Below are 72,089 nucleotides of genomic sequence, written 5' to 3' on the forward strand. Positions count from 1 at the left end.
ATTTTAAGGCACTAAAATGCTTGGAAAAATATTGATTTCAATTTTGTAATTACCTAGGAATTATTTGCCATGCCAAGCATGATTTTTAATTTAAAGATTGCAAAACTTTTGAATCCACTTTTGAAATGAATTTGAATCACAGAAAGATTTTTGGATCAGAGTTTGATTCCAACTGTGATCATAACACACTAGCAAAAGCATTAGCTTAATCACTCTAGCTTAATTACAATGATCACTATAGCTTAATTACAATGATTAGTGTAGCATAATCCGGGGATGTCACAAGACTTCACCTAACAAATAAGGTGCCTTCGCAAAAGCAATTTTATTTTGCTTGTTTTCTATTTTATTTCCTAGTTTCCATGTGCCTTCTATTTGCTTGCATCTTCACTTGCTAAAGAAATCATTGACATGGATCCTTCTACACTAGAGGACTTTTCAAAAATTCTAATTATGATAAACCAACTGCTAGTGATGAAAATATTATTGCTATAAGATCTTTGAAAGAAAAGGTGAAGTTTAGTGGACTTCATTATCGTTATGAAGTTTTCTGGAAAATCATGGATCTGGAAATTGTTATGAAGTGTTAAGGAAAAAATATAAAGTGATTCATGATATCCTTGAACGAAAAGCATGATTGAAGTGATGTTAGTATGAATTGTATGTATTCCAATTGTGATAATGATATGCTAAGTTATAAGCTTGGGGATGATGAGTTTGATGAGGATGCTATTTTAGTCGACCTACTAATGAAGAAGTTATAAAAGAAAACAGGACAATTCTTATGACTCAAGTGATGAAGATGATACACTTGGTGAAAATATTGTTTTTATTGTGAAACTATGTGGTAGGCACTACTCATGATAATTTTGTTATGCTAACTTCTTATTGTAATGATCATGATTGGTTGATAATTCGGATGATTCTTGTGATCTTGAGAGCTTATTTAAGCCTAATAATGAAGATGTTATTGATAATAATATTTGCAATACTATTAAAGTGGGTTTGGATGAGCATAAAATTTAGTTAATAATGATCCCACTACTTTTGAGAATGATCAATATTATGAAAATTCTCACAAAGTGGGTTCAGAGAGGTCATGACTTTAGTCGATGTAATCCCACTATCTTGGAAGATTATATATTTTTGTGCATGTGGATCATAAAGAGAATATTTTATATGATAGCTATATTGTTGAGTTTCATTGTAATCGTAAATGTAATTATTTTGAGGGAGGAAAGTATGCTTATAGAAATTTTCATATTACTAAATTACTTCTCTTGATGTTCAAATTGTTAATATTTCATCCTTCTTACTTGCATATGATAAATATTGCTTACTTTGATAATTTGTTTAATTATGAAATGCCTTTGGGTAGGAAGTGGGTTAGACTTAAATTTGCTAGTTTCATGATATATGATGCTCTCTTTGTGCTTCAATTCTTATCATTTATGTGAGCATCATTAAAGTCTCAAGCATATCTTAATGGCTATAAAGAAGGAGCTTGTTGGGAGGTAACCAAATAATTATCTTTCTTTTTTCATTTTATTTTTGTGTGTATACATTATTATTGATATTGTAGTAATTGTATATGTATCTTTTATTGAAAATTTTGCGAGGTAAAGCCTTTAGGGCCATATGGATGCTTGTTTATTTGGTTCTGTGCAAACACATAAACTTTTGTGTTGAGTATATGAATTATCATTGTGTACTGGAACGTGATCAATTTCTAGATATTTTATACACTACTACCATGCAAATTTTCTATGTTTATTAACTTTTAGGAATTTTTGGAGTTACATATGTATGATAAAAATTAGATCTTTAAGTGTTGTTCTGTTTCTCATATATTCTGCTTTTATTGCATAGTTTGCTTATTTAAAAGTTTCTATGGCTTATATTGGGGATATAAATTGTATAAATGATATAATACTGTAGTCATGATGCGGGGAAATTATTAATATTGTATTTATAGTACCAAAGTGAATAATTTATTTTATTATACTAACATATCTCACAAGTTCCGTTAAGCTTTGTGTGAATGAAGATTTCAAGTTTTGTGTTAGAAGAGATATGAGATGAACAAGGAGAGGAAAGAACCTAAGCTTGGGGATGCCCAAGGCACTGCAAGGTAACATTAAAGGAAGACTTAAGTATCTAAGCTTAGGGCTACCTCGGCTGGTATTCCCTCTTTAGTCTTTAATACTATCGGTAAACCTCACTTGGAGTTATATTTGTATTGTTCACATGATATGTTTTATGCTTGGAGCGTCTTTGCTTTTATTTTAGTTTTGTTGTTTGGTATTCACAATCATACTTTCTTTGACACATTTATGAGGAGACATAGAGATGCATCTTAAATTTATAGAATGGTCATCCGTACTTCACTTATATCTATTTGAGTTGAGGCAATTGCTCTACTACTTGACTCATATTTGTCTGAGCATGGTAATATGTTTTATAGAAATTATATGCACTCTATGGATTCACTTATGTCATTTACATAGTTAAATAGGAACAAGTAATCTGCTTGAGTTATATGTTTGACTAAAAAAATGTAGGTATACAACAGTTGTATAATAAAAAGTAGCATCAACTTGTGGATCATTGAATGTGATGTGTAGGGGTTGCACCCGCATGGTATGGGTACGGGTGGAGCCAACCTATAACCTTGGACATCCATCCTAAACTTACCTATCACCCATACCCATACCCGTCATGGGTATAATTTTTTCCCATACCCGTCACCCGACAAGGTATATGGGTACCCACGTTTACAACACATCAAAATAAGCATAAAATAGTTGTAATAGCAACATATAAAGACAAATTATTAATAGCAACACATTTTAAACCACAATGTACAACAACATATTGTAGGAACAACACACTGTCATAAATAAAAATACTTGCCTATAAAGTAACACATAAAATGTTAAATAACAACTAATACTTGTGATCTGCGTTGGGTTTTCCGTGAAAATTAACGAGTTATCACAACACAATTTGGGTAAGTATTTCCCTCAGTTATGAAACCAAGGTTTATTGAACCAATAGGAATATCAACCACAACCATCTTGAGCGGCTGCACACAAAAGAACAAACAACTTGCACCCAGCGCGGGCAAGAGGGTTGTCAATCCTCTTGTCTTGTTATTTGCAAGCAAATGAGGTGTGTAGATAATTGTAGATATCAAGATAAAATAAAAACAAGTAAATAGAATTAAGGTATTGAAGGTTTAATCAATATGTTGTGAATTGCCCTAGGGGCCATAGTTTTCCCTAATGGCATCTCACATGAAAAATAGCATACGGTGGGTAAACAAATTATTGTTGGGCAATTGACGGAAAAGCGGGTAGTTACGTGATATTTACGGCAATGATCATGTGTATATAGGCATCACGTCCATAAACAAATAGTCCGACTCCTGTCTGCACCTATTACTATTACTCCGCACATAGATCTCTATCTAGCATGCATCTAGAATATTAAGTAAAACATAGTAATGCATGGAGAATAATGACATGATGTAGACAAAGTAAACTCAAGCAATATGAATAAACCCCATTGTTTTACCCTTAGTAAAAGCAACACAAAGACACATCTTTTCCCCTTCTGTCGGTGGGATATAGAAATTTGCTAGGTTGAACCTACCACAACGCACCTCTCTAACCGAAGGAATATCGATCTAGTTAGCCAAACTATTTCAGTAGATCAAAGGTAATTTCGAAGGTATCGTAATCATGCACATAAGAATCATATAAGTATTCATAGGAGACTCGAATATTTATCATGAATAATCTGAACATGAACCCACATCTGATTGAATCCCAACAAACGCATCGCACAAAAGGAATTACATCATATGGATCAAAGCAAAGATGGGATGATCATTGTATTGAAGATCAAAGAGAGAGAGAGAGAGATTGACATCTAGGTACTGACTATGGACCCGTAGGTCTATGATGAACTACTCACACATCATCGTGAGTGTATCAAGGTTGATGAAGAGGCCATTCATGATCGATTCCCCCTCCAGCAAGGTGCTGGAACGAAGCTCGAGATGGTCTCCCGTCAGAACTCAGACTTGCAGCCGCGTAAAAAGTGTTTCAGGACTCCCGATGGTGTTTTTAGGGTGGATGAGAATTTATAAGCCAAAGAACACAGACGGGAGGGACACGAGGGAGGCACAAGCCATCAGGGTACCCCCCCCCCCCAAGGTCGCACCCTGTTGGCTTGTGGGACCCTCATGAGGCCTCCGGCTTTCTTCCCGTGCTTGTTGGTCTTCTTTTGGTCCAGAAAAATCACCAAAAAGTTTCATGGCAATTGGACTTCGTTTGGTATGGAAAATCTAAAAAGTGAAAACACGTAGAAAACCACAACTAGCACTCGTCACAGGGTCAACAGGTTAGTGGTAAAAAACAATATAAATTGGTAAATAAATACCCCAAAAGTGTTCTAGAATGATAATATATGAGCATGGAACAATAAAAAAATATAGATATGTTGGAGATGTATCTATCATCCCCGAGCTTAATTCCTGCTCGTCCTCGAGTAGGTAAATGATAAAAAGGGATTTTTTAACATGACATGCTATCCATGATGTAACCTTATGAATGTATGCTCATTGAGAAACAATGAATTAACACATATTAACTAAACAATACTTATAGGTATAAGCAACAAATCATTAATTTTTCAAAGTATACGATCCTCAAAGATTGTTTTACCCCCCATCCATATTTATTATATTATCAAGGCATGGCTCCATCTTCACCACATTAATATCAATGTCAAGCACCATGGTGTCTAAGTGAGGCAATTGGATCGTATGTTTTCAATATGCATTAACTTTGTATTCTTCACGCAATACATGAGCGTGAACCATTGGACATAGCATAAAGGTGGAATACATGGTAGTAGGTTTCAAAGGTGTAATGGTGGAGAAGATAGTCTCACATCAACTAGGCATACCAACGAGCTATGGAGGTGCACATCGATATATATCGATGTGAGGAGTAGGGATTGCCATACAAATGATGCACAAGAGCTATAAGTGTATGAAAGCTACAGCAAAGCTAAGTGGGGTGTGCATCCTACTTTCTTGCTCATGAAGACCTCGAGCATTTGAGGAAGCCCGTCATCAGAATATACAAGCCAAGTTTATGAAAAAGTGATTCTCACTAGCATAAGAATGATATAACATGAGACTCTCTATATGAAGAACAATGTGCCACTTTGAGGCACAAGCGTAGTAAAGGATATTAGCAAAGTCCCTTCTCTCTTTTTCTCTCATTCATTTTTATTATGGTGGGCCCATTTGGCCTCCCCAGTTTTCCATTTACTCACTGGGACAATGCTCTAATAATGATGATCATCGCACTTTTATTTACTTACAACTCATATGAAAACTAATAGGACAATATGACTATGTATGAATGCCTCTAGCAGTGTACCGGGATGTGCAAAGATCTAGCATGACATGAATAAAAAATATGATGAATGATGGCTTTGCCACAAATACTATGTCATCTCTATACGATCATGAAAAGCATTATGATGATGAACAAACTAGTCATGTGAAGTGATGATGACATTTGCATGGCAATATATCTCGGAATGGCTATGGAAATGCCATGATAGGTAGGTATGGTGGCTGTTTTGAGGAGGATATAAAAAAGATTTATGTGAAATGGAGCGTGTCATGTCACGGGGTTTGGATGCACCGGTGAAAGTTGCACCGATCCTCAAGGTGAGAACGGGCGTTGCATGGTACGAAAGAGGCTAGCAAATGTGATGAGGTGAGAGTGCGTATGCCGATGGTGTCACATTAGTCATGAAGAACCCATATACTTATTGCAAATTTTTATTGGTTTTATCACAAATCAAAATACTACTCTCATGTCCCGAGGGAGAGGGTTGGTAGGAATTAACCATCGTGCGACTCCAACTCAAAACAACACTAGGATTTCAACAAGGAAGAAATGCTCACACATCATCACCATGCCTTTATAATTTTTTAGACAAACAAGAAGTTTAACATCTCTTTATATTAACACCTATCTTAATTAATTATGCAATCACACCTTTTTCATATCATCACATCAATATCATTAACCCACAATTTCTCTATATGTTCTACATGATGATTTTAATTATCACTCATTGAATACTCATTATTTTTTATCTAGTCCTATGAGCCATGCAAATTAGCGTCACTATTTTTCCAAATTTCAAACAATATAAGTTAAGAATGAGAGCGTAATATTTCTATAAAATCTACACGCCACCATGCTCAAAAAGATATAAGTGAAGCACATAAAGTATTCTAACAAATTATGATGATGTGGTATCTCTCTCGAATAGGTGTGTCCAGCAAACAATGATTGTGGTAAACTAAAAGTAAAAGGAAACAAAAGCAAACGACACTCCAAGCAAAACTCATATCATGTTATGAATAAAAATATAACTCCAAGTAACATACCGATGGATTGAGATGAAAATAGGGGATCCCTTCCGGGGCATCCCCAAGCTTAGACACTTGAGCCTTCCTAGAATATTACCTTGGGGTGCCTCTGGCTTCCCCAAGCTTAGGCTTTTGCTACTCCTCAACCCTTTGTGCATCGGGACAATACCCAAAATTGAAAACTTCAACCACATAAAACTCAACAAAACTACGTGAGATCCGTTAGTATAAGCAAAATATCAAATACTTGGAGGTGCTGTTACAAGCTGATTTTTATTTTTATTTAGCATAGGGTGTTGTATATTAACTCCTTCATGGCTTATACCCCCCGATACAATCCATAGCATCATCTAAACAAGCAAACTACGCATGCAAAAACAGAATCTCACGGAAACTTAATAGTCTGTAGTAATTTGTAATGAACCTATACTTTTGTAACTCAATTTTTTTTGATAACTTAGGAAGAGCTATGAATTTTTTATAGCAATATTGTGTAAAAAAGTCAGCTTTAAATTCGTTCGAGTAAAATTATAGAAATTATGCACTGGACGTCAAAGTTTCTGTTTTTGCACCGTATGAATTCTACTCATCATGCAAATTGTCCCAAAGGCTTTACTTGGCACAAACAGTAATTAAAACATAATAACACAATCATTACAAAGGAAATAATCATGTTATCACAAACTAACAGAAGGCAAAGAGCAAAAATATAGATAACTATTGGGTTGCCTCCGAACAAGCGCTATTGTTTTACGCCCCTAGCTAGGCATATTACATAGTTTCAAGTGTTGTCATCTTTACTCATAAGGGGTGTAGTCAACTTCGTCACCTTGTTTTCCCTAGCACAAATAACATCAAGCTTTTGTTCTATGGTATCAATCCTTCTATTGCATAGCACGATGTTCACATGGATCTTAGAGATAGAATTGAACACCCCCCCCCCAAAAAATTAGACTCCATACTAGTCCTAGACTCTTTGATTTGCTCAGTTTGGCAGGGGCACACTAGTATAGCTGATTCAATGGTTTCTATTTTAGGTTGCCCAAATACATTTTCATCTTATCGTAGGTGTCAAAAGCATTGTTTCCAAGGAAACCTTTTTCGAACATATAATCCAAGACACCTCTATGGGAAAGAGAAAAACCAACATAAAAACTTATGAGAAGCAAATTAATATGACTCTTAGGATTAGCTCTAGCTTGTATTGTTAGTATTCTATCCCAAGCTTCCTTGGGCGACTCATCACCTACTTGCTTAAACTCCAAGATTGGGGAACCCTCTCCAAAGTAATGAGGAATAGGCATGTCCATACTGGAAGTAGCCATGGCGTCAAACAATGAAACTAGAGAGCAAAGAATCTAGTGACAAGCAAAACAAGCAAAGATAAAAAAATTTGTATTTTATGTTTATGATACAAACTAAATATACAAGCAAATAAAAACTAGAACAAGTGAATGAAATTTTGTGTGGAGTTACTTGGTAGTTGGTGATGATATTCCCCGGCAACGACGTGAGAAATCCTTCCTGATACTTGTGATCCGCGTTGGGTTTTCCGTGAAGAGGAATGGTTTATCGCAGCACAATGTGGGTAAGTATTTGTCTCAGTTATGAAACCAAGGTTTATCTAACCAATAGGAATAACAACCACGATCGTATTTAGCGGTTGCACACAAAAGAACAAACAACTTGCACCCAACGCGGGCAAGAGGGTTTTCAATCCTCTTGTCTTCTTATTTGCAAGGAAGTGAGGTGTGTAGATAATTGTAGATAGAGAGATAAAATAAAAACAAGTAAATGATAGCAAGTAATGAAGGTTTTATCAATATGTTATGAATAGTCCCAGGGGCCATAGCTTTCGCTAATGGCATCTCTCATGAAAAATAGCATACGGTGAGTGAACAAATTACTGTTGGGCAATTGACAGAAAAGTGGATAGATATGCAATATTCACGGCAATGATCATGTGTATACAGGCATCACGTCCATAAACAAATAGGTCGACTCCTGCCAGCACCTATTACTATTGCTCCACTCATCGACCGCTATCCAGCATGCATCTAGAGTATTAAGTAAAATAGAGTAATGCATGGAGAACAATGAAATGATGTAGACAAAGTAAACTCGGGCAATGTGAATAAACCCCATCGTCTAATCCTTAGTAGCAGCAACACAAATATGCATCTTGTCTCCTTCCGTCACTGGGATATAGAACTTCATCAAGTTGAACCTACCACAACACACATCTCTCACCAAAGAAATATCGATCTAGTTGGCCAAACTATTTCAATAGATCGGAGAGAATTACGAAGCTATAATAATCATGCACATAGGAATCATATAAGTATTTAAAGGAGACTCGAATATTTATCATGAATATTCTGAACTTAAACCCACAATTCATCAGATCCAACAAATGCACCGCACAAAAGGAATTACGTCATAAGGATCAAAGCGAAGATGTGATGATCATTGTATTGAAGACCAAAGAGAGAGAGAGAGATTGTCATGTAGGTACTAACTATGGACCCATGGTCTATGGTGAACTATTCACACATCATCGTGAGGGCACCAAGGTAGATGAAGAGGCCCTCCGTGATCGACCCCCCTCCGGCAAGGTGCCAGAACGGAGCTCCGGATGGCCTCCCGTCGGAACAAAGACTTGTGGTGGCGTAAAAAGTGTTTAGGGACTCCTGATGGTGTTTTAGGGTAGGCAAGAATTTATAAGCCAAAGAACGGAGTGAGGAGGGCCACAAGGGAGGCACAAGCCATCACGGTGCCCCTAGGTCGTGCCCTGTTGGCTTGTGGGCCCCTCGTGAGGCCTGGAACCTTCTTATAATGCTTGTTGGTCTTATTTTGGTCTATAAAAAATCACCAAAATGTTTCAGGGCAATTCGACTTCGTTTGGTATGGAAAACCTGAAAAGTGAAAAACACGCAGAAAACAACAATTGGCCCTGGGTACTGGATCAATAGGTTAGTGCTCACAAATAATATAAATTGGTAAATAAATACCCCAAAAGTATTTTAGAATGATAATGTATCAGCATGTAACAATCAAAAATTATAGATACGTTGGAGACGTATCAACAACACATAATCATAAATGACAGCACATAGTCATACACTTTAAGTTCACAAAATCATGATAAATTATAGAGACAACGTTTTGCACATTAGAATTTTTACCTAGCCCGATTAAGGGCAGGGGATTTAATACATAAGGGTAATTGAAACCCACTTGTCAATATTTTAGATGGGTACATGGGTACGAGGGGAGGGTTATACGATCCCATACCCATACCCTCTCTACCCAATGTGTATGATATTTTCCCATTTAAGTACTCATGGGTAATTTTTTGTCCCATACCCTTACCCTGATAGGGTTTCTACATGCAGGGTACGCGGGTAATGGTACCCATTACCATCCCTAATGATGTGTTTTATTCCTTGCAATAGTTTTGCGATATTGAGATGGTAATATATGGGTGTGTGAGTAAATTATCATGGTTTAGTAGTAATATTGTTGCTAAGGTTTGTGAGTCCCTATACATACAAGTGTTCGTCCTTGGCACATCAAGGAAGTTTGAGCATGATTTATCTTTTATTGGAATCCTTTGTGTGTTCGGGTTGGGGGCACACGATGGTTAACTCGTACCAGCCTCTCTCCCCTAAAAAACTACCCTACCCTCTAGGGGCATGCGACTTATTCTTTGGTTCGAGGGCTAATAAAACTTTTGTAATAAGTATTTTAGTAATTTATGTTTGATGTGATTTTTTGGAATTTAAAACACTTCCACCTATCCATATTTTGCTAGCCTCTTCGGTAGCGTGCATTGCTGACCCACTGTCACCTCGATACATGGTGCAAACTTCGCAAGTGCATCCAAACTCCATGAAATGGCATGCTCTTTCGCACATAAGCATAATTATATCCTTCCTTAAATATCAGCCATACCTACCTATCATATCATTTCCAAAGCCATTTCATGATATGTGGCCTTGCAACTTCCATTGCTAGTATTCATATGACTTGAGCATTCAATCGTCGTCTTACTTTGCATGACCATATAGATAGTACATGATATTTTGTAGCAAAACAACCATTCATCATTATAATACATGTTATGCTAGATCATTGCACATCCTGGTACATTACCAGAGGCATTCGTATAAAGTCATTATTTTTAGTTTTGAGTTGTAAGTAAAATAAAAATGTGATGATCATCATTATTACAGTGTGCCCCTACCTGTAAGGATATGAATTGGACAAGACTTGTGACTCCTTGTATTTCCCATAGAGGCCATTCAAAAAAGAAGAGAAAAGGGAGAAAAACAGAGAGTGGGCACACTACTATCCTCTTACTACACTTGTGCTTCAAAGTAGCACCTTGTATTTCATATATAGTCTCCATGATTTTTGTTTAGATATACTAGTGGGATTTTTAGATTATAGAACTTGACTTGCATATTCTGATGACGAGCTTCCTCAAAATGCTTGAGGTCTTCATGAGCAAGTAAGTTGGATGCACACCCACTTAGTTTCATATAGAGAGATTTCATACACTTATAGCTATAGTGCTTCCGTTGCATGGCAATCCCTACTCCTTGCATTAACAATGATTGTAAGACTCTCCATTGCGTAATGATCAAGCCTCACTGATGTGATACTTTACTATACCTTTTTGCCTTCCCCAATAAACCCTAACCATCATTATTTTTGTCATCCAAAGTACGTCCTTGCCTCACGCTCAAATATTGCGTAAAAATTTGAAAATGTTGAAGCGAGGAAAAGATGATTCAACTGCCCGGTTTGGCACCGGCGTTGTTCATGACTTGATATCTTTGTGTTAGGAATATGAAGATCAAGCATACCATGCTATTCATGATTAAGTGTGTAGAAATCGCACTCTTTAGCGTCTTTGTTTTGTAAAGGCAATGATTGTTTATTAGTATGTTTATTTATTATTGGTTTTGATGTAAAATTGATAAGAGTATTGCATTCAATCACTTGTATACCAATATCCATACTGCAATTACATCTTTGATCAAGGACATGTTAGTTAGCATTCAACATCAAGGACATGTTAGACCGTTCTGTTAGCTTCGGGTGTTGATACATCTCCAACATATCTATATTTTTTGTTTCATGTTATTATATTATCACTTTTGTATGCTTTGTATGTCATTTTATATTATTCATGGACTAGCGTATTAATCCAGTGTCAACTCCTAACTTTTTCATGTTTTGTTGTTTTGCGAAAAAACCATACCAACAGAAGTCCAAACGTGGTAAAACTTTATGAGGATTTTTTTTGAACATAAGACCCTAGAAGCTTCAGGGGAGGACCATAAACCTTACGAGGAACGCACAAGCCAGGGGGTGCACCCAGGGGTAGGCACGCCGACATGACTTGTGGCCCCCTCGTAGGTGTGTGTTCCCTAATTCCTGGCCTATAAACTTCCATATATTCTGAAATGGAAAGACCCGAAAAAATTATATCGCCACCGCAAGCCTATGTTCCTCCGTGATCCCATCTGGAGCCATGTTCCAGTACCCCGCGAAAGAGGAATATCACTGGGGGTATCTTCATCGACCTTGCAGCCTCCATGATGATATGTGAGTAGTGCCTTTAGGACCTACAGATCTGTAGCAATACTAGATGGCTTTCTTTCTCTCTTATGATCTTCAATACAATGAACTTCTCTAAAATTAATTCGATGTAATATTTTGCGATATGTTTGTTGGGCCTAATAACCCACAAGTATAGGGGATCGCAACAGTTTTCGAGGGTAGAGTATTCAACCCAAATTTATCGATTCGACTCAAGGGGAAGCGAAAGAATATTCTCAAGTATCAGCAGTTGAGTTGTCAATTCAACCACACCTGAAAGATTTAGTGTCTGCAGCAAAGTATAAGTAGCAAGGTAGTATGATAACAGTAGCAACAATAACCAGTAGCAGCAAAGTAACAACAGTAGCAACAGAGTAACAGTAGCAATAGTGACAGCAGTAGCGGCAAAGTAACGTAATAAGGACCAGTAGGAAAAACTCGTAGGCATTGGATCGGTGATGGATGATTATGTCGGATGTGATTCATCATGTAACAGCTATAACACGGAGAGATAAGTAACTAGCTCCCGTTCGTCAATCTAATGTAGGCATGTATTCCGTATGTAGTCATACGTGCTTAGGGAAAAGAACTTGCATGACATATATTGTCCATCCCTCCCGTGGCAGCGGGGTCCTAATGGAAACTACGGGATATTAAGGTTCTCCTTTTAATAAAGAACCGGACCAACGCATTAACACTTGGTGAATACATTAACTCCTCATACTATGGTCATCTCCGGGAGTGGTTCCGGCTACTGTCACTCCGGGGTTGCCGGGTCATAACACATAGTAGGTGACTACAACTTGCAAGATAGGATCTAAAACACACATATATTGGCGACAACATAATAGGTTCAGATCCGAAATCATGGCACTCAGGCCCTAGTGACAAGCATTAAGCATGGCAAAGTAGTAGCAACATCAATCTTAGAACATAGTGGATACTAGGGATTGTGAGCGGTGGCGGCAGAGTCCCGAGGGACAAAGTAGTAGCAACATCAATCTACAAAAGAGGTTATATAGAGCTGGAATTGGGGGCGGCGGAGTCCCGAGGGGCTCACAAGCCTGCCAACCCCGGCCAGGGGGGCGGGTCTGGTGGGCTTGTGAGCTACTGGCTCCGTCCCTCCAGTTGATTCTTGCGCCAGTATTTTTATATATTCCACAAAAATTCCTCGTAGATTTCCAGGTCATTCCGAGAACTTTTATTTCTGCGCAAAAACAACACCATGGCAATTCTGCTGAAAACAACGCCAGTCCGGGTTAGTTCCATTCACATCATGCAAATTAGAGTCCAAAACAAGGGCAAAAGAGTTAGGAAAAGTGGATACGACGGAGGCGTATGAGGGCCCGATGAATTATGGGTTTATGATCATATTATTTATTGAACTATTTTGAATCTCTTGAAGTTTATCTCTTGTGTAATTTTATAGCCAGGTATGCTTTTAGATCTATGGGTCTACTTTGACAAATTAGATGAGTAGATATTCAAAGGGAGTGGTGCATAGTAGTGGGTTCGGTCGTGCAGTGATGTTGCCTTGTGGCAGGAGGGGTGTATGAAGGCATGTATTGTGTTGATGGCACTAAGGATAAAACGGTGGGTTTTGTTCAAATTGATTGATCTTAGTTTGTCTACAACATGTCATCATACTTATTGCATTACTCTGTTTATTACTCCCTTCGTCCAGAATTACTTGTCGCATGAATAGATAAAAATGGATGTATCTAGAACTAAAATACATCTAGATACATCCATTCCTATGACAAGTATTTCCGAACGGGGGGAGTATAACTTAATACTTTGAGATGCATATTGTATAGCAGTCTTGGGGTGGAGAAATGATATGTCTCGAACATATCGATAATTTGTGAACTATTCATGCCATGTTTGCCTATGTTTACAATAATTTTATATGGTTTTGATGCACTTTATATGATTTATTTAGAACTAACCTCGATTGATGTTGTTTTCATCAAAATTACCATGGTTGTTTTTGTGGAGAAAATGAAAGTTCTTGGAATCGCCCAAAACTTTCTTATATTTTTTCTAGAGGAAAAAAACAATATTGGAGCGAAGAACCACCGTAGGGGAGCCACTAGTGGGCCAGAAGCTAACAAGGCGCAACCCCCCCCCCCTCTAAGTCGCACCCTAATAGCTTGAGGGCCCACATGGCTCCGTTTGGTGTGATTCCAATGCTGAAAAATCCCATATATACCATAAACCCCAGAAGTAAAAAAGAGAACTTCCGCTCCACCGCTGCAACTCTATGTATCAATGGAAAACCCATTTGGACCCTTTCCAGTACCCCGTTGGAGAGGGGAAATCATCTTCGGTGGTCATATTCATCATCCCGGCGGAGGCCATGTCAAGGAGGGAGTAGTTCACCCTCGGGGCTAAGGTTTTATGCCAGTAGCTATGTGTTTAATCTCTCTCTCTCTCTCTCTCTCTCTCTCGTGTTCTTGAGATGTCATGATATTGATGTATCATGGGATTTGTTAATATAGTTGGATCATATGGTGTATGTCCCTTGCCATTGTTGTGATGAATTGGATCTTTTCCTTTAAGATCTCGTTATGTTGGATTGAATATTATGACTTGACAACACTTGATGTATGTCTTGCATGAAGACACTCTAGTGCCATTGGGGTATCCAAGTAACATATATCAAGTGATTCACTTGATATATGTTATGGCATCAACTTGCGGATTCCGGTGACGTTAGGGATCTATGCATAGGGGTTGATTGCACGTTTTCATACTATGTTATTCGATAGAAATCTTGGGGTGCTCCTTGAAGTTCTTTGTTTGGACTGAATATGATAGATCTGAAAATGTTTGATGCATGTTGCATAATTTACCGACGGATACTTGAGGTGACATTGGAGTATCTAGGTGACATTAGGGTTGATTGATATGTATCATGGGTGTTATTCTAGTGCGAACTCTCGAGCTGTTTGTGACACTTATAGGAATAGCTCAAAAGATTGATCAGAAATAATAAGTTTTAGGTGGTTCTACTACCTACACCAATTTCATATTATTGTTCTCCGCTAGATAGGAACTTTGGAGTGATTCTTTGTTGCACGTTGAGGGATGATCATATGATTCTACTATGTTAGCATTGTTGAGAGATTGCACGATTGAAAGTATGAACCCTAGGCCTTATTATGAAGCATTTATACAACATTTTTCTCATTGTTTACTACTTGTTACCTTGCTATTTTTATATTTTCGGATTACAAAAACCTTTATGTACTATCCATATTGCACTTGTATCACCATCTCTTCGCCGAACTAGTGCACATATACAATTTTCCATTGTTTTGGGTCTGTTGGGGACACAAGAGATTTCTTGTATTTGATTACATGGTTGTTTGAGAGACCATCTTATTCCTACACCTTCCATGGATTGATAAACCTTAGGTCAAACACTTGAGGGAAAATTGCTACTGTCCTACAAAACTCTGCGCTTGGAGGGCCAACATAGTCTACAAGAATAAAATTGTGTAGTAGACATCAAGCTCTTTTCTGACGCCGTTACCGGGAGGTGGGTGCTTGAAGGTATATCGTGAGATCTTGCAATTAAATGTTTTAGTTTCTTGTTTTCACTAGTTTGGTTTCTAAAATAAAACTACAAAAAATGGAATTTAGGTTGCCTCATTTGCTTCGTCTCTATAATGTCTTTCGTGAAAATGATGGTTCGGAAAATTGTGCTCAATTGCTAGAGGAAGAATTTATGAAAATGCTTAATGTGAAATCCTTGAATCATGATAATGATAGAGACATTGTAGTTATGAATTCTCTGAATATCCATGATGCTAATGATATGCAAAGCCACAAGCTTTGGGTTTATATGTTTGACGAAGATGATATTTTTAGTCCCCCAAGTTTTGATGAGCAAACTCATTATGATGAAATCATGCCTCCTATCTATGATGATTATTGTGATGACATTTATGCTATAAAGAATAAGAATAACTATGAAACTTGTCATCATAATTTTAATTTTCACATGGATTATATCAATCAAGTATCTCATGATAGTTATTTTGTTGAGTTTGCTCCCACTACCATGAATGATAAGAATTTTGCTTGTGTGGGTAGTAATAAAAATTCTATGATTGTGCATCATGAAAAGAATGCTTTATTTGATAGTTATATTGTTGAATTCCTTCATTATGATACTAAAAATTATAATGAGGGAGGAACATATGCTTGTAGGAATTGTAATGATATCAAGTTCCCTACCTATGTGTTCAAGGTTTTGAAGTCATGCTTGTTTTGCCTTCCTATGCAAGTTGATTATTGCTACAATAAATTATTTGCTTGCAAATACCTATGCATAGTAAGTGGGTTAGACTTAAATGTTCTTGTCATGTGATTCATGATTCTCTCTTGCATGCCTCAATTACTACTTTTTATATGAGCATCATTGAAATCATCATGCCTAGCTAAAAGGCGTTAAAGAAAAGCGCTTGTTGGGAGAAAAGCCGACAATTTTACTTTCTGTTTTTGTGTTTTAACATGATTAAGACACTATGGTAATCATGTTTTATATCTTTTATTTCAATAAAGTGCCAAGTAAAGCCTTCGGGATTGTATGGATACTTGTTTGTTTGATTATGTGCAAAAACAGAAACTTTTGCGTCCAGTATATGAATTATGTGATTTTACTGGAGAGTGAAAAATTTGTAAGAATTTTACACAATATTTACATGCAAATTCTATGCGTTTACCTAATTTTTTAGAATTTTTAGAGTCATGTAAGTAAGGTTTTCATTCACATGTTCAGCGATTGTTCTGTTTTTGACAGATTCTGTTTTGCATGCTTAGTTTGCTTGCTTTAGTGTTTACAAAGCTTATATTGAGTGATAAAAATTGGGATTGATATAATACAGTAGTTATTATGTTATAACAATTATGAATCTTGTCTTGGCAGTACGTAAGTGAATGATCTATCTTTATTACACTAACCCATCTCATGAAGTTCCGTTAAGTTTTGTGTGATTGAAGTTTTCAAGTTTTTGGGTGAGATACCGATGTGAGGTGAATAAGGAGCAGCAAGAATCTAAGATTGGGGATTCCCAAGGCACCCCAAAGGTAATAATCCAAGGAATACTCGAGCATCGAAGCTTGGGGATGCCCCGGAAGGCATCCCCTCTTTCGTCTCCAACATTATCGGTATATCTTACTTGGAGCTATATTTTTATTCGTCACATGATATGTGTTTTGATTGGAGCGTCATTTTATTTTTTTGTTCTCTCTTAGATGTTATTTATAATCTTGTTTTTCAATAAAAAGTTCCAAGAATTGCCTTTATAATGCTTGAATTGCATGTGTGATGTGTGTTGTACAAAAACATAAACTTGTGCTGCATTATTTGAATTACCGGATTATACTGGAACGTGGAAAGTTTCTGAAATTGTTACAAAGTTCTGTGATACAAATTATTTATCGCTTCCTAAATTTTAATAATTTTTGGAGTTACAGAAGTAGATTGTGTTTACTAAATTGCTACAGACTGTTCTGTTTGGACAGATTGTGTCATAGTTTTGTTATCTAGTTATCCTAGAGCTTTCATGGCTTATATTGGTAGAAATAAATTGTGGAAATGATATTATACAGTACCTAATGTTTGAAAATTATTATGAAACTTGTCTTGGCAGTACATTAAGAGTTGTTTTATTCTTATGTGCACTAACCTACCTCACGAGTTCTTTTCAAGTTTTGTGTGGATGAAATTTTTGAGATTTGGGTGAAACCGGGATATGAGAGGATTGAAAAAGATACAAAATATTAAGCTTGGGGATGCCTAAGGCACCCCAAATAAGTATTTTTGAGAAGCCTCAAGCATCTAAGCTTGCGAATGTTACGCATCCCACCTGTCTTCATCAAACAAATATCGGTTAGCCTATGTCGAGCCTAAATTTTTATCCGTTCACATAATATTTGCTATTCTTGGTGTGTATTTTTTGTTTAGTTTTTGTTTGAATAAAATTCTCAGTTCTGAAAATCTTTATTGAGATAGATTCCTCACATAGCTACTTAATTGTTTGACTACTCATTGATCTTCACTTATATCTTTTGAGAGTAGTTTGATTGTTTGCTCTTGTGCTTCACTTATATCCTAAGAGTAAATTGTGAATGAATGAAATATCATAAATATTAAATTATCAATGTGATTTATGCTTAGTAGTATCTTCACATATGGTTTATAAATTAAAATCTATTGAAGTTTGACAATCACAATATTAGTCATATAAACAATTCATGAATGATTAGTATAAGAAAGAGAACTTTCACATATAAATATATTATCTTGGACATCTTCTGTGATTGTGAATACCCATAAATTATTTTCAACCTTGATCAAATAGTTGAAGTTGTACAAGGAAGACAACGTAATGGTTATGTTTGAGTATATTTTCGTAGAAGTTATATTGTTATGGATCCTCCAACGTGTGGTGCTTGTTTAGAACCTTTTGCTAGCGTGAACTTCGTACTAAGTAGAGATACTACTTATGCATCCAAATCCTTGAGCCAAGTTTCTTACTTGAGAGTCCACCATACCTACCTATATATGGTATTTCACTGCCATTCCAAGTAAATTTGCATGTGCCACCTCTAAATGTTCAAATAAACATCCGTTTTGTGTGCCCATACCGCTCGTGGAGCGACGGGGCGGGTATTATCTTCCATGCTAAGGGATTTATTCTAAAGATGAGTTTTTATTCACTTGTTACTGCATGAGCGAGGCTGGTAAAAAGGATTCCTAGTCTTTCATAATACAAAAATAAATAAACAAGAACTCCCCCTAGAAAGTTGATTGTTTGGAGGGCACCCGTGGATACGGTTAGCCATGGAATGTGATTGAATGGTGGAGGGGGCTAAAATTTCAATTTTGTTTGGGAACCGCCAATAATGTGATTATCATGGAATATATTGAAAACTCTCATAACGTTGAAATGAAAGGCACACCACTCAAATTACATATTCATCTCTGTTATAAACGATGAGCTCTCGCACCTCTGCAAATCCATGTTTCCTTCTATGAAGGGACAATCTATTTACTTTCATGTTACTTACTATTCATGTTGAGTCAACTTATTATTCCAACCTCGGTCTATTGGTTGGCAAGCATTATGTGGTGGATAAATATTCAAGCATATATATCCACTCAAATATATTTTATCATGATTAATTATTGTTGACAATTACCTTTATGATAAGTACGTTGGGAGGCTAAACTTTAATCCCTTATATTTCTCTGTGTTCGATGGATGTTGTTTGTTTTAAAAATATGCCTTGAGTATTAGCAACAATAGAAGACTATATGATAATTGAGTATGTGGAGATCTTACTTAGACTTGATGATGCATTATAATAATTTGATGACTAAGAACATATGATGTTGAGATTCAAGAGAATGCATTGTTTGAACCATGACATGTGAATTGATTGCTACTTGTGGCATCCCTGGATTATGCTACAGTGATCATTATAATTTAGCTTTAGTACCATGAGGATTAGGCCATTCCATTTTACTAATCCATGTTTGATCACAATGGGATCGAGCCTCATTTCTTTTTCCTGATGTTTTTCAAAAATGATTTGAAAAGTGGTTTTAATAACTTTGCAAACCTGAAAACAAAAATCATATTGGGGTTGCAAATAATCCCCTGGTATTTATAAAATTATAACAAACATTTTATCAATTTTTTAAGTGCCTCTAAACAATTATAAACATGGGCCAAATCTTTTAGTAAAGAGATTTTTACATGTGTGCCCCTGGTTCCTTAGCTCTCCTCATTCATCCCCGCGCTCTTAACTTTTGCTCAGTTTTCCCTACTCCCTTGCCCGAAACCCTCAGAACTGGTCACAACGTACATTGTCGTCGGGTCAATGGCTTGACCGTTAACTGTGACGAGTGGGGCCACGCTGGACTGTGCTGTCCGTTGGACCTGACAAGTGGGGCCGTGTTGGGAGGTGACGTTGCTCAACCATTGGGTCGTGGTTTCTTTGGGTCGTCCCTTGCATTAAATGCTTGCGCGCGCCGCCACGTCAAAAGCATGCTATGCATGCGCCCACAAAGCCTGCATGCATGCGTCGATGCACACCGCCACGATGCGTCGACCAATCCTGCATGCGCCGATCGAGCCTGCATGTGTCGATGTGTGCCGCCACGATGCACTAATCGAGAAACTTTCTTGCACGCCAGACGCCATGGATGCAGCGACGGTAACTGTCGTTGGTTCCTCTCTTATAGCTAGGTGGCTACATATTTGTGGCTTGTGTAAAAAAATAGAAGGGTTCATTGTGGCTGCATGCACTAGGTGGTTACTAACAAAGCTAGCTCTCTAAGAAAACAATCAACAAATATGTAGTCCCAGTATGTAGATAGGGCCAACAAGCCCATAGCACAATCGCATAGTTCAAACTAGGAAGATCTTAATAATATAATACATAGAAAACTTAATAATAGAACTTAATAAAATGGCCAACAAACCCATAGCATCTCCGACATAGTTCAGTTACAACTTAACATAACATAGACTAAAAAAGATAGAGGGTTTAGAACCCTAGCCGCCGCCTTCTCCACCTCGCTCCTCCTCCGGGTGCCCTTCACTGCTCCTCCGGGGCGTTGTCGATGGGTACGGAAGGGTGTGCATGAGCGACGCGGTGGGGAAGATGTTGGTGTACTCCATGAACATGTTGTGGGTGGTTAAAGTGATAAACTCACAGCCACACCAAAAGACCCGACCAAGGAGGTAGAAGGTGTCGAATGTGTTGGTTAAGTGGGCAAGGAGAGCAACCACCACCCCATTTTGGATGACCTCCTCAACGCGGAACATCGTTGGAGATCCCCGCGGGAGGTGGTTGTAGCCGGACGCGGGGAAGAACTCGGTGAAGTTCCTTGTGGTCCTCCACCTTGATATCAACCACACACGTAGTGTGCGCTCAACGTACACGCCAGTAGAGTAGAGCCTCTCCGACACGATGGGTGGGAAGAGGTAGGTTGGTCCGGTGCACTGCATGGATAAGGGATGTGTAGAAGAAGGAGAAGGGGTCAAAGAGCAAAAAGGGCAGATGGCAGAGGATGGGAGATGGATGAGGGATGGCAGAGGCAGAGGGTGGCTTAAATAGCCGTAGTGCTACGTGTTATTTCGCCATGGCAATAACGTGGTCAAATGTGAAGTAGCTCGTTTTCACACCCACCGCGGAATCGGGAATGTACACACGTAGGAAATCGTGGTTCGGAAAGAAGAATAAAAAGAAGCTAATTGCACGCGTGGGAATCCTTGGTCATATATATTATATGAACAAAAAGAGACAATTTTTGAGTAGTTTGTGGCCATTTTGCATGATAAATATAAATTTGGTCCTTATAAATTTGGTCATTTTGCATTTGTATTGAACAAAAAGAACTAAATTTTCTAGGAAATGTCAATTGTTGTGTAATTTCAAACGATGCAAAAAAACACAGCCAACACGTTCACAAAAAACATAGCAAACGATGCAAAAAACGACGCAATTCAACGGCCCAACCAGAGCTTGGTTTCCTTTTAGGCCCAATAACTATGTTTTTTCGCGGAGTCAGTGGTGGGCGAGCAGCCGAGCACAACCAACAGGGTCGCCTCTTGTGGATCGCCCCACGATCCAACGATAAGGAGTTGTCCATGTGATCCAACGACGCGGAGCTTGCACGCAACCTACCCATCGAATTCCTTCTAGAAGACCGCATCTGAGGGTTGTCGCTTGGCACCAGGGTATGATCGGATGGTCACGTTCGGAGCTAGGGTTAGGCGAAACCCCGCGGGGTTTAGAGGGGTTTTGAGCTGGTCAACGGGGTTTCCAAGGCTTTGACTGAGCATAACTAATTTTAAAAAATCGAAAAAATATGAAACCTTCGTCGTTCGTCATTTTATAAGACACGCTAACGAGGAAAAATACTAAACTTGGTATATGCTCATTTTCATGAAAAAAAACCTAGGTAGCACGATCGAGGTCAAATGAGCACCATTAATTTAAAAAAATCAAAAAAAATATAAAACATGCGCACAATGTTGTATTATGTGACATCTTACCACCAAAAATCATAAACTTGGTTTATGGTCATTTTCATGAAAAAACATTCACACATATGAGCTATCACGTACAACATTTCATAGAGTTCAAGGAGAGGAGGTAGGGTTACCTTCTGTTTTTGAAAATTTTAAAAAATCAAAAAAATCACCAAAGCTTGATTTCGAAGTGAATAAGAAGGATGTGAACTTAGTTTTCCATTTTCATATTTTAAACATGTTTTTAATAGTTTTTATATTAAAGAATATTCTTTCAAAAGAAATGTAAAAATATGAAGATTAATTCAAAAAATAGTGAGACTTCGAATCTACGCTATATAGGTTGAATAGGTGTTAATAAAAACATTTCGCTCATTTAGAGTAGGTTCAAAAAAACTTGATTATAAATGGGGTTGTTTACCTCGTTTGAGAAACGGTGCCTCAGAGCTCATTTGGAGCACATTTGTCAAATTGAAATTTCTTTGACCTTTTCTAAATCACCTCAAATTTTGCACACGTAATCTCCTACACAAACATAGATAGTTTGCCAGGTTTTTCTTGCAGCATGTCTGATCAGTGAAGCAACACTGAAACAACATGTGATATCATTGCACCACCTAAACTCATACCTCACAACATCTAAACAGAACTAACCATACACCACATGCAAGTTTAAGGACAGACAAATATAGATAGCATAATACATTGGGTACCCTAATACATTACTACCATAGATTCAGCTCATCACATCATAAAGAACCACATTCAGTTTACCAAAAGCAACCCAAAAGATAAAGATAAAACATGGTGCCACATTCAGTTTATCATATCATCACATCATCACATCACACCGGAGTCACGGCCTTCGTGGGGGCAGCATGTTGCCCCCTGATCATGTAGTCCTCCCCGTGAATCGCTACATCCTCTGCATGAGACACAAGTTGATCGAAGCAGCCATCCTTTGGCTTTAGTTTGGTGGTGCAGTAGGGGCAGCGCCACTTCTTGATCTTGCGGTTGTAGAAGGAAGCAACTCCCTTGGCCTTGATCTTCTCCACCCTCTTCATTGTGAAGGACGCGAAGTTGACCTTGTACACATCTTCTCCAGAATCATATGCACACATGAATGAATTACATTAATACATTATAGATTCATATACACCATGTCAAAGGAACTAAACGAACAATCTACTTACCTCATATTCTTCGTCGTCACTATACTTTGGATCGTACGGGTCAAACCTAGTAAGGGCCAGCTTCCTCTTCTTTCCCCAACCATCATCCTCCTGAATATACAATTACATCCATCACTAGTAAATACAGAAGCTAATTCAAAATTTAGATATGCACACATGACACATTGATCATAGGGCTAATATACTATGATGCTATTTGCATTTTGCATTGTCATGCACACACATTGAACAACAGAGCTAATATAACTACATATTATGGAAAAACTTATATACAAATGAATCAAATAACTTCTTAATCAATGGATTTCATTTGGGCATATGACATTCAAAACCCCAATCTGCACATCATTCAAAAACAAATCTAATAGGGACCCAATCTAATAAGCATACATGTATGTAGCATTAAAAAAACCAATCTGTGTAGCATTAAAAACAAATCTAATAAGCATACGTCTGTGTAGAACTGAGGCACAGAGATCCGTATCTCTCATACAGGTCAATCTAGCATTTTTGCAACGAATGTAAACCAAAAAACCCTAGTACAAAAATCGACATCCCCTCATACATAAAACCCCGGTCCATCCGTCAAACCAACTACTCTAACCATCTGTACTATCGTATGAATCACAATCTAACCAATGCAACTAACTCTACAAGCTAATATCCTAAATATTGCAACTAACAAGCAAGTGCAAATACCTCCTGCTCCTCGCGAGGCTGCGCATCGAGGGTATCGGGATGGACTGCTCCGCTCGATGCCGTCACCTTGTGCTCGGGCAGCGCTGAGGCGGAGCCCGCCACCTTCTTCTTCACATCCTCAGCGGTTGCGAGTTTCCCCGCACCGTCGTGGACGCTGCCAACATCCTTCACTTCATCCGCAGTCACCGCACCCTGCAGCTCCACTACATCTCCAACCGCTGCGCCGGCGTCGCCACGAGCTTCCACCATCGGATAGATGGAGGCGATGAAGGTGAGGAAGAGGATGCAGTGAGGGAGAGCGTGACGGTGCGGTGGAGGCAGTGGAGGAGAGCGAGACGACGCCGGTGGGGGGAGGAAGACGAGGCGGAAGAGAGGGGATTTGGAGGAAAATGGTAGGGGCTATGCGTTGGGAGGTGGTTCCCCCTCTTTATACGATGCGACGTTGATACGTCCCAAATGTATCCATAATTTTTGCTTGTGTCATGCTTGTTTTGCATCATTGTCTCGTGTTTTTATTAGTTTTATATCTTTTTAAGCATTTATTTGGACTAACCTATTAATGGTTTCAAAAGTGCATAATGTTCTTGTTTTACACTTTGGTGTGTAGGAATTACTTGGAAATTGACAAAAATGCAAAAGGGGTCGTATTGGAGTAGGACTCTGACTTTCCTGAAATCTGTTTCCGCCTCGAATATGACGTTAAATGCAAAAATAATAGATGCGAAAGTTGTGGGGAATTTTGATAGGAATGTTCTGGACTAAACATTCGTGCAAAACGAAGTCCGGACGTGGCCTGTAGACCCGTTTTACGGAAGGACAAAATCTGATTACGGGAATCCGAAATATTGTGACGTGATTGACTCCAACTCTTTCCAAACTTGGAAGATTCGGCCAAGCCACGACTTTGGGGCCCCATTAGGCTGAGAGGACTCCCAAGGAAGGTTCTAGAGGTGCACAAGGGCCCTTGGATCAAATGGGCATCCATCGGAGGGCCAAAGATGATCGTCCCAACTCATATAAGGAAAGGAAAACCCTGATTTCTAGAGAGCCACCAAGAGCCACGAAATTTCCTCCTCCCAAGCAGCCGCCTTGGGGTGGAGAACCAGCTCCATATCAACACCATCTCTAAGGAAGAAGGGGTGCCAAGGGCCGCTGCCCCCAAGGGTCGTGGCCGCCGTCGGCCGCCGTCTCCTCTCCGGGCTGCACCTCTCCATCAACCTCTTGCTCACCATGGCCATGTGTGAGTAGTCTCCCTCGGGGCTGAGGGCTCTACGTGTAGCTATGTGGTTATCTCTCTCTCCCATGATGTGATCTTCATTGTGATCATAGGCTATGTTAATCTACGGTGATCCCATGATGTTTCCCCTTCTTCTATGTATTGGATTGATGTACTCACTTGATCTTATCTAGTATAATCTCCGAGACCATGGTGACAACAGTCTATTGGACATGGATTAGAAGAACATTTTCATGAGTGATTTCCTCTTTTGTGAATTGATTGAAGATTGAGAGTCTCTTGGTGCTTGTCTTTGACTATCATTGAGATATGTTGTGGTGATTGTGGTACTCTCTTTGGATGGCCGCAGTGACATTGGGAAATCCATAGATGAGAACTACGAACTCTAAGGTATGCTTTTCTAGCCCTACATAATTCTCGTCCTCTCTTGATCACAAAGGAATGACCTCCGAGTACATCTCCATTGCATGTTTTAGTGGAAATATCATGTGATTAGACTACGTTAATGTTGTTGGGAGTAGCCACTAGTGAAAGTATGAAGCCTAGGCCTTGTTTTCCACCATTGAACACCGTTTACTTTCAGTTTTGTTTCATGTTTGCTTGCTGCCATTTTTATTTCAGATTTACAACACCTTGTTTTACCATCCATATCACTTGTCTTTTAACATCTCTTCGCCGAACTAGTGCAATACAACTGACAATTGTATTAGGTGTGTTGGGGACACAAGAGACTTCTTGTATCTTAATTGCGGGGTTGATTGCGAGAGACCATCTTCAACCTCTACTTCCCTGAGTTTGATAAACCTTAGGTCATCCACTTAAGGGAAATTGATGATTTCCTACAAACCTCTCGCTTGGAGGCCCAACATAGTCTACAAGAATAGAAGCGTGCGTAGACATCAAGCTATTTTTGGCATGTCCCCTGGAAACGTGCTACCCCACGACCGCGGTCACTTGCATGCGCCCACGTATATGAATACCACTGTACGGTTAGCACACGAAACCACTATACGGGTAAACGGTCAAAGGTGTACTCATCCCTACGCGGCCCCACTCGTCAGAGTTAATGTTCAAAGGCATTGACCCAACGGCAATGTCCGTTGTAACCTGTTCTGAGGGTTTCGGACAAGGGAGTGGGGAATGGTGAGCAAAATTTAAGAGTGTGGGGATAAATGAACAGAACTAACAAACCAGGGGCACGGAAATAAAATTCCCTTTAGTAAATGCCTTTTGCATTTTGTAAATTTCAAATATATCCAAAAGGCCCCCAAACTTTTTGTAGCTTTGTCAAATATTACAACATTAATATTTGACCAAGTGGCTCATTTTTACAAAGGTCTCTGGTGCCTTAAATTATTACAAAACAACAATTAATAAAAATTGTAGCAGACCCTTTTTGTTTGAAAGGAAAAGGGATAGCCCCCCCTCGGCTTTGGCCCCTCTAATCGGCCTAAGCGGCCTAGCCTGCCTCCCCCCTCGTATCCTACCTCTCTCCTCCACCTGGCGTTGGCGACCGAGTCAGGGCGTCGTCCCCGCTGAGCCAGCTCGCCGCATGTGTCGCTACAGCATCCCTCGAGGGGATAAGAACGCCCCCACGCCCTCCCCGCAAACCCTAGCACCCTCAGACCCCCCCCCCCCCCCTCCTTGCGCCTTGCTACTCCTCCCCACGCACACGAATGCGCCGCCGCCGCCAGCTAGCCGTGCCCATCGTCCTCCTCCCTCCACTCCTTCGATCCGTGGAGCTCCTCCTCGTCCTCCTCGACCCCTTGGAGCACTCGATCGAGCCCCGAGAGCTCCCACGCTGCCGCCTGCAACCATCTTCCTCCTCGGGCGCACGAAGCTCCCCACCACGATTAGCTCCGGGAAGCCCTCCTCGAGCCCACTCACGCACCTCTGCAGGTCCCGGTGAGCCGCCACGCCTCCTCCTCTCTCTCCCTGAGCCCTCTCCGGCCCCGTACCCCCTGCTGCCATGGCCGCAACCGAGCTCCTCTCGGGCGCATCGCCGGCGAGGTTCCAGTGGCCTATTGGCCCCAAGCTTGTGCCCATCATCTTCCCTGCGTCGCGTAGGACCCTGTAGGTTAGCTAGGTCAGTCGTTGCCACGCCACAACACCGTCCCCATCGAGGCCCGAGCTTCGTCCGCCGCCCCCTTCGTCACCGACGTCCTTTCCACCCACCACAACCTCATCCACCACCGCCATTCCACGTGGGGCTCTCCCCGTGTTCGATCCCGACCACCTTCACGTGAAACGACTGCCTGTAGCAAAATTCCGGCCAAATCCGGCGACCCTCCACCGCGGGAATGGTCGCCGGTGCAACCCCGGGGCCATTGCTCACCTCGCCCGGCTGGGCCACCCCCGTGTGTCCCTTCTAGTGAGTTGGTAGGGTTGACCCATGGTCAACTGCTAAGTGGGCGTCTCAGTCACTCACAAGTGGGCCACCACCCCTCGGCTAATGACATGTGGGCCCAGATCATTAGGGCTAATCTTGCAATTAGTTTATATAAAAATAATTAAATTAAGTTAATGAGACACTGACATGTGGACCAGTCTATTAATTAACTAATTTAGAATAGTTTTAAACTCTGTTAACCCCACTGCCAATGATAGATGGGTCCCACGTGTTAGTTTGACTGGTTAGCAGTTCAAAGTTGACTGCTGACATCACTTTGACCTCATGGTGACTTCATTTTTCTTTTTCTGTCGGATTTAATAATAATTTTAAAAAATCTTTAAAACTTTGAAAATTAATAGAAAATAAATCGTAAGTCATATGAAAATATTTTATATATGAAAGTTGATCATAAAAATGAGACGAACCTCGATACTGTGTTAGTTCGTTTGTCACGCGCCCCCTAGCATATAGAACATGGAACTTTTCCATCGTTTTTGCCTGTCCGGTAGTAGCCAGAGACCCGGGAAATATCGTCGGATATTTTCCCGATCTGTCAATGACGTATAGTACTATGTTAGCTCATGCTTAGTGTTGCATATTGCCATGTCATGCATCGTGATGCATTTGTCTACTTTATATTTATTGTTTCTTCCGCCTCTTCTCTCCGGTAGACATTGACACTGATGTCGACGCTGCTGCCGGGTAGGACTACCCTCTCGACGACCAACCCTTTTCCGCATAGCAACAAGGCAAGCAAGCCCCCTTTGATCATTCCTATATCGTCTATTCCTTCTCCCTCATGCTTGCATTAGAATTTTGCTACTGTTGTAGATAGCTCATATTCTGATGTATAGCCTATCTTTGATGAACTGCTACTTTACTCTACCGCACTTTAACTGTTTAGTATAGGTGGAGCAGTATTCCCTATGGACCCCTTAGTCCTAGCTGCCCCTGCTTTTTCATCAAGTCTCAATCATCTGATCGACGAGCCAAGATCCGCACATCACTCACACCCCCTTATCTGTACGATGTTGCAGAGCTACTATCGAGTACCGAGGGTGACACCTTGTTACGTACTCCGATGTTAGCATTGTAGTGTAGTTGACCGGCGGTGGTTCTCGGAGGGTGGTTCCTCCTTCACCACCTCCGATAATGACTATGTAGTACAACCCATCAAGTGTGGTGCATCGAGGATGATTCCTCCGTGGCCACCTTGATGGTTACATCATTCGGAATCCATCGAGGGTGATACCTCGGATCCCTCTCATGTTATAACCACACAGTTACTTGGTCGTGCTACTGGGAACATGATGAGGTTTCTTACAGGTGGATTCCCGTGTGAATGTGACGAGGCGTGGTCGGGCATTCTGGACCCTTGCCACACATCCTCTAGATGGGGCGACGGGACCACATATCATGGATTGTTGATCGTCGCTACAGTGTTAATTAAAATGCTAATGGGATTTGGGTATTTGATCTGAGTTGGTCGGGATACCTTTTCGCACTAACCTTCACGTGGGAGAAGTTATGGGTACTCGATGTCGTGGTATCAGCCGAAGCTCTTCAGACATCAGCAATGGAGCGGTGCGCGCTCGAGTGGCACGGATAAGCATCATTCTTGTATAAGAGGTGCGAGGACTAACCTCGGCCGCCCTTACATCATGTAGGAGCCAAAAGGGTGATGGGCCCATGACCCCTGCGCTTAGGATTTAGACCGGCAGGCTGGCCTCTCTATTGATCCTAGGTAGGGTTGTGACATGTTGATGTTCCGAGGCCAGGCATGACCCAGGAAAGTGTGTCTGGCCAAAGTTTATCAAGCATTTTGGATACTGTGGTGCACCCCTGCAGGGATGAAAATTAACTATTCGAATAGTCGTGCCCATGGTTACAGGACGACTTGGAGTTATGCCCCGATCTTATACAACTTCAACTATTACTTAACTGGAATGTTTGCTCTAGGATTGCTTTCTCGCAGGGAGTCGAGAAAGAATCTCTAGGCATGACCTTAATTAATATTGCTGCAACAATATGACTATTTAATTGTGTTACTTGCTCTACTCTCGTCTATTGCTGCAAGACCCCTGAAGATGCTAGTCTTCAATAGGACTGGTCCATCCTCTCCATTCTCGCATTGCTACAGTCAGTCCACATATAACCCCATTCCTTTGATACTGATGCATACTTAGCATAATTCTGATGTCAGTCTTGAGAGTATTGTGGATGAGTACTCATCGTTGCTTTGCTCCCCCTTTTCCCTTGATACGATTGCTGCGACCAAATGATGGAGCCGAGGACTTGGCGTATCCCGACGACGACGACTTCTACCCCGACGGTGCCCACTACTACGTCGAGGCCGCTGACGACCAGGAGTAGTTTAGGAGGTTCTCAGGAAGGAGGCCTCGCCTTGTTCGGACGATGTATCTTTTGTGCTAGCCTTCTCTAAGGCATCTCCTTGTTTTATGTTTGTACTCAGATATTTGTTGCTTCTGTTGACTCGTGTGTTTCTCGAGCTTCTGTATTCGAACCCTCGAGGCCCCTGGATTGTAATACGAAGCTTGTATGTTTTTATTTGTGTTCAGAGTTGTGTTGTGATATCTTCTAGTGAGTCCTTGAGCTTGGTCGTACGCATTTGCGTGTATGATTAGCGTATGATCAAATTGAGGGCGTCACACTACTCAACCATGATAATTTTTATGAAAATTTTGCTGGTTACGATGCTAGAAAAAGTGACTAAAATTATCGGTGATCAAAATTTATCATTTACCTACTCAAGGACGAGTAGGAATTAAGCTTGGGGATGCTGATATGTTTCCAACGTATCGATAATTTATGAAGTATTCATGCCATGTTTGCCTATATTTATAATAATTTTATATGGTTTTGATGCACTTTATATGATTTATTTAGAACTAACCCAGACTCACGTTGTTTTTAGGAGACTTACCATGGTGTTATTTTTGTGTAGAAAATGAAAGTCCTTAGAATCGCTTGAAACTTTTTTATAATTTTTTCTGAAGGAAATAAGCAATATTGGAGCGAAGAACCACTAGAGGGGAGCCACCAGGAGTCCACAAGCTAACAGGGTGCGATCCCCCCCCTCCTTGGTCACACCCTGATAGCTTATGGGGCCCACGTGGCTCCGTTTGACGTGATTCCAACACAGAAAAATACCATATACACCAGAAACCCCAAAAGTAAAAAATAGAACTTCCGCTCCACCACCACAACTCTTTGTATCGATGAAGACCCATCTGGAGCCTTTCCAGTACCCTGTCGGAGAGGGGAAATCATCTCCGGTGGCCATATTCATCATCTCGGCGGAGTCCATGACGACAAGGGAGTATTTCACCCTCGGGGCTGAGATTTTGTACGACTAGCTATGTGTTTCATCTCTCTCTCTCTCTCTCTCTCTCTTGTTCTTGAGATGTCACGATCTTGATGTATCATGGGCTTTGTTAATATAGTTGGATCATATGGTGTTTGTCCCTTGCTATTGTTGTGATGATTCGAATCTTTTCCTCTAAGATCTCATTATGTTGGATTGAATATTATGGTTTGAGAACACTTGATGTATGTCTTGCATGCGGATACCCGTAGTGACATTGGGGTATTCAAGTGATTCACTTGATATATGTTAATGGCATCGACTAGCGGATTCCGTTGACCTTGGGAATTTATGCGTAGGGGTTGATTGCACGTTTTGATACTATGTTCTTCGATAGAAATCTTGGGGTGCTCCTTGAAGTTCTTTGTGTTGGATTGAATGTGATAGACGTGAAATTGTTTTATGCACGTCGCATAATTTACACACGGATACTCGAGGTGACATTGGAGTATCTAGGTGACATTAGGGTTGATTGATATGTATCATGGGTGTTATTCTACTAAGAACTCTAGGGATGTTTGTGACACTTATAGGAATAGATCAAAAGATTGATCAGAAAGAATAACTTTGAGGTGGTTCTACTACCTACACCAATCTCATCTTATTGTTCTCCGCTAGATAGGAAATTTGGAGTGATTCTTTGTTGCACATTGAGGGATGATCATATGATTCTACTATGGAGGTGTTTGTTTTCAGAAGTGTAACGCAAACGTAAACGTAATGGGTTTACACCGTTAATGTAAATGGTATGGGTCAAAATCAATTCTAGTTTGGCTAATTGTTGTAACGCTAATCCATACCGGCAAGAAAACTGGGACCCCGCGTCTAGGCAGCTAGCTAGCTACAACCGCTATTTTGTTTTATGTTGGGGATCGAGGCTGGAAGAGTCACTCGACTCGGCTCGCTCTGGCTGTAACGTAACTTGTTTACGGTGGGGAGTGAGCGGAATCAGGCTAAAACTAAGCTGGGATCTGTTTACGCGGGATCTGTTTACAAGCAAAGTGAAACAAACACGAGTAACGGTATGGGGTTGCGATGTAATCGGATACGGGGTGAAAAACAATGAAGCAAACACCTCCTATGTTAGCATTGCTTAGAGATTGCACTAGTGAAAGTATGAACCCTAGGACTTATTTCCAAGCATTTATACAACATTTTCCTCGTTGTTTACTACTCCTTCCGTCTCAAAATAAGTGTCGCAAATTTGTAACTAAACTAGTTCAAACTTTATACTAAGTGAGCGACACTTATTTTGGGGCAGAGGGAGTACTTGTGTGACAGCCCGAGACAGACGCCCAGAAGATTCCCCCTTTTTATTTCCGTTTCCGTCGTGTGATTATTTTTATTTGTTGCATCATCGCATCATGCATGGCATCTTGCATCGCCTGTCGCGTGTGGTGCTTCGACTGCTCTTCGAGTCTTAGGGTGATAGGAACTCCCCTCCTCTCTTCTCTTTGATTTTGTTTTGGGGTTGTGTAAAAGTTTCCGTTTCATCCCCTTTAAAAAAAGCGTCTTCTTTTAAAAATCCTTTTATTAAATGTGGGGGCAACCCTTGGGTTTTTATTTTTATTTCAACTTGTGTTTTATTTTAAAACCCTCTCATTTCCTTTTATCTTTAAAAGGGCTTTTATTTTATTCTTTAAATAAAGAGGTTTTATTTTATTCTTTTGTAAAAGGGTTTATATTATTTCTTTTAAAATGCCCAACTATTTCTTATAGTTGGGAATATTTTTTTTCAAAAGGGGTCAAAAGCACTTATTATATTTTTTTTTGTTAAAAGCCTTTCTTTATTTTAAGATTTCTGTTTTAAAAGGATTTAAAAAAACAAAGGGGGAGGACCCAGGCCTCCCCTCCCCAGCCCTAGCGTCGCAAGCCAGCCCCTAGATCTCTCCTCCCGCAGCGCCGTCGTCCCCAGCGCCATCTCCCTCCTCCCGTTCCCCTCTGCCAACACCCAGCCCCACCGCCAGTAGCTCCTCTGCGCCGCCTCCATGGCCTCGGCGTCGCCCCTGCTTCCCAGGCCGTCGCCCCTACCTTGCCTGCGGTCGCCGCTCGAAGGCCCCGCGCGCGGCCGCCTCCAGCAGCCACTCCGTCCCTTGCCCAGCACCGCGCCAGCAGCCCCGCGCCTCCCCGTCGCCGCCGCCATGGCCTCCTCCTCCCAGCGCTCCCTCCGCGCGCCGACCTCGCCCCTCACCGCGTCGTGCTGTCCCACCATGGCGCTCGCCCTGGCCTCTCTGCTCGCCGTGGTCGCCGCCCGAGCAGCGCACTCGCCCTCGGCCTCGCCTCGTTCCCCTGCACGAGGTGCTCCAGGGCCCGACCTCCTCATGCCGTTTACTGCTGCCGCCTTGGCTTTCTCGGCCGAGGTCGTCCGTCGTGCCCGTCTGCCGCCGGCTTGCCTGCCCGCGTCGGGTTGCCCTACTGCCAGATGTGTCGCTACCGCTGTAGTTGATGTTGTGCCTGCTGCAGTTGCTGTCGCCGCGATGCCGTTTTGCAGTGGCGGTTGTGTTTGCCGCGTGCTGCCGTGTCGTGTTGCTGTTGCCGCGTCTTGCTGCCGGATGAAGTTGGTTGCTTAGCCGCTTGCCGCCGATGTTGTTTGCTATTGCTTGCTGCCTGCTTGCGTTGCCTGACGCTGTCGTTGCTAGTTACTATCGCCTTCTAGTTGCTGTGCCTGCTGTTGCTGCGTGCTATTGCCGTTGTGCCGCTGTTGCTGCCCTGCTTGCCTGCCGATTCATGCATGCTACTGCCTTGCCGTGGACGATTGCTAGTTGCTAGTTGATGTGCTTTCTTGCCGTAGGTTGCCCGATGCTAGCCGATGCTTAGTTGTTGTTTGCCTTAATGTTGCTGCTGTCGGCCTGTTGTTGTCGCCTTCTGCTGTAGTTGCTGCCTACCGTAGCTGCTTGCCTGCTTGCTAACGATGTTGATGTGTCTGCCGTAGCTGCTGTAGTCGTGTTTCCGCTATCGCTGGTTGCCGTCGCCGCGTGCACCATCCCCGCCTGCCGTGAGTCTCGACAAATTCGCGAGTACAACAACATCCTCGACGACCCCGGAAAACGAGTACGACTACCGGCGCCGAAGACCGAGAGCCACGACACCGAGCGAACGTCTACCATCGACGAGACCAGAGTACCCCGACTTCCACTACTTCCACGACGTCCACGGAGACCGTTGTTCCCCTTCACCGAACCGCTCCGATTCGCACGCATCGAAGGTATACCGATGAGACGTGGCCGAGAATCGTATGCATGTGATGTATGAGTTGTATCGTGTGTATGCACCGTATGTTGCTCGTTGCACGTGTACTTCTTTTGTTGTGCCTCGACACATGGGAACCCGGTAACCGGGATCACCCCATTCCTTATTTAACGTTCCCGCACACGCTCCCTATTCGTTGGCACGTTATCTCGTTGAGTATCGGGATAGGAACGTTGCCGTGGCATCGTTTCCGTCTTGCCGCCATGGTATCCTCTCGCTCGCCGTGGCGACACCTGTTTCTTTCTCTTCTTGCCATGATGTTGTAACTAGCATGCATGACGCATTCATGTCATATATCGTGTGTTGCATGTCTCTTGTGTCGTAGCTCCAATCTTTGTTTCGCGTGTTACCCGACTAGTATGACATGTAGAATCATTGCTTCACCCCTTGCCATGTTAACAACAATTTAATCTTGCCGGTAAATTAACGTGAGTGAACTAAGAATTAATCGTGGAGTTTCGTCGATATGTAACTCGTTGCATATCGAGCTTCACTTAATGTGTAGTGTTGTGTGAGGTGATTCGCCATGCCATCCCTGCATTTTGAACTGATCATGCATCATATTAGGGTGTGCATCATGTCTCGCATTTGCCGTGGTGAATATTTGTGTTGATGTTTGTTTCCGGTTGCTCTGTTTCGATAGAGTTCCGCAAGCGTGTCGGAAAGTGAGGAACCGTTCGACTATGTTGGTTCGTCTCCTTCACGGAGTCATTCTTCTTCCAAGCGGGATCTCAGGCAAGATGACCATTTCCCGAGATACCATTACTATCATTGCCATGCTAGTTTTTACCGCTTCTATCGTTTATGTCTCGTTACCTACCACATGTTTACATATCAGCCTCTCAACAATGCCATGATAACCTTCAACCTGTTCGACCTAGCAAACCACTGATGGGCTATGTTACCGCTTGCTTATCCATGTTGTTAGCGTTGCTAGTTGCAGGTGCAGATGCTTCCATGTGATAACATGGGTTCCTTGTCATATCACCATACTTAAATGCTATTAAATTTAATGCACTATATACTTGGTAAAAGGTGGAAGGCTCGGCCTTTCTAGCCTGGTGTTTTGTTCCACCTTTGCCCCCTTCGTTTCCGGCTACCGATGTTATGTTCCATAAATGAGCGCTCCTAATAGATCGGGGTTGTTATGGGGACCCCCTTCATAATTCGTTTTAGATTAAAGCTGGTCTGGCAGGGCCCAACTTTGGTAGTACATTTGCCTAATAACTAATGAACTGCATAGGGAGTAATTAACCCGAGGATAATTTAATCAACCCCCGGGCCAGTGCTCCTCATGAGTGTTGGTCCAAAATGGACAGACCGCGGGGCCACCACGGGGCAACTCGAGGTTTGGTACCTGTAGGCTTTTCCATCCGCCGTGTCCTGAGAACGAGGTACGCGACTCCTATCGGGTTCGTCGACACGTCGGGTGGCCTTGCTGGATTAGTTTTACCTTTGACGGAATATCTTGTGCATCGGGATTCCGGTGATGCTTTGGGTAATCTCATAGTTGAGGTTTTCCACTAGGGAATCCGACGAGATCGCGAGCTTCGTGATTGAGGATTTCTATGCGGCTTGTGGTAATTTGTGATGGACTAGTTGGAGCACCCCTGCAGGGTTAAATCTTTTCAGAAAGCCGTGCCCGCGGTTATGTGGCAACGTGGAAGCTTTGTTTAACACTGGTTCTAGATAACTTGAAGTTAACTTAACTAAAATATGCCAACTGTGTGCGTAACTGTGACTGTCTCTTTTGTGAGTTCCTTCTCCGATCAAGGACACGGTGGGGTTATGTCTGACGTAGGTAGGTGTTCAGGATCATTCTTTTGATCATCAGTAGTTCACGTCCGCTATGCGTAGATCTTCCCCCTCTTAATTCTTGTACTCGTAAGTTTAGCCACCAAATATATGCTTAGCCGTTGCTGCAACCTCACCACTTAACCATACCTCACCCATTCAGCTTTGTTGGTCTTGTTACATTTGGAAACGAGATTGTTGAGTCCCCTATGGCTCACAGATTACTACAACACCAGTTGCAGGTACAGGTAAAGGTTATTGACGCGAGCGCGTTGATTGTTCATTTGGAGTTGCATCTTCTTCTTCTTCATCATCGATCTAGGATGGGTTCCAGGCCGGCAGCCTGGGATAGCAAGGATGGACGTCGTTCTTCTTTTGTCGTTTGTTTTCGTCCATAGTCGGACCCTGCTCTTCTTCATGATGTTTATGTAATGTACTGATGTGACTCTGATGTAGCTTGTGGCGAGTGTGAGCCAATTCTATATATATATATCTCTTCTTTTCAGTACATGTACTTGTAACGATATCCATTCTTGCGACACGATGAGATGCGCTTCTATCCCTGACGAGGCCTTCGTGCCAAATTGAGGATAGGGTCGCATCTTGGGCGTGACAAGTTGGTATCAGAGCAGTACCGACCTAGGAGCCCCCTTGATTGATCGAACTTGGCCGAGTCGAGTCTAGTGAAGAAAATACTTTGAGTCTAGTTATATATCGGAGAGTAGGATTCTTTTTTCTCCTCTCCTATGTTCTGGTGAGGAATCTTGACGTAATAATTATTCTACTCCTCTTCTCACTCAAAAAAAATTTAGGATCACGCGGATATTCTTGGGATCTATATGATGCCGATGTGACGGAGTTCTGTCTTGGTGCCTCCTATCTGCTTTGAGTTTCAGGGGAGTTGAGCTCCAGGGGATTCTTGAGCACATCGTTATCATTCAGATTTCTTAGTATCTCAGAACGAAGGATGTTCGTAATTGCTTCAATACTAGTAGTGGCGAGATAACCCCGATGTCCCCAGTACTGGTGCAGATTGTTTGGGAGTACTGCCATACTTTGTATCGTTGTGATCACGAGGGTCTGTTGTAGATGAAGGTCCGAGATTCAGGTTGTGTGTTGACGGATGTGATACAAATGACGGGTTAGTATAGGAGTTGTGTGATATTACTCCTTGTATCCGTGTACCAGATTGCATGACCAGATATTTTGGGAATTCTTAGGTGGGAATTCTAGTAGTTACTTATAGGACAATCTTCCAACAAATGCATGATGTTAGGTTGGGGTTCGACATCTAGTGGATTCCTGTCCACGAAAATATCGGACGAAATATTTCTCATGAGTTTCTTCTGGCTAATTGTAAGCCGCATCCTTTGTTTTGTTGAATATGGTAATTTGTGTTGCTTCGATGTCAAGTGGTGATTTCAGATCTTTTCTAAGAGGTGTTCTCATATTTTTATGAGAGTATTAATTCTTTTGCTCTATCAATTGTCTTATCAATTCCTTTTCAACCGGAGTCATCGTATCAATTCCATTCAAACGGTGTGCTTCTCTTCAACTGAATTCAATCTTATCTAATTTTGCAAGATCATTCTCTCTTTTATGCCGAAGTTCATCTCATCTGTTCCAAGTTGTCTTTGTTTTTTCCCCGCCCTCCCACCCTTTTTCTATATATATATATATATATATATATCTTCTTTTCAGTACATGTAGTTGTAACGATATCCATTCTTGCGACACAACGAGATGCGCTTCTATCCCTGACGAGGCCTTCGTGCCAAATTGAGGATAGGGTCGCATCTTGGGCGTGACAACTTGTTACCTTGTTGTTTTTATATTTTCAGATTAAAACCTACATCTACTATTCATATTGCACTTGTATCACCATCTCTTCGCTGAACTAGTGCACCTATACAATATTCCATTGTATCCGGTGTGTTGGTGACACAAGAGATTTCTTGTATTTGGTTGCAGGGTTGTTTGAGAGAGACCATCTTCATCCTACACCTCCCACGGATTGATAAACCTTAGGTAATTATCTTGAGGGAAAATTGCTACTGTCCTACAAAACTCTTAGCTTGGAGGCCCAACATAGTCTACAAGAATAAGTTGTGTAGTAGACATCAAGTAATAGTAGTAGGCATCAATACGTTTAACAATCTACTTTGTTAGAAATTATCCCTGGAGGCAATAATAAAGTTGTTATTATCATATTTTCTTGTTCATGATAATCGTTCATTATCCATGCTAGAATTGTATTGACCGAAAACTTAAATACATGTGTGGATATATGAACAACAGAGTGTCCCTAATGAGCCTCTGCTAGACTAGTTCATTGATCAAAGATGGTTAAGATTTCCTAACCATAGACATGAGTTGTCATTTGATAACAGCATCACATCATTAGGAGAATGATGTGATGGACAAGACCCAATCGTAAGCCTAGCATTTGATCATATCACTTAGTTTATTGCTACTGCTTTCTACATGTCAAGTATATGTTCCTAAGACCATGAGATCATGCAACTCCCTGGCACCGGAGGAATGCCTTGTGTGTATCAAACGTCACCTCCTAACCAGGTGATCATAAATGTACTCTACACATAGTTTATTGCTACTGTTTTCTACATGGCAAGTATATGATCCTAAGACCAGGAGATCATGCAACTCCCTGGTATCGGAGGAATGCCTTGTGTGTATCAAATGTCACTTCGTAACCACGTGATCATAAATGTACTCTACACGTATCTCTAAGGGAGTTATTGGGTTGGCATGGATCGAGACTGGGATTTGTCACTCCGCATGACAAAGAGGTATCTCTGGGCCCTCTCGGTAATACAACATCACAAGAAGCTTGCAAGTAATGTGACTAAGGAGTTAATCACGGGATCTTGTATTATGCAACGAGTAAAGAGACTTGACGGTAATGAGGTTGAACTAGGTATGAGATATCGACGAATCTCGGGAAGTAACATACCGATGGACAAAGGGAACTGCATATGCTATTGACTGAATCCTTGACAACATGGTTCGACCGATAGAGATCTTCGTGGAATATGTAGGAACCAATATGGGCATCCAGGTCCCGCTATTGGTTATTGATCGAAGAGGTATCTCGGTCATGTCTACATGATTCTCGAACCCGTAGGGTCCGCACGCTTAACGTTCGATGACGATATAGTATTATTGGGATATGTATGTTGGTGACCGAATGTTGTTCGGAGTCCTCGATGAGATCCTGGGCGTCAAGAGGAGCTCCAAAATAGTACGAGGTAAAAATTAATATATGTGAAAGTTTTATTCGGACTCCGGAAAGGTTTCTGGGGGTCCATCGGGAGGGGTCCATCCACCCGAAGGGGCACACGGGCTAAGAGGGAGGCACACCAGCCCCTGGTGGGTTGGGTGCCCCTTCCCCTTATGCCCATGCGGCTAGGGTTGATGGAAAGGGGAAACCCTAAGGGGGGTCCCCCTTTACTTGGGGCTACCCCCCCCCCTCCTTGGGACGCCACCCCCTCCTTGGAGAAAGGGCCAAGGTCGGCGTCCCTCCCCCTTCCCCCTATATATAGTGGAGGAGAGGGAGGGAAGCTACACCCCAAAACCCTTGGCGCAACCCTCCCTCTCTCGTGTTGCTCCGTTTCCTCCTTCGATCGCATCTATGGTAGTGCTCGACGAAGCCCTATCGGGATTGCTCTACCACCGCCGCTGCCACATCGTCGTGCTGTTGGAGATCCCATTTACTACTCCATCATCACTCGTTGGATCGAGGAGGTGGATACGTCATCGAGCTGCATGTGTGCTGAACGCGGAGGTGTCGTCCTTTCGATGCTTGATCGGGACGGATCACGATTGGATCGTGAAGACGTACGACTACATCAACCGTGTTTCTAACGCTTCCGCTTAACAGTCTATAAGGGTACATAGACACACTCTTCCTCTCATAGCTATCCATCTCCATGGATAGATCTTGCGTGTGAGTAGGAAAATTTTTGTTTCTCATGCAACGTTCCCCTACACACTTGTTACAGATGTAATACCTATGTGAGATTATGTCATGAATGATCACCATTATAACTAAGCTCAATTATATTAATTACCAAATAGTAATTTGTTCACCCATTGTTACCTTACTTACGAGAGAGATCCCACTAGTGAACCTATGGCCCTCGGGACCGTTTGAAATTAATTTACGAGCTTCTACCATTGCTACTTATTTGTTATCATTATCACTATTTGCTTTTAATAGTAACTAGCAAGAAAAAGGTGATTGACGACCCCCTTTCCTCGGTTGGGTGCAAGAAATTATTTTGTTTATGTGTAGGTACTGCTAAAGTTGGTCTGTGTTGTCTTTTATTGGTTCGAAAAATCTTGGTTCTTAAGTGGGAAAACTACTATCTGCTACTATACAAGATCACTCTTCCTCTTCGGAAAAATTCAACAACTCCATCGCGGGTAGCAACAACCACCTCGGACTGTTGGACCACCATGCCGAGCAACCATAGCTAGCTCGTTGTAGAATTCGGGTGGCTCCCCCTAAGATAAGAACCACATAGGCACTTTGGGTCTATCTAAAGGGTGTGGGAGTGCAGGGTCACCGAGTGTGTATGTGAGGGGTGTAGGTTCACTAGAGAATTCAAGTGTTTCACCGCCTTTAGAGGAATGGCCGGTGTAGGGGCAACCCGGGCGATTGGAGAAGGGCAAGGCGGTCGCTGGCGGCGAAGGCGGGTGGTTCGGCGCAACAAGAAGAATCGTAACTGCGGGAGGAAGAAGAAGAAGGAATAGGAGCCGTTGGAGTTCCATCTGAGGGTGCTGGCAAAACAACTAACCATGAATTGTTTTCTAGTTGTCTTGCCCCTAGCCAAGGATCAGCAAATAACTAATGCATCTTAGACCTTGTACAATACAAAAAATGGGCACCGCTCTGCGCTGGCGCACCGGCGCGAACGCTTCCGCTGGTCGGGCAGCAACCGTTCGATCTGACCTCCAATAGCCGTCAGATCTGGCATCTCATCCGCTTTGTCGGCGCACAGCCCCACGCGCCTCTAACCTCCTGCTGCACGACCACCCCATCCTCTCCCCCCGTCGTCACCGCTCATCGCAGCACCCTCATGCCCTCCCCTCCCTCTCCCCCCCACCCCCCCCACCCCCGTCGCTCGCCGCTCGTCGTCGTCGACGCCCGTGCGTGCAAAGGCTTGTCCCCCCGGTTGAAGCTTTTTTCACTTTGGTTGAAACTTTTCTCACGTCGCTTGAAGCTTTTTCCATGATGGTTGAAGCTATTTACGTTTGCTGGTTGTAGCAAATATGACAACCTGTTTTCTCGCCGGTCTGTGATTGAAGCTTTTCAAACATATGGTTGAAGCTTTTGTGTCAACGATTGCGGTTTTTTGTGTTCCGTTCTCGCCGGTTGAAGCTTTTTATATCGCTGGTTGAAGCTTTTTTCTAGCTGGTTGAAGCTTTCGACAATGCCGGTTGTAGCATTTTCGATCGCTAGTTAAAGCTTTTTTCGTCACCGGTTGCAACATCGTCGTCTCTGTCATAGCTTTTCGTCTCCAACATCGGTGGCATCCGAATGCGGCGGAGCGGGGGATTTGTTGAGAAGGTGGCGTGGGAGGCGACGGCCTGTCCGCCGAAGAAGAAACGGGAAAGGGAATCGCCCCCATGCTGACGGCAGAGAGCTTGAAGCACTGTCGGGATCTGCCGCCGTCGTCGCTCGTCGTCGTCGTCGCCGCTAGTCGCCCCTCGCCGTGTTGCTTGCCGGTTGCAACACCAATGTGCACGAGGTAGAAGAGAGAAAAAGCAGTGATGATGGGCCAAGGGGAGCTGAGGACACGTAAAAAAGGCTGCAAAGCGTGCTACCGCGCGATGGCAAACGATCCCGCGGTCCGCGTGTACTTGAGTTTGCTTCACTGCTTCCCCAGTGCCTGTAAAAGTGATCGTCTTTTTTCTTATACAGTGCTTCATGCGGTGTTATTCCGAGTGCTTCTTTTTCCGTTTCATCCATACTACGATCTACCCCACGTACACCATTGGCATTAGTGCACTGGATGCCACAGGTGCTTGAGCCGGTGCTAGCAAGACAGTTACCCCATCTAAGCACCTGTGTAGACTTGCTAGCATTGGACAAAACTATTTTTGACAAGTGCCTAGTGACACGTTAATACTCTCTCTCCTTAAGCACTTGTGTCTACGCACTCTGCACTGCACAAAGCCTTAACCTCCCTTTGCCAGAAGAGAGCTAGGCCTCCTTTCCCCCCGTCACTTGCCGAAACGATTTTAAAGTCGATATGCAATCGTCTCGCAAACACTGAGCTGGGCTGTACAGATGCGTTTCCTATAAGAACAAAACCTCAGGGTTACACCTTACACGAATGCTGGGCACCAAGCAAAGCACAGAATTAAGCCTAATATGATTATTAAAGCAACAAAGTTTAGTGTGTTTTCGACTTCAGAAGTCAAAATAACAGCTTCATAGATGTCAGTGGCAGCTGTCCCATTTGCGAGACCGTGGAACTTCCAAATGCAACCGCAAGGAGACCTCACGAACAAAACAGGGAACAGTAGATGCAGCCTCACCCTCCCACCGCCACAAATGTTCCAAGACCGGGAAGCCGCACAACGACCGCCCCTTGATAGCTCAAGAACCACCTGCGTCGAGGGAGAAGCAACATAGGAGAACAGCTGCTTTCATGAAATTATTAGAAAGATGAACGCAGCAGTTCACCTTTGCCATTTTACTCTCATCTGGCAGAGTACGATACTTATCAACCAAAGCAGTCAGTAATATACCAATTCCCATATGTAATCATACGGTAGGAACCAAAGGACTAGCAAACAATTTACATTGGGAAATTGAAACAAAAACTAGTAGAAAACTGCCTATAAACTTCGGTTAAGATTCTGCTCACAGCTTGCAGAGAATACAAATGGCCGGGTAGAATTCCAGGGGTGAGGCGGCTTCTCCCTTCCGAGGAATACGAGTGATAACAAGGGCTTTAATGTTATGCCGTGCTCATCGGTTACCACCACCACTGCGGACACCATATACCCCTCTGCCTCGCCGCTGCTGCTGCTGACCACGCCGCTGCTGGTTAACCTGATGGCCACGGGTAGCATTTGACTGCTGCGGTGGCATGATCCTCATCCGCTGCTGCTTCATCTGTGCAAAGAGCGCATCCATTGTCCTTGGAGGCTCATTCTGCATCTCCTTACCCTAGCAATATAAAGAAAATAATATTAAATATGCTAAAAAAAGGTATTAGGTGGACAACAAATGCACAAATATGAAATGTTTAGGTAGGGTTTCATGTCTCATGCAACTCAAGAAAACCCAGCCTGTGAAAGTAACGTCCGTCATACAAAAAGTACTTGAGAAAATTACCCAATAAACATTAAATGTAGGACACCAAACGGCAGAAACCATTTATATAGATTAGAACAAAAAAAGGTTGCCCTAGAAATAAGAGTATACTGCCCCCTCTGTATGGTTTTATTGGCAGGGCAGCAGGATTCAGCGGAGCACAGCATTAATTCAGTTTCCCCGTCATTAATCACGGTTAATTGTGGTTAATTAATCCCAGCACGATCGCTACTTGCCCACTCCCCTGCATGAGCTCACCCTTTTTACGCGCGCAGCAATGGGGGAGATGAAAGCCCGGAAAAACGGCAAGGATTATCTCCATGTATACGAACTGCCCAGTAATTAAGTGCGTCGAGAAACAAATAGAAAGAAAAATCGAACGGCATTGCCAAGCGATCGAGGGAGCGGCCTTGGAAAAATGGATGTGCCTACGTTGCTCTCTGGCCCAATACATGCGGACAGAGGGAGTACTGATTAGGAAAAGAAATGATCATCTACCATCTCAATCCACTTGTTCACTATACAGATAAAGTACAGGGAAAACTTTATTCTGAAAGACAGCACACTCAATACAATATGTAACAGCCCACTGGGTCTCTTCAGAACCCAGGAATTAGAAAACGATAAAAAAGGAAAAAAACACATAAATAAGATATCAGTATATCACATATACTATGGTTTCCTACATGATCTCAAAACAAAGGAATATTGAAGCAGTGTGCTTCGATGGTTCACAGGAAATAAACGCAGGAACTGTGATTGCATGAGGAGAGTCGATGGAGACAAAAGAGAAAGTGTACTGGACTTCTGAAAGGAAAAGGAAAATGAGGTTTAGCACATACTCCCTCCGTCCCAAAATAAGTGTCACTGATTTAGTACAACTTTAGTATAAAATTGCTTATTTTGGGACGAAGGGAGCATTAGATTTCCTATAGAATTGCAGGTATAGGATGCATCCCACTGGAATTTGACAGACAGAATCCTATATCCAAAATGCCAAGGGCTGGAACAACATTTGTGCGAAGTACAATACAAAAGGGCGCTTAAAATGCTAGATGTCACTCTGCAAAGAAGATGCTATTTTTTTATAGTGGAAATGCAGGCAAAGCAAACACGCATCAAGAGATGTTACTAGGAGTTGGGTATAATGTCGTTTTTTAAGCAACTTTCCACGCATGCACAAGAATACCTTCCAACTCCTAACCATCATAAATGAAAAATATTATCATATGCCAGTCTAGTTTTAACTACTCCAATCAGAGAAAGATATGTCTAAATGAGTATTGATGTCTTCCAAGTAACAACCAAATCTTATAACTAGCTCCACTACCTACCATAAAATGCATATAAACATCTATTTTGTTTTCCTTAGATAGCCATCCCCGCAGTACTCTTTACTCTTTATAATAGCAAACTGGTACGATCTCTTCTGTAAACGGATCCCCGTCAGTGATCACCTTTAGCAGGCATATATATGGCCACGGCATACACAGGACGACAAACAAACTTCGTGGGTTTGATATCTGGCAAGTACCTTCACCTAAACATGTGGAGTATTAAATACCTCTAATACCAAGCAATACTGGTAATACGTAATACTGGATAACTGATCCAGATCAGCATGGCCTATTATTATGAAACAAGAACTGAGTCTTGGTTCCACCAGTATCCTTTGTTGGAAGTAACATTTTCTCTTAGCACGATGTTGTTGAAGAAGCATGAAACAAGTGAAAAGGTTGGCATCAAATACCCAGACAATCAGAGTGCTAATTAGATAAGATTAGCTACTAGCTGTGCTGCAATGGTGCCCCCATTCCTACAAGGTAGAGAACTAAAGCCAGTGGACAAATAGACCAACAAGGTTTACACACTAAATAACAACAAAATTGAAAGGCTTATCCTCAAATAGTTTATAATGAAAGACCAATGATCATAGTTTATATTGCTAACTCTACTTCCATTTCAAATCAATTTGTACCTTGCTGTTCTGAAGAGCCTCGCTTACGGGCCTCCTCTGTGCTGAGGTAGACGGGCCACTGCACACAGAACAAAATATTAGTGGCCCACATGAGGAGTTACCTCAAGTACCAATAATCGTGTGAAACAGAGAACCAAACAGGTAGTTGTAATGGTCTGTGCTTCATTCATGGCAAGGCAAAGCACAATCACCATAGTCTTCAAAATAAGAATTCTCTATGCTCTTAATCAGGTGCACATACCATGTTTTTGAACAAAGCAAAGCAATAAAAATGGTAACTATAACTGATTTCTGATCAAAGACTGCATATATATAGATTCCACTTGATCCATAAGGCCTCAACATCCTATACAGTTACATCCACCAAATTTGAATGCAGACAATCCAACAACTTTCCCAGTCGACACAATTTTACTGCTTGGTCGGACCATTAAGCTCATAATAGCAAGTTAGACTGCTGAGACAGAATCAACCCAAAGGCATGCTAGGAATCAGGGAAAGTGATCACATATGTTGGCCGGAAAGGTAGCCTCCATACAGCACAGCGAACTGGGATGATTCTTGACAAGAAAAATCATGAGATCCATGATATACTATCACCCAGCTGAACTGCGGAAACATGGCTAGCTTCTTTGCTGAGAACTAGTGAACAATTGAAAACACAGAGCACTTGCTGATCGAATTCCAAGATGGGCACTGGAAATAATGCACGACGCTATGATACAATCAACCAGGCATATGAGAACAGCAGCAAAATAAATTACTGAGACACAGCATACCACAATTTTGTTGGTGTGAACACACTAACCTACATACACATTTTCATGAACAAACAAACGCTTATCGTCTGCAGGATAGAGCTAGTGATCAAAACCGGTCATACAAAGAATCTGTGGTGTCCAGTGGGCAGTGGTATCAGATGCTAGAAAGTATCATATCCAGCTCCTACCAAGTCAGCAAATGAGAACAAGGTTGACCACCCAAACAAATAGTGTTGACCACCCAAAATAACACCAGTCCAACTGCTAATACATCATAAATAGCCTTTTTGTATGTAAGGAAACACCAGATGTACATCCAAGGTCTTCCAGCAGCTTCACAAATTTGACCATCAGCCCATCACAGCCAGAATAAAAGTAATCCATAGCTTTGTGAGTTTACCCTTAGATAACCATCCAATCCAATATGATCTGCTTAGTTTACTGCAACTCTTATTCATCGGGTATTTCTCACACTTCAACCAAAAAGTAGACCTTGTGCCACAATACTACGAAGTTGGTTGATGTTTAAACTTCCATGTGAACCAATGGAATACAAATAGCAGCAAAATTAATATGGGTTCGACAGAAACACCAGCACCATAACCATTCTCAGCCAATAGACCCAAAGGTGCACAAGTCAAACTATTTAATGGGTCCTTGAATGCCACCTTATCATTAATCAATAAAAGAACCATTGTTTACCTGTTCATAATTTGTTTGTTCAGATAAAGTTACTAGATTAACTACACAAAGACAGATAACATTGTAGTGATTGGTTGATACCTTGGTTTGTTCCATCTGTCAGCCCTACCACGCACAGGCATAGTAGCAGCCTTGTTTGCAGCCTGCTTTGTGATTTGGAACTGATTTGCATCAAGATTTGACCTCCTTTGTGCCAGAACACCCTAACAAAAGAAAGCAACATTAGAAAACCAACATAAGGCAATCGATAAACAGTAACTTAGAGCGGCATAACATACTTGTCGGATAGATGATCTAGACTCATGAAATCGCTGAACCTTTGCCTTCCCTTGATTACTATTACCATTCTGGAAAGGACGCTTTTTTACCTGTTATTATAGGAAGTATGGTAAGTATCAGAAGTTGGCAGTACATTAACAATGTAAAGGAAGAGGGGCACTTAAATGAACTATAAGGCCTACCTGCTGTCTAGGGGCTTTCTTGCCTGCAGGAACTTTTTTCTTTGACATCTTAATAATATCCTCTGTATGAACACACAAGAAAAACCATGAGCTAAGTTAATCTCCAAGACATGAATCTGTGTCACAGAAAAACAACAAATAAATAGCATACCCAGAGTCATGTCCATCTTTTTCTCAGTAAAGGCAATAGCTTCAGCAGTGAGTGGCACTGAATCCATATCTGAAAGCAATCAGGGAATGCACCGATACGGACATGGGTATCAGTATCGCCGACACAGATACGTAAATTTTCCATTTTGGAGAAGCACCAATATGGGGATGCGTTTTGCTATTTTTTTAGTTCACACAAAAAAAATTGTATAAAAGCTAGGAACAGCGGATTACCTTGTTTGCTACTCTCCTAAGGATGATGAAGCAGCTCCAAGCCTCTCCAATTGACAATGCTGATGCCCTGTTCAACAGGGATAGAACTAGACTTTAGTAAGTGTAAAACTAATATGGAGCAGCCAATCAAATCATTAGGGTGTGATTGGTTCAGATGAAGATTTTGGAAAAACTGCTGTGAACTGTGGGAAAGCAGATGTGAGCTGAGAACTGTGAGAAAGTTGACAGTTGTTTGGTTGGAACAACAGAGAAACTGTGGATTGAGTTTGAATAGTCTGTAAAGCCCCCTGATGACCCTGAAGGAAAATTTCATTTATGTGAGTTCTAAATTGTAGTACTACTACACATGTTCTTTCAAAGTTGAAGAGGTTTCTGAATTTATGTAGTTTTGCTCCAATTCACCAACATATGCATTTCAACTTTTACAGAAAATTCATCATATTCATACAAATTCTATACATGGTTTCGTGTCATTTGTAGCATATTTTCACCCCAAAAAAATCAAACTTGTGACTTGTACATGGACACAGATTTAAAATCAAAGCATATTCATTCTTCCAAGACGAATATCAAGGACTGGTGACACGATGTAACAGAAAGCGATGATCAGTACCAACCATTGAGCCAATGTTCAAAAAAGCGGAAAGCGGAAGCGAAGCGGAAGGCCACAGCTTGGAGCTATGGGGCGCTTAAGCTTTTAAATAATATTCACAGGAAAATAAACATAGCACATAAATAATTGAAATAGCATGTAAAATGCAGTTCACACCAATGTAAGCACACATCAGGTTCACAAAGCAAGCAAAATAGCAGGTAAAAGCCTGAAATGGAGTTCATTTTCAAACAAACATAGCCTAATAATAAGATAAATGACATGTTGCCATCAATAGCCCAAGCAGAAGCATATTTCACCTGTCTAGAAACATAAACAATAAAAGAGAACTTGAGGAAACAGACATTGCCCCTTAGTTTTGGATTTAACAACAGGTACTGCATCTTGTGTTTGCATAAATGAGTGCATGGAGTATTTATGTGTTGTAGGCAATTTCAACGGTGTGAACCTAAGAATAGTATAGTATCAAATGTTGTCATTCGCCGCCGCAACAACTTCTCATTTCCCCTCCCTTCTAACCCTAGCCAAAAAAAACAATTTCGGCACTGCCCTTGTGATACGGAGCATCCCATGATCATCCCCATGGATACACCCCCAACACCTCAAGTTACAAGTGGTCCCATGACAAGAGTCCACGCACGTGCCATTGAGACCAAGGTGACATCTCTCCTTAAAGACTATTCCTATACAAATGGAACGTGGGTGCTACCTCAAGCGGAAACTCTGTGCATGCTTAGGTACCAGGATCAAGGCCTCCAAGACACTATGAAAATGGACTCGAAGATGAACGAGCGAGAGGACCAAAGGAAGGGCAAGTCTTCCGGAGCCCGGAACTTCTGGCCTGCCCGGAACTTCTGGCCTGCCCGGAACATCGACAACTTTCTGTCAAGCCCGGAACCCGTCCGGAACCGACCCGGAACGTCTGGCCTGCCCAGAACTTCCGGACCCTGCTAGTCCCCGGCACCACGAACTGCGTCAACACTAGGGAAAGCCCGGAACCAGCCTGGAGCATGCCCAGAACTTCCGGCCTGACCCGGAACTTCCGCCTGCCTGTGCGCAGTCACGCGGGCCCGAGTGCCCATGTACCCCTTTGGCATCTATTTTTGAACTAGACTATAAATACTCTTCTCCTACCTTCGGTTTCGGGTTAACTAATGTTTTAACAAACTCTTGTTGAGCTTAGCTCCATCTACTATCCTCCTCCCATAGAGATGTCCTCCATGTGAGAAGATCCATGGTGATGCCAAGGCCCCTATCTAGGGAAGATCCCCTTGTGGATACAAGGCCCCTCTCGTAGGGAAGACTATCGTTATGTGTATCCTTTCGTTGAACTTGAATCATGTATCCCCATGTGTGTATGTGGGTCTAGTGGATGTGTGATTGAGGATTGTTCTTGAGTTCTTATGTTTCTCTTGATTTTTTCTTCCCCCCCCCCCCCCCCCTCCAATTGTGAAAAGATCGACCACCGCAGGTGTGCCCCGTATCACCTTGTTACCCCCCTTTCCCCTGCCGCCTAGTCGATTTCAGCTCCCACCCGAAAGAATTCCCAGTGCTTTCACTCGCCTAACGCACACTAAACCAGCGCTAGTGATAAATCACCACCTAAATCCCGCTAAAATTTCACCTAGCGTTAAAACTATGTGACGCGGCGCAGGAGGGATGGAAGGAGTAGGAGGGAGGAGGAACGAGGGAGGAGAAAGGAGAGGTGGTTACCTTGTGGCGCGGCGCAGCTCCGGACGGCCGGCGCTAGACGAATACCCGCCGGGGCGGATGGAGGTTCGCACGAGGGAGGGCGGAACAGCAGGAAGGGCCTGCACGAGTCCTGGAGGGAAGGGGGAGGGGGCAGGGCGGCGGAGACTCCGGCCGGATGGCGTGTCAGGCTTCGGCGGCGACGCACAACTACAACGACAGCCGATTGGAGCCCGGAGCACGAGATTAGGTCAGGACTGGAGAGGGGGGGAAGAGATATGGGATGCGTCCGGATCGCGAGAATTTGGGAAACAGTGAATTTTGCAAATTTTTAAGAGGAACTACGACCGGACACCTCAAATCTTAAACGGATTGGTTTTTTTTAAGCAACTCTAACCGGCCGATTCAAACGAACAGTTATTTTATTCGCTTTTTGTCCGTTTGGGTCGACTCAACGGACACTATGTCCGCTTCGCCATTTGGATCGGCGCAAGCGTCTAACACTTTCCCGATCCATTTTTACCAGCGTGCGAAAAAAAATATAAAGTATTTGCAAAATAATAAACACGCATAACTAGACATTAAAATACGAGGCAACCCTAGGCGGCGGCGGCGACATCGTCGGGGCCGATGAGGTCGATCAGCGTAGGCGCACGGCCAGCCGAGGGGACGCCGTGTTCGAGAGCGCAGCTGCCTGCGCCTCCGTCGTCTGTCCCGCCGACGCGGGCTGTGATGGTGGCGGTGCCAGCACAACAGAACAGGCACGCTCCTCCTCCTCCATCTTCCGCCGTTCCTCCTTCTCCAGCTCCATCAGCCGAAGGCCTTCGACGAGTTGTGCCCGCATGTGCTTCATCCTCCAGTGCTCGAGATAGGCTTGCTCGTGTTGCGGTGTCGTGCCCAGCCAGATGGGCGGCGCACTGACAAACTCGCGGACGCGGCCGGTCCATTGGTAGACCTCACGCGGCTCCGTGGGCTCGAACTTCGGCGGAGGTGGCACGACACAGTCATTGGTGGCCGACAGCGCGATGGCCTCCGCGAGCTGCTGCTGGTACGCCGCCTCCTCGTCAGCCTTGCACCACTCTTCCTCCTCGCTCTCGTGGAGCACAGCTTCCAGCGTCGCCTGGTAGGCAGCCTCAGCCTCTTGGTCCTCGTCGCTGATGACAGGCGGGGGCAGCGGCGGGCCTCCTGGCTGCATGTCGCGCACGCCACGACAGCGCTGCTCCTCGTGCTCGACCGTGAACAAGAGCTCCCAGTTGGGGGAATCGACCACGTATGCAGGGTTTTGCCGCTGCTCCGGCGTCACGAAACGCCAACGGCGACTCACCTCCTGTTGGGGATCGTAGTAATAATTCAAAAAAATTCCTACGTCACACCAAGATCAAACTAGGAGAAAACCAGCAACGAGAGAGGTAGAGCATCTTCATACCGTTGAAGATCGCAAAGCGGAAGCGTTACTACGAATGCGGTTGATGGAGTCGTACTCGTGGCGATCCGATCAAACACCGAACGTTCGGTGTCTTTGCGTTCAACACACCTACAGCCTGGGGACATCTCCTCCTTCTTGATCCAGCAAGGAAGGGGGAGAAGTTGAGGGAGAACTTCGGCAACACGAGGCGTGGTGGTGATGGAGTTTGTGGCTTTCCGGCAGGGCTTCGCCAAGCACCGTGGAGGAGGAGAGGTGTAGAGGTAGGGCTGCGCCGAGGGAGAGAGACACGTATGTATGCAGCCCTCCCAATACCTCCATTATATATAGGAGGGAGGGAGAGGGGGTGCGGTCACCCCTAGGGAAATCCTAGGTGGTGCGGGAGCCCTAGATGGAGGAGGGGGCAACGCCCTAGGGGGTGGCTTGCCACCCAAGGCAGCCCCCACGCCTAGGGTTTGGCCCCCCATGCGCCTTGGGCCTCCTCTTAGCCTCACACCAGGCCACCAGGGGTTGGTTCCCTTCCCCTTTCAGCCCATGTAGCCCTCCGGGACCGGTGGACCCCCGGTACCCTTTCGGTGGTCCCGGTACAATACCGATAAACCCCGAAACTTTTCCGGCGGCCAAAAACGGACTTCCCATATATAAATCTTTACCTCCGGACCATTCCGGAACTCCTCGTGACATCTGGGATCTCATCAGGGACTCCGAACAACCTTCCGTAACCACATACACAATTCCCATAATAACTCTAGTGTCACTGAATCTTAAGTGTGTAGACCCTATGGGTTCGGGAACCATGCAGACATGACCGAGACATCTCTCCGGCCAATAACCAACAGCGGGATCTGGATACCCATGTTGGCTCCCACATGTTCCACGATGATCTCATCGGATGAACCACGATGTCGAGGATTCACTCAATCCCGTATGCAATTCCCTTTGTCTATCGGTATGACACTTGCCCGAGATTCGATCGGCGACATCCCTATACCTTGTTCAATCTCATTATCGGTAAGTCTCTTTACTCGTTCAGTAACACATCATCCCGTGGCTAACTCCTTAGTCACATTGAGCTCATTACGATGATGCATTATCGAGTGGGACTAGAGATAGCTCTCCGTCACACGGAGCGACAAATCCCAGTCTCGATTCGTACCAACCCAACAGACACTTTCGGAGATACCTGTTGTCGTGGGTATAAGTCTGACAGTAGATGTGTAGGGTACGAAAGGATGGGCAGAGCCTTAGCTACGGCGAGGTTGTATGAGTTCAGGCCCCTCTACGGTGGAGGTAAAAGCCCTACGTCTCAGTGCTCTTGGGAGCTTGATGTCGAGTGGAATATGGATTACAGTGAAATTGCTAACCCCTGTACCAGTGGGAAAGGGCGGCTTATATAGAGTGTGCTGCCCTTCACAACGGTTAGGTGCACATGGGTGGTGTAGTGGCGAATAAATGCCTACGTTACAGGTAACGTATGCCTTAAATGCTAATAATGGTACATGAAAACGTATGACCGTTGCCCTCCAGGGGGGTTACGATGTACAGAGTGGAATCCAGTCGGTAAGTTTGATACGTTCCGAATGCTCATCTCCGACTGGATGATAGAGGAATCATCACCGACTGGATGATGGGAAGTCCTTAATTCAGTCGGAACTGACTAAGGGCCTTGTCCCTTATGAAGGGTAGTCCTTGGGTAGGACCTATAGGGCAGGCCTATGACCCTACCCTGGGACTATAACCCCATCATTAGTCCCCGAATGGATTGGGGTTGGAACGATGAGACGATGCTAGGAATACGGATCCGACCGGTATGGATGCGACTTTGGCGTTGCTTGCCTCGATCCATTTTATCCTCTTGACCAGTGATCCGAGTGGATTTGTCTGTGAAACGAACCATCAGAGACCGAGTGCTTCCGTGGAATCTTTTGGCGTGACCGGTCAACTAACAGCGGTGGATTTTCTGGGATCCTCAAATTTCGGTTGCCGTGCGCTCAGCGGGGGTGACGACATCGTCATCGAGTAGTTTCTGCCGCCTTGATTACCGCGCCTTCATCTCCTCCACTAATATCCCAGTAGCCGGTCGGGGGATAAGATTTCGGGGCCACCTACTAGTGACCCAGTCGGAACCTTATTTAAACCTCCCAAGTGAGGGTTTCTCGTTGCGCTCGCCTGATAACTCGCACTCGCCCCGCTTCTCCCATAGCTCCCTGCGCACTCCACACCTCCTCCTTCCTCTCCTCCCCTGCGGATCTGCAGCCTCCACCATGACGAAGGGGCAGACGAGCAAGCTCGAGTCGCAGAAGAAGAAGAAGAAGAAGGCGGCTCCTGTTCAGCGGCGACAGCGTGCTCTGCCGGCGGGTTGGATCCAGGGGGATTTCCTCCCTTCCACGGTGACGAAGGATGACCTGCTGGAGCTGGTGGAGCAAGGTTTGATCGAAAACAAGTCGTGGAGGCTGCCGGCGGAGGGCGAGACGGAGCCGGCACCCCAGGAGGGGGAGCGCGTCTTGCTGCTCAGTCACGTGTACCGAGGCTTCTCTCTGCCTCCTCACCCCTTCTTGAGAGGTATCATGAACCACTTCGGGGCACAGCTCCACCATTTTCCTCCCAACGCAATAGCTCATCTTTCTGCCTTCGTCGTGCTTTGCGAGTGCTTATCGGTTGTCCTCCCCATTGGGGGCTCTTTAAGTACATCTTCTCCGCTAGATCCCAAACCGTCAAAAGACTTAGCCAGTCGGATGATAAAACCCATCTCCTCCAGCTCTGCGGGGGCTTAGGCTTCCAAAAGAAAACGAAGAGTAGCTATCCCGCTCTCCAGTTGTCCGAATCCGTTAGGAACTGGCAGTCGACTTGGTTCTATTGCCAGGACGTTGCTTGCCCGAATGCCACGACTGGACTGCCAGCTTTTAGCCTAGACCGACCGGCTCCGCCCAGGCAGCTTGCGCTCACGAAGATGGAGAAGATCCAGATTCAGCCTCTGGTCGAGGAGCTGATAGATGTCGTCCGCAAGGGAGTCACCGGCACGGATCTGTTGGAGATTTTTCTGGGTCGGCGCATCCAGCCTTTGCAAGCCCGACACCACGCCATGTGGCACTACACGGGGCCTGAGGACTCCACTCGGACTCACCCCGAATGCGTGACCGGGGAGGTTGTGACGGCGTGGGTCCGCAACATCACAGGCGCCTGCGATAACCCCAGAGGAGCCCGACGAGTGAAGCCCTTCCGCGCTGACAACCCTCCTCCGAATGAGGTGAGGATATCTTGCCGAGTGCTTACAATTCCCTTAGATTTGCCGCTTTTTCTTGCATCACTGTCTGACGTCTGATGTTGTCAACTGTATCTTGTGCAGGCGTGGACCAACTGGTATTCTCCCGTCTCGAACGGGAATCCGGCTGAGGAAGAGGAAGGCAGCCAGGAGGGCAGCGTGGAGAGCGCCGAGTACGTCTCCGACAGTGGGGAGACGGAGGAGGAGTCCAAAGAGGAGGAGGGGGAAGATGGGGAGCAGAGCTCGCCACCCCCACCACCAGAGCCTCGAACTAAGCGTCATCACGAACTCGTGACTCCGTCGGCTCCTCCAGCGGCCCCGAGTGCCCCGCCAGCTCCTCCCGTGGTTCCGAGCGCCTTGCCAGCAACTCCCGTGGTTCCGAGCGCTCGGAGCACAAAGAGGACCAGGGACGCTGCTGCCGAGCCCGCGGGCCAACCTTCCAAGGTGGCCAAACCGAGTGGATCCAAGCCTCGGAAGGCTTTGCCTCGGATGAGGATCACCGTTCCCGTTGCCTCAGTGTAAGTGTCTTGTTCTCCTATCTTCTTTCAGTATTTGATTGAACTCATGCTTATTGGTCGAGTGGATTTTACTCGACAGAGCTGCTACCTCCGCCACTTCTCCGCCACGCCAGGAAGACGATCCCATGGATACGGACAACGTTGCCACATCCCAGCAAGGTACGTCGTGACGACTCCGAGAGCTTACATTATTGTTTCACGAATTCTGTCTTTGATCTTGCCCTTTTTTCTGTGGTCTCACGTCGTTCAGTCGGGCTTCCTTCAGAGGTGATTCATCTGGAGGAGGACGACCAGAAGAGGTCCGAGCAAGCTTCGGTGCCTGTCCTTGAGGTTGTTCCATCTGCTACCGCTCCCGCCATGGACGCGCCGCCAACCGAGACGATGCCGTCGACTGAAGCGGTGCTCATCGCGGCTGAACCGACTGGAGCAGGACTTGGGATGCCGAAGGAGTCTCTTGTCGCGCCAGGTCCGTCGATCGTCCAGTACGATGTCCAACGCCTCCCGGAAGATCAAGTGGGAGCTTCCAAGGAGGCCATGGTGCAGGTGGATTTGATGGCGGGTGATGCCAAGAGTGTGTACGACTCAATCGCATCTTTGTACAAGCGAAACTTGGAACTCCGGGACGATATCCGAGTAAGTGCGCTAGTAAGTATTTGCTTTCGTCTTGTAACCCACTGGGTGTTTAAGCGATATACTCGGATACAGTAGGATTATCTTGCAGTGGGTTCACTCGATATACTCGGATATAGTAGGATTATCTTGCAGTGGGTTCACTCGGAGTGAACCCAGTGGGTGTAGTCCCCGAGACTTCTGTCGAGTGCTTGCACCGGCAGTTGTCTTTATATACATTTTCTTTAACTTGATCGGATCAAAATTGATCTGTCCGAATGGTACCGGAGGGAGCACTCGGAGGCACCTTTTGGAAGTAGTCCCCGAGAGTAATTTTACTCAGGTCGGGTAGTGGTAGCCTTGTAGGCTTGTTTTTGTTATGCAGCTCAATAGGGCGGACCTATTCGAGCTTCATGCCAGTGGGGTCACTTTTAGTGAACCCACTGGGTGTAGTCCCCGAGACCGTTGTCGACTGCTTGCGTCGGCAGGGGTCTGAAGAACTTTGGGCTGTTATTGTTTTCCTTGTTGAATGTGTCTGATCTTCTCTTTGCGCTGATTTGCAGAAGACTTGCAAGATGGGATCAGCGTACAATGCTCTGAAAGTTGAAAATATTCAGCTTGCTGCGGAACTAGAGGCAGCTGTGCATGACTTAGCTGGCATGAAGGGTGCTCTTGCTGAACGAGAGAAGTCCTTGGAGGAGTCCCATGAGGCAAACAAGGCATTGGTGGCCGAAATTGAGAAAATGGGTAAACAAAGAACTGAGCTGATGGGGCAGATGAAGGTGATGAACAGTCGTTGCATATCACAGGAGAAGTACGTCAGTGACTGGGCTAGGAAGATGATTGCGCTGCTCGGTGGTAAGTTTATTTCGAGTGCTTGTTGACTTTGTGTTTCATTCTGCGCTTACTTTCTGCTCGTCTTGTCTTTGCAGATTTTTGTATGGACGCTGAGGCTGAAGCAGTTGATGTTGAGCGGTCGGTTATTCCGAACGTTCCACTCGGCGACGAAGCCAATCGAGACATGCTCCGAGCGCACATTCGCCTTGGCAAAGTGGGACCTTTCATCGGTCGCCTGAGAGAGGTCGTCGGCCGAATCGACAAGGAGCTGTGGCCCGAAGACGAGTCCCGACGGGAGATAGAAGGGTTGATAACTCGGTTGGAGGACGTCCCGAACCGAGTGCAGGCGTGGAAGAAGTCTGTCGCTCGCTGCGGTGCGGACGTGGCGTTGTCGCTGGTCCGAGTGCACTGCAAGGAAGCTCGCGAAGAGAAGCTGAAGGTGTTGCAGGTCGCCAACACGAAGAAGCTTCGATTCGAAGATTTCATGGAGACCTTCCTTGAGAGCGCCACTCGCATCGCAGACGGGATCGACCTCGACACTTTCGTGGAGCCTGACAGTCCCAGTGCCACTCCTGACGATGCTTGAAAAACTTGACCTCGGTATGCCGAGTGGTATTTGTATCAAACTTTGGCCACTGTTGTTGGCCGTCACATTCGTGGTTCGGTGTGGATAAGCTTGATCTACACCGAATCGACTATCGTTGAACCAACTTTCAATTCGAATTGAATATTTTGCTCTTCCTTCGCCAAAAAATTGTTGACATGTTTTTGGCTCGTGGTTTCTATTTGGCGTTTCTTGGTGAAGCCAGTGGCAAACATGCGGAGCATGTAGTTGTCAGTTGTCTTGACATCTGCATGAGCCTCAATGAGGGTCTGCTAAGCTTCCGAGTGGATCTGTAGGATACACTCGAAGGGAGTCTTTTTACTTAGGTGATTCTGGATCGCAGCTAAGTCTCCGAGTGCGGCATGTCGTGCGCACTCGTAGCGAGTTGATACTCATGTAGTTGTCAGTTGTCTTGACATCCACATGAGTCTCGATGAGGGTCTGATAAGCCTCCGAGTGGATCTCGAGGATACACTCGAAGGAAGGTTTTTACTTAGGCGATTCTAGATCGCAGCTAAGTCCCCGAGTGCGGCATCTCGTGCGCACTCGGAGGGAGTTGATACTCATGTAGTTGTCAGTTGTCTTGACATCCATATGAGCCTCGATGAGGGTCTGCTAAGCCTCCGAGTGGATCTCGAGGATACACTGGAAGGAAGCTTTTTACTTAGGCGATTCTGGGTCGTAGCTAAGTCCCCGAGTGCGACTTTTAGTGCACACTTGTAGAGAGTTTGTACTTAGGCGATTCTGGATCGCAGCTAAGTCCCCGAGTGCGACGTTTAGTGCACACTCGGAGAAAGTTTGTACTTAGGCGATTCAGGATCGCAGCTAAGTCCCCGAGTGCGACGTTTAGTGCACACTCGAAGAAAGTTTGTACTTATGTGATTCCGGATCGCAGCTAAGTCCCCGAGTGCGACGTTTAGTGCACACTCGGAGAAAGTTTGTACTTAGGCGATTCTGGATCACAGCTAAGTCCCCGAGTGCGACGTGTAGTGCACACTCGGAGAAAGTTTGTACTTAGGCGATTCTGGATCGCAGCTAAGTCCCCGAGTGCGACCTTTAGTGCACACTCGGAGAAAATTTGTACTTAGGCGATTCTGGATCGCAGCTAAGTCCCCGAGTGTGACGTTTAGTGCACACTCGGAGAAAGTTTGTACTTAGGTAATTCTGGATCGCAGCTAAGTCCCCGAGTGCGACGTTTAGTGCACACTTGGAGAAAATTTGTACTTAGGCGATTCTGGATCACGGCTAAGTCCCCGAGTGCGACGCTTAGTGCACACTCGGAGAAAGTTTGTACTTAGGCGATTCCGGATCGTAGCTAAGTCCCCGAGTGCGACATTTAGTGCACACTCAGAGAAAGTTTGTACTTAGGCGATTCTGGATCGCAGCTAAGTCCCCGAGTGCGACGTGTAGTGCACACTCGGAGAAAGTTTGTACTTAGGCGATTCTGGATCGCAGCTAAGTCCCCGAGTGCGACGTGTAGTGCACACTCGGAGAAAGTTTGTACTTAGGCGATTCTGGATCGCAGCTAAGTCCCCGAGTGTGACGTTTAGTGCACAGTCGAAGAAAGTTTGTACTTAGGCGATTCTGGATCGCAGCTAAGTCCCCGAGTGCGACATTTAGTGCACACTCGGAGAAAATTTGTACTTAGGCGATTTTGGATCGCAGCTAAGTCCCCGAGTGTGACGTTTAGTGCACACTCGAAGAAAGTTTGTACTTAGGCGATTCTGGATCGCAGCTAAGTTTTTTTTTGAGACCAGAGTCTGCCAACGCGGAAGAATCTTGAATCTGGAAAAAATCAATCTTCTTTGTATTACTTCAATGATACTTGTTCCATGCTCGTGGCTCATCCGTTTCCCTGTCGAGGTTGTATAATCGATATGCACCGTTGTTCAGCACCTTGGAGATGATGAAGGGTCCTTCCCAGGCGGGAGCCAACTTGTGAGGTCTCTGCTGATCCACTCGGAGCACCAGGTCGCCTGCTTGGAATGTACGACTCCTGACGTGCCACGCGTGAAATCGCCGCAGATCTTGTTGATAAATGGTTGAGCGAGTCAGTGCCATCTCGCGCTCTTCTTCTAGAAGATCCACTCCGTCTTGCATGGCTTGCTCTGCTTCGGCTTCGGAGAAGAGTTCGACTCGTGGAGCGTTGTGAAGCAAGTCACTCGGAAGGACTGCCTCTGCTCCGTAAACGAGGAAGAACGGGGATCGCCCTGTAGATCTATTTGGGGTTGTGCGGAGACCCCACAACACCGAAGGCAGCTCGGTGACCCATGTGCCGGCAGCATGTCCTACTTCTCGCAGTAGTCGAGGCTTCAACACTTGAAGAATAAGTCCATTCGCCCGCTCTGCTTGCCCGTTTGTTTGGGGATGCACCACAGATGCAAAATCCACTCGGATACCTTGGCCTGTACAGAAACCTTTGAATCTGTCCGAGTCAAAGTTTGTGCCATTGTCAGTGATTATGCTGTGCGGTACCCCGAATCTGGAGATGATGTCCCTGACAAACTTGATGGCCGTAAGGGCGTCAAGTTTCTTGATGGGCTTGGCTTCAATCCACTTGGTGAACTTGTCGACTGCCACCAACAAATGTGTGAATCCACCTTGGCCAGTCCTGAATGGACCGACTGTATCTAGTCCCCACACTGCAAACGGCCAGACAAGAGGGATTGTCTTCAGTGCGGATGTTGGCTTGTGAGACTTGTTCGAGTAGAATTGACAGCCTTCGCATCAGTCGACCATTTCCTTCACCATTTCATTCGCCTGCAACCAGAAGAAACCACCTCTGAATGCTTTGGCGACAATTGCTCTTGAGAAGGCATGATGACCGCAAGTTCCCGAGTGAATTTCTTCCAGGATTGACTGCCCCTCCTCAGGGGAGATGCATCGTTGAAGGATGCCTGAAACACTTTCTTTGTACAACTGGCCATCAATGACGGTGAACGACTTCGACCTGCGGACGATCTGTCTGGCTTGGACCTCATCTTCTGGTAATTCTCGCCTTAGGATGTACGCAATGAACGGCACAGTCCAATCGGGGATGATAGCAAGAATCTCCATGATCAGATCAACCACAGCGGGGACCTCGACTTCAGTCAGATCTGACGAGCTGTTTGGTTGTACTGGTTCCTCTGTGAAGGGATCTTCTTTAACTGAGGGAAGGTGTAGGGGTTCGAGGCAGACATCACTTGGGACTGGTCTCTGAGTGGATCCAAGTTTTGCCAATTCATCTGCTGCTTGGTTTTTCAGTCGCGGAACATGGTGGAGTTCCAAACCTTCAAACTTTTTCTCGAGCTTCCTCACCGCATTGCAGTATGTAGTCATGGTGGGGTTCCTTACGTCCCACTCCTTCATTACTTGATTAACCACCAAATCTGAATCGCCATAGACCATCAGGCGACGGACGCCGAGTGAGATGGCCATGCGCAATCCATAAAGGAGAGCTTCGTACTCTGCCTCGTTGTTGGAGGAATCGAAATGTATCAGCAACACATACTTGAGCTTGTCACCCTTTGGCGATATGATCACAACGCCAGCGCCGGAGCCATTCAACATCTTGGACCCATCGAAGAACATTGTCCAATGAGCCGAGTAGATGTGAGTCGGTTGTTGTTGTTCTACCCATTCTGCTATGAAGTCAGCCAGAGCTTGAGACTTTATAGCTTTCTTGGCCTCGAACTTGATGTCGCAGTATAACATCTCCATTGCCCACTTCGCCACTCGGCCTGATGCGTCCCGATTGTGGAGGATTTCCGACAACGGAGCATCAGAAACGACAGACACCGAGTGGTCTTGGAAATAATGAGCCACCTTCTTCGCAGTCATGTGAATCCCGTAAATAAGTTTTTGATAGTGGGGATACCTCTGCTTGGAAGGAGTCAGGACTTCGAGACATAATACACTGGCCGCTGAACCTTGTATGCTTTGCCTTCTTCTTCGCGTTCGACTGTGAGAACAGTGCTGACGACTTGATTTGTAGCAGCGATGTACAGAAAAAGGGGTTCTTTACTGAGCGGAGCAGTAAGAACCGGCTGGGTGGAAAGTAGGACTTTGAGGTCGTCGAATGCGATTTGGGCTTCGTCTGTCCACTCGAAAGTATCTGATTTCTTCATGAGTCGATACAGAGGTAGCGCCTTCTCGCCGAGTCGACTGATAAACCTGCTCAAAGCCACTAGGCAACCTGTGAGCCTTTGAACATTGTGTATTCTGACCGGCCGCTCCATTCGGACGATGGTCCCAATCTTTTTGGGGTTGACATCGATCCCTCGTTCGGAAACGAAGAAACCGAGTAACTTTCCGCTGGGAACACCGAATGAACACTTGGCTAGGTTGAGCTTGATATCGTACCTACAAAGGTTGGCAAATGTTTCTGCCAAGTGAGTCAGCAGGTCGGAACCTTTGCGTGACTTGACTACGATATCATCCATATACGCCTCCACATTTCGACCGATCTGGTCAAGGTGGCATTTTTGTATCATGCGCATAAAAGTTGCTCCTGCATTCTTTAAACCAAATGGCATAGTGATGTAGCAGAAGCACCCGAATGGGGTGATGAATGTTGTTTTTAATTCATCGGGGCCATACAGACGGATCTGATGATAGCCCGAGTATGCATCAAGGATTGACAAATGCTCGCAACCTGCAGTCGAATCGACAATTTGATCAATGCGGGGGAGCGGGAAATGGTCTTTCGGGCAGACCTTATTGAGATGCTTGAAGTCGATGCACATTCGGAGAGACTTGTCCTTCTTGGGCACCATGACAACATTGGAGAGCCACTCCAGTGGTGTACCTCACGAATGAAGTTGGCTGCCAAAAGCTTAGCCACCTCTTCTCCGATTGCCTTCCTCTTGTGCGCGGCGGACCGACGCATGCGTTCTCGGACAGGCCGAGCAGCAGGATCCACATGCAGTCGGTGCTCAGCCAACTCCGTGGGTACACCTGGCATGTCAACGGGCTTCCATGCGAAAATGTCCTAGTTCTCACGGAGGAATTGGATGAGCTCGGCTTCCTATTTTGGATCGAGGGTGGTGGAGATGTTCGTCGGGGCAGCGGTGTCGTCCGTCGGGTGGATGCTGACCTTCTTCGTTTCTCCCGCCGACTGGAATGCGGACTCCGAAGCTGGCTTCTTCGAACGCATCAAGTCAACGGGGTCGGCTGTCTTCTTGTACTCGTCGAGTTCGAGGACAGCCATCTGCTGATCGGCGATCCTCAAACCCTGCTGCAGACACTCTTCGGCCCGCTGTCGATTGCCTGTGACAGTGATCACACCTTTGGGACCTGGCATCTTCAGCTTCAGGTACACGTAACATGGACGGGCCATGAAACGCGCATACGCCGGACGGCCCAGAATCGCGTGGTATGCACTCTGGAAGTCCACCACCTCGAACGTCCGCTTTTCCTTGCGGAAGTTCTTGTCGGAGTCGAAGACGACGTCCAACGCGATTTGGCCGAGTGACTTGGCCTTTCGTCCAGGGAAAACTCCGTGGAACTGCATGCTGCTCTCGCTAAGTTTGGACATCGGAATGCCCATCCCCTTGAGAGTGTCGGCGTACATGATGTTCAAGCCGCTACCGCCGTCCATGAGGACTTTGCGCAGTCGGACTCCTTCCACCACCGGGTCGACGACCAGAGCCTGCTTCCCTGGGGTGGGCATGTGTGTTGGATGGTCTGACTGGTCAAAGGTGATCGCAGTCTGAGACCATTTGAGGAACGTGGGGTTGCTTGGGGTGGCCATGTTCACCTCCCTGTTCACCAGTTTCAGTCGACTCTTGCTTTCCACGTCAGCAAAAATCATCAGTGTTGCATGGACTTGGGGGAACGGATCCTCCTTGTCCTCCTCATCCTGTTCATTGTCCTTTTCACTCGGCTGCCCTTCGCCAAACCCTTGGATCAGGAGGTGACATTGCCGAGTGGTATGCTTCGGAAATATGTCGTTGCCTTCTTCATCCATCTTCGTGTGGATGGGACATGGCTGATCCAGGATGTGGTTTCCGAACTGCTTCTTCTTGGGGGTGAACTGAGCCTTCCCCTTGCCCTTGAACTTGGCATTGGTAACGGTTGCGGCCTCTGCCTGCGGAGTGGACGGTGCTTTCTGCTTCTGCTTCCGAGTGTTGTTCCCATCTCCGTCAGCGACTGCTTTATGTTTGCCGCTACGAATGCGATCCTCTTCTTCGCCATTGGCATAGCATGCTGCTATATCCATCATCTTGCTCATGGAGATGTCGCCTGTCCGACCGAACTTCAGGTATAGATCCATGTACCGCACGCCTACCTTGAAAGCGCAGACTGCTTGGTGCTCCGTGACGTTCTCCACCGTGTGGTAGAGGGTTGTCCAACGCTGGATAAAGTCGCGCAGGGGCTCATTCTGCTTCTGGACACAGTGCTGGAGCTCCACGAGACCAGCATGGCGTTTGCACGTCCCTTCGAAGGTCCTGATGAAGACTCGGGCCAGATCTGCCCAGCTGTAGATGCTTGAAGGGGCTAACTGGTTCAGCCACGCCCGTGCCGAGCCGCCGAGCATCAGGGGGAGATGTTTCATGGCGACCTGGTCATCTCCGCCACCGATCTGGACTGCCACTCGGTAGTCATCCAGCCACGTTTCTGGCTTGGATTCTCGTGTGAAATTGCTGATCCCCGTCGCCAATCGGAAGTTGGGAGGGATGTTAGCCGAACGAATGGCCCGACTGAAACACTCGGGACCAGAGACGATGGTCCTGCTTCCACTCGGGCGGTCTCTATCGTGACCATCATGGTGGGCTCGGCTCCTGTCGACCTTCCTCTAGGCGACGTATCCTCTTGCGTCGGGCCTTAGATCATAAGTGTCATCGACCGAACGCCGATCATCATGATGTCGGGGCCCGTAGGGCCCACCCCGCAGAGGGGTGCGTGAACAGCGACGATTTTCGGGATTCATGGAACGACTGCCTCCTCTGTGTCGCTGATGAGAATCGGGGCTGAAAACTGACCGATGCGTGTTCGCGTGAACAGAACTGTTGTGGATCCTGTTGTGCGACTGGGAGACCGCCGAATTCTGCTGCTCCGCCGTGTGCAACAGGGCACGAATCTGCTTGATCCCTCTGTCAGCCTCTGAATCAGTTGGCTGGAGGGAATCGGCTATCTTGGCGGCGACAGCCAAGTTGAGGACGGGTGTGCGGAACACCTCCACGTTGCTCTGACGAGTGCATCGACTGGCAGAATGGCGGGGCTGACGGCGAGCACCGGATGTCTCGCCGACCTCGTGCTCGTTCCGACCAGTTTGGCGGGGACTTTCATGGGAATTGGCCATGTGCACTTCGGCTGCAGGCCCGCGACCCACGTACTCGGAAGGCAACTTAGTCGGAACCGAGTCCGAGTGCTGGGACGGCGGCGCAACTACAACCGACTCGAGGACCGCCACTTGTGAAGACGCGTTCTGGCGCGCCTGGGCATGTTGCACCCAACGCTAGAGCCGCGGACGGCGAGACCGCTTGTTGTGACGCGTGACGGGGGCGTAGATCGACATCGGAGCCGACTGCTGGAGAAGAAGGATGCCGCGGGGGCCGGCACGAAAGTGCGTAGCCCCGCGACTCGGGAGCGCCTCGACGTCGAGAGGGGCATCCCGAAGCCATGCCGAATCATCGACGATGAAGGAGAGAGCACCGAAGAGGATCTCATGACCCATGCACAAATCTCCACCGGATGACATGATGAAAAGATGTAGTCGCAAACTCGCCGGAAGTCGCTTAGACGCCTGCCCCACGGTGGGCGCCAACTGTCGTGGGTATAAGTCTGACAGTAGATGTGTAGGGTACGAAAGGATGGGCAGAGCCTTAGCTACGGCGAGGTTGTATGAGTTCAGGCCCCTCTATGGTGGAGGTAAAAGCCCTACGTCTCAGTGCTCTTGGGAGCTTGATGTCGAGTGGAATATGGATTACAGTGAAATTGCTAACCCCTGTACCAGTGGGAAAGGGCGGCTTATATAGAGTGCGCTGCCCTTCACAATGGTTAGGTGCACAGGGGTGGTGTAGTGGCGAATAAATGCCTACGTTACAGGTAACATATGCCTTAAATGCTAATAATGGTACATGAAAATGTATGACCGTTGCCCTCCAGGGGGATTACAATGTACAGAGTGGAATCCAGACGGTAAGTTTGATACGTTCTGAATACTCATCTCCGACTGGATGATAGAGGAATCGTCACCGACTGGATGATGGGAAGTCCTTAATTCAGTCGAAACTGACTAAGGGCCTTGTCCCTTATGAAGGGTAGTCCTTGGGTAGGACCTATAGGGCAGGCCTATGACCCTACCCTGGGACTATAACCCCATCACCTGTAGTGCACCTTTTATAATCAGCCAGTTACATTGTGACGTTTGATACACCCAAAGCACTCCTACGGTATCCGGGAGTTGCACGATCTCATGATCTAAGGAAATGATACTTGACATTCTAAAAGCTCTAGCAGACGAACTACACGATCTTATGTTATGCTTAGGATTTTGTCTTGTCCATCACATCATTCTCCTAATGATGTGATACCGTTATCAATGACATCCAATGTACATGATCATGAAACCATGACCATCTATTGATCAATGAGCTAGCCAACCAGAGGCTCACTAGGGACATATTGTGGTTTATGTATTCACACATGTATTATGGTTTCCGGTTAATACAATTATAGCATGAATAATAGACAATTATCATGAACAAGGAAATATAATAATAACCACTTTATTATTGTCTCTAGTGCATATTTCCAACAGTCTCCCACTTGCACTAGAGCCAATAATCTAGTTACATTGTGATGAATCGAACACCCATAGAGTTGTGGTGCTGATCATGTTTCGCTCGTGGAAGAGGTTTAGTCAACGGATCTGCGACATTCAGATCCGTATGTACTTTACAAATATCTATATCTCCATCCTGGATGTATCCCCGAATCGAGTTGAAGCGGCGCTTGATGTGCTTGGTCTTCTTGTGAAACCTGGGCTCCTTGGTAATGGCAATAGCTCCAGTGTTGTCACGGAAGAGAGTCATCGGGCCTGACGCACTGGGAAACACTCCTAGGTTGGTGATGAACTCCTTTATCCAGACTCCTTCTTGTGTTTCTTCCGAAGCAACTATGTACTCCACTTCACATGTAGATGCCTCCACGACGCTTTGCTTGCAACTGCACCAACTGACTGTCCCACCATTCAAAATATACACGTAACCGGTTTGTGACTTGGAGTCATCCGGATCTGTGTTGAAGCTAGCATCGACGTAACCCTTTATGACGAGCTCTTCGGCACCTACATAAACGAGAAACATATCTTTAGTCCTTTTCATGTACTTAAGGATATTCTTGACCGCTGATACGTCCTTTTGCATCATGTTTTCATGTTGTTATTTATCGCTTCTTTGGTTGTTAGTTTACTTCACGGTACTATTATTATGCCTTTTGTCTTTTATTTTGCAAGGTTTACATGAAGAGGGAGAATGCCGGCAACTAGAATTCTGGACTGAAAGTGGAGCAAAGTTGAGATACCTATTCTGCGCAACTCCAAACGCCGTAAAAAACAACGAGGATTTTTTTCCCGATTTATCAAAAATACTGGGCCGAAGAAGTGCCAAAGGGGGGCGTGCAGGTGGCCACAAGCCTGCACGGCGCGACCACCCCCCCAGGCCGCGCCATGAGGGCTTGTGGGCACCCTGCAGGCCCACTTGCCCCCTCTTTTGCTATATGAAGGGTCTCGTCCAGGAAAAAATCAGGGAGGAGCTATTTCGTGGTTTCGCCGCCGCCACGAGGTGGAACTTGAGCAGAACTGTCGGCGAATACTCACAACATATGCCATGGGTAGTCTAAAGTCGATGAGAACCGAAGGGACAAAGGTGGATGCTGGGAACGAGGTTGGTACACGCATGGGACGCACGATGTACCCAGGTTCAGGGCTCTCCGTAGAGATAATACCCCTAGTCCTGCCGAAGTGTTTGATGTGTATGAACAGAGTATAGAGTTGCTCCTAGAGCTATGTTGGGAGGAGGAAGAGGGGAGCAGTCGGCTCGTCTCTGCCTCCCTCTGTGGTGGGTGAATGTAGGGTGTTGTTCGACTATGGAATGATCGGGCCCCTTGCATGGAGGGCGACCGGGGGGTTTTATAGACGAACCCGCCGACCTACAATATGGATAAAGAGTACAAGTGTGGGACCCGGCTGGCAGCCTCGCCGGCTGGCCAAGGGCCCACTAGAGTCTTGTCTTGTTGCTTGAGGGGCCCTCCGGCTGCATGGTCTCGATCGGCAATGGGACCCGGCTGGCAGCCTCGTCGGCTGCTCATATTGATCTCCCCAAAGAGAAGTTGTTTAAGTATCCTCCTCCTTTAGAAGTCAATGTAGTTAAATCCACTCCAGTTGAAGAGAAAGTCATTGCCTATAATGATCATGTGTTCCCAGTGCTTACATTGAGAAACCACCTTTCCCTGCTAGGAGAAAGGATCATTCTAAAGCTTCAACTGTGATACATAGAGGCTATATTAGAACATCTACACCCCTAAGCAAATTAGAGTTGAACCTAGCATTGCTATTATCAAAGATCTTCTGTCCGATGATATTGAGGGACATAATATTCACTTCTGTGAAGATGCTGCTAGAATTGCTAAACCTCACGCTAGAGACAAACATAGGCATGTTGTTGGCATGCATGTGGTTTCTGTTAAGATAGGAGATCATTGTTATCATGGCTTATGTGATGTGGGTGCTAGTGTTAGTGCAATACCTCAATCCTTATACGATCAAATCAAAGACGAGATTGTGCCTGTTGAGATAGAGCCCGTTGATGTCACTTTTCAGCTTGCCAATAGAGATACCATCAGCCCTGTGGGAATTGTTAGGGATGTTGAAGTCTTGTGTGGTAAAACGAAGTATCCTGCTGATTTCCTCGTTCTTGCTACCGCACAAGATAGCTTTTGTCCCATCATATTTGGCAGACCTTTTCTCAATACTATCAATGCTCATATTGATTGTGAGAAGCAAATTGTCACTGTTGGGTTTGAAGGTGTGTCACATGAGTTCAATTTCTCTAAGTTTGGTAGACAACCTCATGAAAAGGAGTTGCCTAGTAGGGATGAAACTATTGCCTTAGCCTCTATTGTAGTGCCTCCTACTGATCCCTTAGAGCAATACTTGCTTGAGCATGAAAATGATATGCATATGGATGAAAGGGATGAGATAGATAGAGTTGTCTTAGAACAATATCCTATCCTTAAGAATAATCTGCATGTTGAACTGCTTGGGGATCCACCCCCGCCAAAGGGTGATCCTGTGTTCGAGCTTAAACAGTTGCCTGCTACTCTTAAGTATGCCTATCTTGATGAAAAAGAGATATATCCTGTTATAATTAGTGCTAGCCTCTCAGAGCATGAAGAAAAGAAGTTACTAAAAACTCTGAGGAAGCACCATGCTGCTATTAGTCCTACCCTATGCCAGCACAAGATTAAAACTGATCCTGATTTCAAACGAGTTGTTGATCATCAAAGGAGATTAAACCCGAAGATGAAAGAAGTAGTGAGAAAAGAAATACTAAAGCTCCTGGAAGCAGGTATCATTTATCCTGTTGCTCATAGCGATTGGGTGAGTCCGGTGCATTGCGTCCCTAAGAAGGGAGGCATTACCGTTGTCCCCAATGATAAGGATGAATTGATTCCTCGAAGGATTATTACTGGCTATAGGATGGTGATCGATTTTAGGAAATTGAATAAAGCCACTAGGAAAGATCATTACCCTTTGCCTTTTATCGACCAAATGCTAGAAAGGTTGTCTAAACACACACACTTCTCCTTTCTAGACGGTAATTCTGGTTTCTCCCAAATACCAGTTGCATAATCTGATCAGGAGAAAACCTCTTTCACCTGCCCTTTCGGTACCTTTGCTTACAGACGTATGCCTTTTGACTTATGTAATGCACCTGCCACCTTTCAAAGATGTATGATGGCTATATTCTCTGACTTTTGTGAAAAGATTGTTGAGGTTTTCATGGATGACTTCTCCGTTTACGGGTCTTCCTTTGATGATTGCCTCAACAACCTTGATCGAGTCTTACAAAGATGTAAAGACACCAATCTTGTCTTGAATTGGGAGAAGTGCCACTTTATGGTTAATGAAGGCATCGTCTTAGGACATAAAATTTCTGAAAGAGGTATTGAAGTCGATAAGGCTAAGGTTGATGCAATCGAGAAAATGCCATACCCCACAAATATCAAAGGGATAAGAAGTTTCCTTGGTCATGCTGGTTTCTATAGGAGGTTCATTAAAGACTTCTCTAAGATTTCTAGGCCTCTTACCAATCTCTTGCAAAAGTATATTCCTTTTTTCTTTGACGATGATTGTGAGGAAGCCTTCAAAATACTTAAGAGGGCTTTGATAACCGCACATATTGTTCAACCATCTGATTGGAACTTGCCTTTTGAAATCATGTGTGATGCTAGTGATTATGTTGTTGGTGCTGTTCTAGGGCAAAGAGTCAATAAGAAGTTGAATGTTATTCACTACGCTAGTAAAACTCTAGACAATGCCCAGAGAAACTATGCCACTACGGAGAAGGAATTTTTAGCAGTCGTGTTTGCATGTGAAAAGTTCAGGTCTTACATAGTTGATTCCAAAGTCACTATTCACACTGATCATGCTGCTATTAAGTACCTCATGGAGAAGAAAGACGCTAAACCTAGACTTATCAGATGGGTCCTCTTGCTACAAGAATTTGATTTGCACGTTGTCGACAGAAAGGGTGCTGATAACCCAGTAGCAGATAACTAGTCTAGGTTGGAGAATGTTCTTGATGACCCACAACCTATTGATGATAGCTTTTCCGTTGAGCAATTGAATGTCATCAATGCTTCACGTAGTGCACCGTGGTATGCTGATTATGCAAACTATATCGTTGCCAAATATATATACCACCTAGTTTCACGTACCAGCAAAAGAAGAAGTTCTTCTTTGACTTGAGGCATTACTTTTGGGATGATCCTCACATTTATAAGGAAGGAGTAGATGGTGTTATTAGACGTTGTGTACCTGAACATGAGCAGGGACATATCCTACAAAAGTATCACTCCGAGGCCTACGGAGGACACCATGCGGGAGATAGAACTACACACAAGGTATTGCAATCAGGTTTCTATTGGCCCACTCTCTTCAAGGATGCCCGCAAGTTTGTCTTGTCTTGTGACGAATGTCAAAGAATAGGTAATATTAGCAAACCTCAGGAAATGCCTATGAACTATTCACTTGTCATTGAACCATTTGATGTTTGGGGCTTTGATTATATGGGACCTTTTCCAAAATCCAATGGGTATACTCACATCTTAGTTGGTGTTGATTACGTCACTAAGTGGGTAGAAGCTATCCCCACTAGTAGTGCTGATCACAACACCTCTATCAAGATGCTGAAAGAAGTTATCTTCCCTAGATTTGGAGTCTGTAGATATCTAATGACCGACGGTGGTTCACACTTCATTCATGGTGCTTTCCGTAAAACGCTTGCTAAGTACGGTGTCAACCATAGAATTGCATCTCCCTACCACCCTCAGTCCAGTGGTCAAGTAGAGCTAAGCAATAGAGAGATTAAACTGATTCTACAAAAGACTGTCAACAGGTCTAGAAAGAATTGGTCTAAGAAGCTCGATGATGCACTGTGGGCTTATAGAACCTCCTATAAGAATCCTATGGGCATGTCTCCGTACAAAATGGTGTACGGTAAAGCATGTCATCTACCTCTTGAGCTAGAGCATAAAGCTTATTGGGCAATCAAAGAGCTCAACTTTGATTTCAAACTTGTTGGTGAGAAGAGGTTATTTGATATTAGCTCGCTTGATGAATGGAGAACTCAGGCATATGAGAATGCCAAGTTGTTCAAAGAGAAGGTTAAGAGGTGGCATGATAAGAGGATACAAAAGCGTGAGTTCAATGTAGGTGATTATGTCTTGCTATATAACTCTCGTTTAAGATTCTTTGCAGGCAAGCTTCTCTCTAAATGGGAAGGTCCCTATGTTGTTGAGGAAGTATATCGTTCCGGTGCTATCAAGATCAACAACACGGAAGGTAATTGTTCGAGAGTGGTAAATGGGCAGAGAATCAAGCATTATGTCTCAGGTACTCCCATAAATGTTCAAAGCAATATCATCAATACCATAACTCCGGAAGAATACCTAAGGGACATTTATCAGCCTGTTTCAGACTCCGAAAACGAAGAGGTATCTGATTCGGTAAGAAAACGGAGTCCAAAACTTTTCAAGTAGGAAATTTTCTCCGTTTTGGAATATTTGAAAAAATACAAAAAATGGAAGTAGTCCGGAAAGTGCGCGAGGAGGCGACAAGCCTGCACGGCGCGGGCCCACCCCCTGGCCGCGCCGTGAGGGCTTGTGGCCACCTTGTGCGCCTCCCGGACTCCGTTTTCGTGCGGGGCACTCCTTCTGGTCTGGAAAAAATCATTATATATACTTCCGTTTGGTCTGACCCCTGCATCACGCAGATTTCCTTTGTTTTTCGTTTCGAGCCTGTTTCTATTACAGATCTAGATCGCTATGACTTCCCCAAAAGCTCCGAAGGACAAGATCTTCGAGAAGGTCATCTATCCCTACCTCACGGGAGTGCTGCAACACCCTCAATCTATCGAGATACGTGAGGGGATGTTGCACACCCGTGATGTTGAGGGGCCTAAGAAGACCGGAAGCGTGGAGACGAGGCTCGAAGCAATGGAGCAACAAGTCTTCAAGTGCCAAGGGATGGTGGAGCGTGGACTCAACGCCAACCACATGATGATCACGAAGTTCACCAACAAGCACAGGATTGATGCCAATGAC

General features: G+C 44.6%; 1 protein-coding gene across 2 annotated transcripts; it reads right to left on the reverse strand.

Annotated features, from left to right (window-relative positions):
* Positions 1 to 42,793: 42,793 nt before the first annotated feature.
* On the reverse strand, positions 42,794 to 50,279 carry LOC123401912. Of its 2 annotated transcripts, none has more exons than XM_045095776.1 (8): positions 50,047 to 50,279; positions 47,721 to 47,787; positions 47,488 to 47,556; positions 47,337 to 47,398; positions 47,154 to 47,243; positions 46,957 to 47,078; positions 45,413 to 45,470; positions 42,794 to 43,287 (listed from the first exon to the last, which is right to left on the reverse strand). In XM_045095776.1, the coding sequence occupies exons 3-8, from the start codon at positions 47,552 to 47,554 to the stop codon at positions 43,087 to 43,089; spliced, it is 600 nt and encodes a 199-aa protein (XP_044951711.1). In that variant the 5' UTR covers positions 47,555 to 47,556; positions 47,721 to 47,787; positions 50,047 to 50,279; the 3' UTR covers positions 42,794 to 43,086. The 2 variants fall into 2 exon arrangements, with proteins under 2 accessions (XP_044951711.1, XP_044951712.1); XM_045095777.1 differs by having other exon boundaries at positions 47,721 to 48,016.
* Positions 50,280 to 72,089: the final 21,810 nt, after the last annotated feature.

Source organism: Hordeum vulgare, chromosome 6H, assembly GCF_904849725.1.
Source record: "Hordeum vulgare subsp. vulgare chromosome 6H, MorexV3_pseudomolecules_assembly, whole genome shotgun sequence".
NCBI lineage: Eukaryota > Viridiplantae > Streptophyta > Magnoliopsida > Poales > Poaceae > Hordeum > Hordeum vulgare.

Coding starts and splice junctions, on each gene's coding strand:
- LOC123401912 (XM_045095776.1), bottom strand. CDS start 47,554: ATGGATTCAGTGCCACTCACTGCTGAAGCTATTGCCTTTACTGAGAAA. Junction 47,399..47,487: donor AAAGATGGACATGACTCTGG/GTATGCTATTTA, acceptor GTGTTCATACAG/AGGATATTATTAAGATGTCA. Junction 43,288..45,412: donor AGGCTCTTCAGAACAGCAAG/GTACAAATTGAT, acceptor TTATATTGCTAG/GGTAAGGAGATGCAGAATGA.